This window comes from Pan paniscus, chromosome 8, assembly GCF_029289425.2.
Source record: "Pan paniscus chromosome 8, NHGRI_mPanPan1-v2.0_pri, whole genome shotgun sequence".
Classification (NCBI taxonomy): Eukaryota; Metazoa; Chordata; class Mammalia; order Primates; family Hominidae; genus Pan; species Pan paniscus.
Genome location: NC_073257.2, coordinates 43,087,416 through 43,159,298, shown reverse-complemented (window position 1 = coordinate 43,159,298; position 71,883 = coordinate 43,087,416). Strand labels below are relative to the sequence as shown.

Sequence of the window (71,883 nt, the reverse complement as noted above, 5' to 3'; positions counted from 1 at the left end):
GCAGTTTTCTTGTGGCTTCTCATTTTTTTCCATACCCTTTGTCTGTCCCTGATAACTTCCTCTTTTTTCCCATTAACACTGGACAGTAGTTTCATTTTTTTCTCTTTCTTCCTAGAGGTGTCCCTTCCCTCCTCCCCTCCGCTCCCTGCTCCCTGGGGCTTCCTGCACTCATCGGAGCAGAAGTCACCATTCCTCTTCCGCATAGGAACCTCAAGACCCAACTCTCCCTTCTATGTGACACATCAAGTTTTCTGTCCACTAGGGGACCACAGAATTTACCATTCAAACCAGATACTTCTGAGCGTGAAAGGGGGTGCTATTAATAATTACGCCAACATAGTAGGTGTAAACCACGACTGTCCCAAATGGGATCTGATGGCCATCCCACTGTTTGCAGACGTATGACCTACTAGACCACTGACATCTCATACACTTTTCTTTTGGGAGATGCTTTTATGACCTAATCCAGCAGAATTGCAGAGCTATTCCTGATTGCGTGTCACACCAGACGGCCTCTTGAGTCATATGTATTGCATGTCTCTGACTGTCCCCTAGATCAGCTAAAGCCCTCCTCCGAATGACAAGCCCTCTAAATGAGCAGTCAAACCTGCAATCATATTCATGGTCATAGTTACTGAAGTTGCAGTTTAGACAGCAGCTACCTTTCCCCCCAGCCCCCTGCCCAGCTGTCTCCAATGCCTCCCTTACCCAAATATAAACGTCTGCTGTGGTCAAGGAAATGGCAGCATCACTACTGTGCCCGGCGTTCATGGTAGTGTTTACCAAAGATCAAAGGAACTGATCAAAGGAACTGATCAAAGCCCCGATCAAAGCTCCAAATTTCCAGCTTAATCAAGTGTCTTCCTTTTGGGGCTCCTGCTGTGACCTATGGCAATACTCACCAGGATACTCCCAAAGCCAAGAGCAAGCACTCATGGGCCACAAACACCCAGATCCTCACTAGCCCCCTTCTGCTATAGGGAGCATGCCCCTCTTCCTCTGCCAGCTAGATTATTTTTGGCAAAAGCTCACACTGTGATTTCACCAGCCTGGGTATATTGATTTGATGATAAGAGACAGAGCCCCAGCACAAGTGAAATTAGCCCAGAAGGGGAATTCATTGACTCAAGGGTCCAAGAAAATTGTTTTGGGTTTTGTTGTTTTTTGGGGGTTTTTTTGAGACAGAGTCTAGCTCTGTCGCCCAGGCTGGAGTGCAGTGGCATGATCTTGGCTCACTGCAACCTCCACCTCCCAGATTCAAGCAATTCTCCTGCCTCAGCCTCCTGCGTAGCTGGGACTACAGGCGTGGGCCACCATGCCCAGCTTATTTTTTGTATTTTCAGTAGAGACAGGGCTTCACCAGGCTGTCCAGGCTGGTCTCGATCTCCTGACCTCGTGATCCTCCTGCCTCGGCCTCCCAAAATGCTGGGATTATAGGCATGAGCCACTGCACCCGGCCTGAGTTTTTGTTGTTGTTGTCATTTGTTTGTTTGTTTTGAGACAGAGTCTTAACTCATCTCCCAGGCTGGAGTGCATTGGCATGATCATGGCTCATTGCAGCCTCAACCTCCTGGGCTCAAGCGATCCTACCATTTCAGCTACTTGAGTAGCTGGGACCACAAGGATGTGTGACTCCATGCCCAGCTAATTTTTTTATTATTCATAGAGATGGGGTCTCACTGTGTTGCCCAGGCTTTTTTTTATTGAGCAAGAAAATTGTTGATGAGAGAGACAGGGATGCTGCTGAGCCTGAGAAAAGACCAGAACCAGAGATCTGAGGCCCATCCAGACTCTGTCTGCATCTTTTGCCCTGTTTCTGGTCATCAGCCTGAGTCTCACTCCTGAATGAACAGCATGGCAGGAAATGTGGTTCCTGAGCTCTGAAGTTTTGCACATTAGTGTCCTCTGTGTGTGTGTGAGAGTGTGTGTGTGTGTGAGTGTGTGTGTCTGCACGCACACGCACATGAGTGCAGCCTAGGGTATATTTCCATCATTTCCTAGGTGTGAATTGGGGGCATGACAACCAGGAGTCTTTAGGTCACACTTGGCTAGAAGGATACAGCAGCTCCTGATGTATATTCTGTCTGGATTATGGATGAGATGCAGTGTTTGGATATAGGAGAGAGGTCTCTAAACTGTCCAATTAGGAAGCTCTCCACAGGAAGCAGGTTTATGGGTGTCATATGCACACTGGTGGTGCTATTGGTTTTTCAGCTCAGATTATTCTGTCAGTTACTGTTGATGCCTGGGAAAGGAAGAACTTCTTGTTTTGCTTTATTAATGTGCTTGGTGAATGTCTCGTGCAACTTTGTGCATTTGGGACAGAGATACCTGACTTCATAGCACTGGGTCTCCAGCTGGGATCTGACTCCCCATACAGACCTAAGCTCATCAGTCAGACCCTGAATCAGAAGTGCAGGGGAAGTTTCTAGAAGAGTGGAGTTGCTGGATCGAGTTCCCCAAATCCTTTAACAGTGAGTTTCCTGGGCCCCCTGAACCACCTACGTAAGTTAGGGAAACCCATCCAGGACCCTCATCTTCCATCCCGTAGCCATCCTCATTCTCCTGCCTGGCGTGCAGCAGCAGTCAGTAAACACTCCAGCTCTCTTTTTGTTATTGTTATTATTGTTGTTATTTTAAGATAGTCCTTACAACTTGTCATTACATAAGTGCCCCAGCCTAGCATCAAACAAGCCAGAAGCTGCCCCTGACATTCATCTCCACCCAGTTTCTTCCTGCACAGCAAACAACTCATTTCCACTCCCTCGCCTGTTTCTCCAGCTCTTCCCTGGGCTGGGCTGTGTCCCTTGCTTTCTGGGTTAGTCATATGCGTGTCAACTTTCAGTTGAGTTTCGCCACATGAGGAGATTTCTTCATATCCATTCAACTCCCAAGTTTCCTTCACCTTTGACACCATTCTTTCTGACACCTCCAACATGTTTTTTCAGACAAATTCTGATTCTCTCTTCTACCAAGCTGCAAGCATCCTTCTCTAAGTTTCTCTTGGGGTGTTTTCTGGAGCCTTGTTGCTCATGTGCCCTTTGCTCCACACAACCCATCCTCCACGCACACCCCGCAGCCATCCCCACTCAATTTCCTTGGAACCCCCTTTCTACTCCTCTTTCATTCATTTCTTTTTTTTTTTTTTGAGATGGAGTGTCTCCCTGTCACCCAGGCTGGAGTGCAGTGGCTTGATCTTGGCTCACTGCAACCTCCGCCTCCCGGGTTCAAGTGATTCTGCTTTCTCAGCCTCCAGAGTAGCTGGGATTACAGACACGTGCTACCATACCCAGCTCATTTTTGTATTTTTAGTAGAGATAGGTTTCACCATGTTAGTCAGGCTGGTCTGGAACTCCTGACCTCAGGCGATCTGCCCACATCAGCCTCCAAAGTGCTGGGATTACAGGTGTGAGCCTTCTACCCCTTTTTCACTTGTTACATCTAAACCGAGCCCAGCCATCCTCGTCCGGGTGGGAGCTGTCTGCTCCTGGCTGTCCTTTGCTGCCCTCAGGGTTCTCCCCACCCACTCCCTCTTCATTCCTTCTCCTCTTTCAGCATCCACTAGTTCATCTTTGCTCCCTCCACACTTCTTCCTCTCTTGTGGTCTTTGCCTTTTTCACAGGTTGGTCCCTGCCTGTCCCCTGGGCAGGTGTATCCAGCCCTGTGATATTTCCCCTCTCACTCTGAACCTGCCTCCTCTGCTATAGCCCACGTATGGGTTGTTTATAGAAATGTCACTTTCCTCCACCCAAAGGTTACCCCAGCCTTCTATTTTTATTTTTCTACTGAAAGCACTGTTATCGGCACTATGCTTGAAATATCATTCTCAACCACAGTGCTGAATTCTGATAGTTTCCCTTTTTGGGGGTTCATTTGAAAATAACAAAAATGAGCCAGGCATGGTGACATGCGCCTGTAGTCCCAGCTCCTGGGGGCTTGGGTTGAGGGGATGGAGGCAGGAGGATTGCTTGAGACGGTTCTAAGCCGCAGTGGGCTGTGATCGCTCCTGGGAGACAGAGCGAGACCCTGTCTCTAAAAAGGAGAAGAAAAAAATGACAAAATGATTTATTGTAATTATAAAAATAATATATGGTTACAATAGAAATTTGGTGACTAAAATACTAACAGTTTGTTGTCTAATATTTCTTTTCTATTGTTTAGAAGGTATGATTTTTAAAAATTGTAATCATATCTCATACACAGTTGTCAATTCTTCCATTATCTTTTTTTTAACTATTATTTTTTATAGAGACGGGATCTCCCTGTATTGCTCAGGCTGGTCTCGAGCTCCCGGGCTCAAGTGATCCTCCCATCTCAGCTGCCCAAAGTTCTGGAATTACAAGCGTGGAGCACTGTGCCCTGCCAATTCTTCCATTTTCACTCAGTATAAAGACTCATTCATAAGGGAAGAATGGAATGAGGACCTGGGGATACAATGCTCACTGCCTTCATTGAGCTGATGATCTAGTGTCAGAAGTAATTGGGCAGTTACGATATTATACGGAAATTACAAAGTGCTATAGCCCCAGATCTAGTCTTGGGGTTGGGGGAGGTGGTCAGGGAAGGGTTCCCCTAGCCAAGCGAGGTCGGAGCTAAGATCGGAAGAATTAGCAGGAGTTTCCTAGGCAACAAGGAGGGACAGCTCTAGGCAGAGGGAACAGCACATGTGCATTGTAGATGGGCGGAGGGCAAGGGAAATTTTGAAGGTCGAATCTAAAGAGGTGATGTAAGCTAGTTTGTTGAGTTTGTACGTATCATAAGAGCAAGGGAAACTTCTTTTGAGGCATTGTGATTTGCCAATCAGACAACAGCTCTAGCTACAGTAACAGAGCATGAATCAACTCTTTTTTTTTTGTCTCCTAAAATCCTTAAGTTGGTGTACCCAGAATTTACTTAATCATTTCCCTGATATTGCTAATATTTCACAGTTATAAATAATGTACTAATCATAGTTCTCTGTGGCTCTCCTCTGTATAAACTAAAATCATTTTGGGATGCTAATCGGGTAGCATTTTTTGTTTGTTTTCTGGAGGCACGATCTCAACCTGTTGCCCGGGCTGGAGTGCAGTGGCATGATCATGGTTCAGTGCAGCCTCAACCTCCTGGGCTCAAGCAGTCCTCCCGCTCAGCCTCCCAAGTAGCTGGGACTACAAGCTTGTGCCATCACACCTAGCTAACTTTTTTTTTTTTTTTTTGTAGAGACGGGGTCCCACTGTGTTGCCCAGGCTGATCTGAAACCCGTGGGTTCAAGTAGTCCTCCCAGCTTGGCCTCCCGAAATACTGGGATTATAGGCATGAGCCACTGTGCCCAGCCTGAATGCCTCTTCTATGTAATGAACCATATCTTGTCTTTGCTCCAATTCTAGTTCCTGTTTCTTGCCTCCAATCTAGTACCAAACTGATCTATTTCGCTGGGCTTCTTAGGAATTGCATGGAAATACCAGGCCCCAGCTGGACATGACTGACATTTATCTGCTCACATCCACCACCAAACTTCCACTGGAGCACATGGAATGGCGTGAGAAACACCTAGACAGTGCATTTCACACCAAGAAGAGAAGCTCTGGGGACTGGATGGCATGTGTTTCTGCAAGGAGTCGGGAGCCTTGGTGGGAGACACTATGGTGAGAAACGGAGAGTGCACACACTTACTGAAAACGTACTGAGAACTCACACCAAGCATTTTCAAACCCTTCCTCTTTTTCTCAGCCCTTTTTTTAGTTATCCCAGCTCAGCTGTTAATTACCATCAGTGAGTGTAGAAGAGGAAGGAAGCAAATACCACCCTTCTTGAGCAGCTGGGCTATTTTAGGGCAGACGTGATGGATCCTCAATTAGAAATTTGTACTAAACGTTCAATTCACCCTCACACCAGTATCATAAATCACAAATTGCATTTCTCCAGTTTGGTTGTCAAGGAGCCAAAACGTGTGCTGGATGCTCTATAACTACTTAGCTAAGGTGGTGTCCCTCCTTTCTGTGTGTTGTTTTCTACTTATTGCAACCCCTCTTGTTATTTTGTCATTTTCCTGACCACTTAGCTTCCTCTGAAATTAAATTTTATTCATTAAGGAAACACCTTGTTTTCATGGTTCTTAATTTCTCGCTAACTAGGCTGTGTACAACCAAGATATTAAAACCCATGCCAAAGTTTATAAATCTTCCAGAAATCTTACACTAATGATCTGTCTCATCCTTGGTGCCTTCCTGGTATATTTTTACATTATCTTGAAGTCCTATTAATAATTCACACATTCCATTATGCGGAAGGGCTGTACTGCCAGATAATAGAGTCCTCCATTCACTCATTTATTCACTCATTTGTTCAGGAAATATTTATCAGCTCAGGGGCTGATGACAGGCTCACACCTGTCATCACTTTGGAAAGCTAAGGTGGGAGGATCATTTGAGCTCAGGAGTTCCAGACCAGCCTGGACAACATAGTAAGACCCAGTTTCCATATTTAAAAAAAGAAAGAGGCCTGGCACAGTGGCTCATGCCTGTAATCCCAGCACTTTGAAAGGCTGAGGCAGGCGGATCACTTGAGGTTAGGACTTCAAGACCAGCCTGGCCAAAGTAGTGAAACCTCATCTATACTAAAAATACAAAAATTAGCCAGGTGTGATGGCACGTACTTGTAATCCCAGCTACTCGGGAGGCTGAGGCAGGAGAATGGCTTGAACCCGGGCGGCTGAGGCTGCAGTGAGCTGAGAATATGCCACTGCTCTCCAGCCTGGGTGACAGTATGAGAATACATCTCAAAAAATAAAATAAAATAAAAAATAAAGAAATAAGCTGGGTGCAGTGGCTCATGCCTGTAATCCCAGCACTTTGGGAGGCCAAGGCGGGTGAATCACCTGAGATCAGGAGTTCGAGACCAGCCTGATTAACATGGAGAAACCCCATCTCTACTAAAACTACAAAAATTAGCCAGGTGTGGTGGCACATGCCTTAATCCCAGCTACTCGGGAGGCTGAGGCAGGAGAATCGCTTGAACCCGGGAGGCAGAGGTTGCGGGGAGCTAAGATCACGCCATTGTACTCCAGCCTGGGCAACAAGAGCGAAACTCCATCTCAAAAAATAAAATAAAATAAAGAAATATTTATTAAAGCACCCACTATGTGTGAGTTTTGTGATATACTCCCTAATCTGTCAAGATCTGGATAAACTGAAGTAGGAGCAAAGTCCAAGCCCTAAGCTCAAATCTTGATCAAGAAGTAAGAAGTTATTCAATTTTCTGAATACCTTAACAAAAAAAGCCTCTCTTTGCACAACTTACAAAGAAGATTCTATCACAGTGGCATACCTAACATAACCCCTGGAGCAGATCCTTCCTTAATACCCCCTTCCTCTACATGACAAAATTATTTTTAGTCATAGTCATGAAGCAAAATAAATAATAGTTATGGCCAGAAAAGAAGCAAAGGCTTTGAAATTTTTCTTTTATTGAACTTCAAATATATAAGCATGACAGTAAAAAACCAAAAATTGAAATAAATATTATAGTACAAACAAGAAAATGGTAAATGATTAATATTTTAAGTTACATTAATGGTTAATTTTTTTTTTTTTTTTTTGAGATGGCGTCTTGCTTTGTCACCCAGGCTGGAGTGCAGTGGTGCAATTTCAGCTCACTGCAACCTCTGACTCCTGGGTTCAAGTGATTCTCCTGCTTTAGTCTCCTGAGTAGCTGGGACTACAGGCATGCACCACCACGTCTGGCTAATTTTAGTAGAGACGGGGTTTCACTATATTGGCCAGGCTGGTTTTAAACTCCTGACCTCAGGTGATCCGCCCGCCTCGGCCTCCCAGAGTGCTAGGATTACAGACATGAGCCACCGTGCCAGGTCCATTACTGTATTTTTAAAACAAGAAAAACTATATGAAGATATGTATACATATACACACACACACATACACACACATATACATGTGTGTATAGTAAAATATATATATGTGTGTATATATACACACACAAAACATATATATGTTGTAGTAAAAAATAGTAAATTAGTTTCTGGAGCTGGGCTTAGTGGCTCATGTCCGTAATCCCAGCTCCTCTGGGAGGCCAAGGTGGGAGGATTGTCTGAACCCAGGAGTTTGAGACCAGCCTAGGCAACGTAGTGAGATCCTGTCTCTAAATTTTTTTTTCATTTTAAAAAATGATTAATATTTTTAATTACATGAATGTATTTTTAAAGACAAAAAACTATCTATATATATTTATCAGCTATAGCAAAGAATAATACATTAGTTTCTCTTTTCCAGCGGTAACTCCTGCAAAACTGTCAATGACTTGGTAAAAACTGGTCTTTGCATATTCATGTCCAACAGCTACTACACTCAGATTTGCCCATCTTTCCTCACTCATCGTTGATCATTGCAACAGTTCTTATTAATTTTAATTTTAAAAGGATTTTTCATATGAGACGACAGACATACAAATAGCTAAGAAAGGGACATAGTTTAGCAGAGATTCACATTAAGTCCCATTTTACAAAAAATTCCAGAATTGTAATACTGTTTATATTTTTATTTCTTTGAAACTGATTCCAATCCCAGCAGTTTTCAAAAGCATTCACATTCAAAATCTTCCATTATTTTCCAAATATCTTTGCTAGAAAGCTCATCATGGATTTCTTCCATGTTTAAAAAAAAACTTCCAAAATTATTCTACAAAAATCAAGTAAAACAAAGGCAGGGCTGGGCGCGGTGGCTCACGTCTGTAATCCCAGCACTTCAGGAGGCTGAGGCAGGGGGATCACTTGAGGTCAGGAGATCGAGACCACCCTGGCCAACATGGTGAAACCCTGCCTCTACTAAAACTACAAAAAATTAGCTGTGCGTGGTGGCAAGCACCTACTTGGTGCCTCCAGCTACTTGGGAGGCTGAGGCAGGAGAATTGCTTGAACCTGGGAGGTGGAGGCTGCAGTGAGATTGAACCACTGCACTCCAGCCTGAGTAACAAGAGCAAAACTCCATCTCAAAAAAAAAAAAAAAAAAAGAGAGAATGAGAGTAAACGTTGTTATTATTTGATCTACTCCTTTAGGACAAGTGTCCAGCTCTTGGAAAAAAAATAGGGCATTCAAACAATGCCCTCTGAGTTTCTTCTGGCAATGTAAGCCCACATCTATTATCATTTCTCTATATTATTATTCTTCAAAATTTAATTTCCTTTTCTTTTTTCACATTTTATTTTTTCTTTATTTGTTTGTTTTGGGTTTTTTTTTTAATCGTTTATTTGTTTTTGAGACAGGGTCTTGCTTTGTCACCCAGGATGGAGTGCAATGGTGCAATCCGGCCTGCACTCCACCCTGGCGACAGAGCAAGACTCCGTCTCAAAAAACAAAACAAAACAAAACAAAACAAAACAAAACAAACAAAAAAACAGTAAACTCTGAAAAGTTTCCGAGAATAACTTGCAGAAAGCACAAGAAAAGATTGATCAGTTCCTTTGATCTTTGGTAAACACTACCATGAACGCCGGGCATAGTAGTGGTGCTGTCATTTCCTTGACCACAGCAGAGGTTTATATTTGGTCCATCCATATCCAATTGTCCCAATAAATGTTTGACGCATTCAGCACCCATCTTCTCAGAAATAGGGAAGATGTCAGGCTGGGCTCACGCCTGTAATTCCAGCACTTTGGGAGGCTGAGGCGGGTGGATCACCTGAGGTCAGGATTTCAAGACCAGCCTGGTCAACATGGTGAAACCCCATCTCTACTAAAAATACAAAAATTAGCCGGGAGGTGTGGTGCATGCCTATAATCCCAGCTACTCAGGAGGCTGAGGCAGAAGAATTGCTTCAACCTGAGAGGCAGAGGTTGCAGTGAACTGAGATCACACCATTGCACTCCAGCCTGGGTGACAGAGTGAGACTCGGTCTAAAAAAAAAAAAAGGAAGATGCCCAAAAATGATTATTTTAATATGGTTATCTTTAATATGAACACATTTGGTCACTTCAAATATTTAATAACTGTATGAAATATTAGGAGTTCCACCAAAAAGACTACGATTTTGCTTTTTTTTAACATTTACCACTATTTTAATGCAATTTCCCAAAAAATGAATGAATGAATTCTAAATTTTTTTGGAAATACATACTGAATAAAACCATCTTCTAAAGCAGCAGTCACCAACCTTTTTGACACCAGGGACTGGTTTTGTGGAAGACAATTTTTCCATGAATGGGGGTAGGTGGTGGGGATTGTTTCGGGATGATTCAAGCTCATTACATTTATCGGGCACTTTTATTTCTATTATTATTACATTGTAATATGTAACAAAATAATTATACAACTCACTGTAATGTAGAATCGATGGGATCCCTGAGCTTGTTTTCCTGCAACTAGACGGCCCCATGTGGGGGTGTTGGGAGATGGTGACAGATCATCAGGCATTAGATTTTCATAAGGAGCAGGAAACCTAGATCCTTTGCATGTGCAGTTTACAATAGGGTTCATGCTCCTATGAGAATCTAATGCTGCCAGTGATCTGACAGGAGGCAGAGCTCAGGTGGTAAAGTGAGCAATGGGAGTGGCTGTAAATACAGATGAAGCTTCACTGGCTTGCCCACTGCTCACCTCATGCTGTATGGCCCTGTTCCTAACAGGCCATGGACTGGTACTGGTTCATGGTCCGGGGGTTGGGGACCTCTGTTCCAAAGGAATATGTTTAATTTTATTAATCTAGTTTGGAAATGACCCTTCAAACTAGATTGCAACTTAAGTCTTTCTACCAGCATCAAAATATTTCTTTTGTTTGCTGATGGTATATCTGCTTTATAACCACAGATAGAAAAGTTTTGTTTGGCTAGAAACATAATTAAGTCCAAATGATGATACAAACTTTCTCACTATTTTTTGTTTTTAATGTATTTTGACTTAATAGATTTTATCAATAGTGTTTAGGAGTTTACATTCCATTGCCAAAGTTTCCCATTTTTCTAAGCAGGGGAGATGTGATTCAGCAATCTCATGGTTCACAAACTTTAAGATTTAATTTCTATCAAATTTGAATACCAGTTATCAAGTTGCATGTTCTGTTTTTTGTTTTTTAATCAGGCCATACTTACATGGCTAGCATGTTCCGTTTTTAAAATCTTACTAGCAAGCAGTCTCCAACAAAAACAGTACAAAAAATTAACCTTTTAAAATGAGGCATCTACTGGGTATGGTGGCTCATGCCTGTAATTTCAGCACTTTGGGAGGATGAGGAGGGCAGATCACTTGAGGCCAGGAGATCGAGACCAGCCTGGCCAACGTGGTGAAACCCCATCTCTATTGAAAATTAGCCAGGTGTGGTGGTGCACGCCTGTAGTTCCAGCTACTTGGGAGGCTGAGGCAGGAGGATCACCTGAGCCAGGGAAGCAGAGGTGGCAGTGAGCCAAGATCACACCACTGCACTCAGGTGACAGACTGAGACTCTGTCTCAAAAAATAATAGTAATAAAATAAAATAAATAAGCCATCTATGTTCTTTGCAGGTGTTTTTTTTGGGGGGGTATTTAGAAGACATTTATGAAGCCATGAAGTTATCAAATAAAACACTATTGTGGTTCTGTTTGTTTGTTTTGTTTTGAGACAGTGTAGCAGGACAAGCCGCAGACAAAACCCCTCAGACACCGAGTTAAAGAAGAAAGGTGTTTATTCAGCTGGGAGCAGGTGTTTTTTTTGAGGGGGGGGGTATTCACAAGACATTTATGAAGCCATGAAGTTATTAAATAAAACACTACTGTGGTTTTGTTTGTTTGTTTTGTTTTGAGACAGTGTAGCAGGACAACCCGCAGACAAAACCCCTCAGACACCGAGTTAAAGAAGGAAGGGGTTTATTCAGCCAGGAGCATCAGCAAGACTCCTGTCTCAAGAGCCGAGCTCCCCGAGTGAGCAATTCCTGTCCCTTTTAAGGGCTCACAACTCTAAGGGGGTCTGTGTGAGAGGGTCGTGATCGATTGAGCAAGCAGGGGGTACGTGACTGGGGGCTGCATGCACCAGTAATCAGATCGGAACAGAACAGGACAGGGATTTTTACAATGCTTTTCCATACAATGTCTGGAATCTGTAGATAACATAACCGGTTAAGTCAGGGGTTGAACTTTAATTACCAGACCCAGGGCATGGCGCTGGGCTGTCTGCCTGTAGATTTCATTTCTGCCTTTTAGTTTTTACTTCTTCTTTCTTTGGAGGCAGAAATTGGGCATAAGACAATATGAGGGGTCTCCTCCCTTATTTTCCCCCTTTGAGACTCTCACTTATTTTGTCAGTGGGAGTTCTCACCTTCAATTTCACTATGTCTTCCTGCATGACAGATGGATAGTGATTCATGTAGTACACTTGTGAACTCTACTAGGTGGCTGTTTTTGTAGTACTGTTACACAGTTTTTGCCTAAGGCAGTTGAGTCTTCCCACAGGAAGGGTAAAGTCCTTCCCTACTCTTGCTATACAGTATTGTCTAATGATTGAGGCTTTTTGGACCCAGAAGTTATCAGGGTGATTTTTTTGAGCCAGGAATTCATCAGGAACTGTCTGTAGGTACTAATTCTCAGCCTTCCTATGGCCATTGATCTCCTGTTACAGTTCCTCTACATACATAACATGAAGTGACATTGAGAGACTAGGCTATATGCTCGGCTAATTGCAAAAACAAATTTCTTGTTTTTCCTGGAGTTTCTGGTATTGGCACATTCAGTTCATCATAGAAGATTTGAAATACTGGCTCAGGAGAGCGTTTATAAACTTCTCCTCAAACCACGATATTTACTTGAAGATCCAGTCCAGCCCCATCAATTTGTAGGGCTACACGTTCCTCTTTTTTCCAGTGAGGATTAAGGGGGTTGGTTATTACTAGTTCTAAGGGGTTACACTCACCACTGGTACAGGAAGGGCCACTTTTCCCTTTCTGAAGGTGGACAGGATTTTTTTATTTTTTATCCAAGTAGCCTAAATGACACAAGATCAGTATCCCCACATTTATTTTTATACAGTCCTAATTTATGATAAATGTACCTATTTTCTGCCATATAGCCTCTTTTTTAATTAAGAGAACCACATCCTATTTCTAACTTATTACTTTTAATGACAGCACAGGCATCAAATTTCAAGGTGACTTGTTTGGACACCTCTTTTTTTTGGTTTTGTTTTGTTTTGGCTAACATTTTACTCGTATCGTTTATGAGCCCCCACCAGTCTTTAGTTCTTAATCTTATTTTAAAAACTGTGGTCATGGGAGGCTCAGGTGGGTCATAACACACATCAGGGTCATAACACACAAATGTGTGGTCATAACACACACATTTCCTGGGCTACATACCTTGTATATAATAACATTATACAAACAAGTTTTTTTTTTAGAGTTCCAGTACACTTATAATAACCGTAAAATAACAGGACCATAGCAACGTTTTGTCCTACCTCAGTGACTTGATGTATGCACCGGGAACAGCCCTCAGTCTGAGGAAGGTCAGTTGAAGTCCTTACTGTACAAGTACAAATTTTAAGGAAAATGAGTCCTGCAATGAGTTTCCTCATGCTTCGGCCGTGAGTGGACCAGTCAGCTTCCGGGTGTGACTGGAGCAGGGCTTGTCGTCTTCTTCAGAGTCACTTTTCAGGGGTTGGCAAAGCTGCTCCCGTCCACGTACAGCTCATATCTACTGATGTTCAAGGATGGTCTCGGAGGTTGGGCCTGCTAGAATAAACTGAGTCCAACACCTCTACACAGTTATGTTCAACTGGGCAATGTGATACCAGGAGCAAGGTGGTGGGGTTTAGGGTGTTGCAAACTTCAATGGTTATGCGGGGATTTTCACATAGCAAACTTTTGTACTTGGTTAATCTAGCATTTGTTAACCAATGATGTCCTTTGGTAGTCATTAAAGTTACCACAGCATGGGGGGGCCTTTACATTCAGGTTTTGCCTAAGGGTTAGTTTATCTGTTTCTTATGCTAACAGGGCTATTGCTGCCAGTGCCTTTAGACATGGGGTGGCGGGGGGCAGCCTTTGGAAACCCCGTCTAGTTGTTTTGAGAGATGGGCAACTGGCCTTGGCCAGGGCCCCACAGTCTGGGTTAAAACTCCAACTGCCATTTTTTCTGTTTCTGACACATAGGGTGTAAAGGATTTTGTCAGGTCAGGTAGCCCCAGGGCAGGGGCTTTTTTTAACTCATGAAAAGCTTGTTGCTGTTGGTTGTAATAGATGTAGTTTATCTAATTTACATTTTTATTAACTGTCACCTACTAAAATATTGACTTAAATCCTGTAGCTATTTGATTTTAAGCTTCAAACTGATCTGGTATTCCTTGCGGGGCTCCAATTGCATCTAAATAGATGTGAGAGTTGAAAGACCCATAAGGGGCTTCTCTCGCTTTACGGTGTCTTATTTTTTTCTCCCTCTGGTTGATGAAATGCCAGGGTGAAAGGGATAGCCAAATGGACTAAAGCACAAGTGCCACTCCAGTTATTTGGCAGAGTGCCCAGTGAAGGTCCACCACAATACCACCACACATCCACTCGGGGATGAACAAGAGCTGACTGATTGATAAGCTCTTGAAATTTCTTAAGCTCATCGCATTTCTTCAGGTCTCCAAGGAATGCTAAGTTTCCTCCCTCTCATGAGAGACACGAAGTGAACTTAGTGTTGGGAGACGGAAGCTGGACGGCCCTCGGGGGCTGACCCACAGGGTGCCAGACTTCGGGATATAGCAGAGAGAGCTTGGCATGACTTATTACTCCAGGCTGTAGAATCCTGGAAAAGAGCTACCATGCAGCCTACGCCTGGTGGACTGGAGGACCACCTTAGTGGAAGGGGGACAATAAGGGCCTCTGGCCTGCCATATGCACAAGCATAACAATTGCTTTTGTTTAACGTGCAGGTGGAATATTTGATCCATTTTAACCAGGCGTTTGCATCTTGGTATCCTGTCTTGATTGCTAAAGTTTGTTTTACGTCTTTAACTTCTATGATCCTCTAGTAAAATGAATGTATGATTTTAGGAAATTACAGAAACCGGTTGGGGCAGTCCATCCTTGCTCTTTAGTGGTCCACAGAATGTTGGACCAACTACGGCATAAAAGCTCTACAATGGGGGCAAGACTCCTGGTTGGCACTGGGATCTTTATCGAAATCTCCCCGGATTAAATGGTCCTAGTTTACTAATGCCCAGTGTGAGGAGAGTCAGGAGGGACAGAAGTACTTTTCTGAGGTAGAAAGCTGTCTTTGACTTGGCAAGTCTCCACAGGGTATAACAAGGCAAGCATTAAATGCAATAGTTTGAGGCAAAATTGACTTGGTTATGTTAATAACTAGATGGTCAGCAATAGAACAAGGAAAGAAGAAAGAGTAATAGAATAGATGAAAAAAGTTAAATTTTTCTTAGCTTTAGTTTGGTAGGGTTTTCACATGGGACTATGGCCCACGACTCTGGAGGGGGTGGTGCTTTCTTGACTCGGGTGTGATGAGTCCATCCTTTTTTGCTGTGTGAACAGCAGTCTTGGTGGTTAGCAGCACAAGGTAGGGTCCTTCCCAGGCTGGCTCGAGTTTTTCTTCTTTCCACCCTTTGATGAGAACGTGATCTTCAGGCTGGTGCTGGTTTACCGGAAATTCTAGGGGTGGTACATGTACTAAAATACTTTTAGTTTTTGAGGGAAAGGAAAGTGGAAGATAAACCAAGTATATAATTTTTAAGAAATTGATCTTTTGTTTTAAATGTGGGGACCTTGGCAGTGGACTTTATAGTCTTTAGTGCCTTTTTACTGAGAAATTTCCTTTAGCACCTATTTTTATTAGTTTTTAAACCAAAGAAAGCCAAATACCATTTTACATTTAGCAATGCTTTTTGTATGATTTTTATACCAGATAAGCTAAATTTTACCTTTATATTAGTGTGTTATTAATGTTAAACCTAATTTTAATAAAACCTTGTAGACATATTTATCCAATTTTTAATGTTTGACCATAAGGTAAGATTTTATATACTCTGTTTAACCTTTTATAACTTTTGCTGAAGAGCAGGTTGGTGCTTTAAGAATAACTTGCTATGCTTTTATTTTAATGTCCAGTTTACAGAAAAACTGGATGATACCTTGTTAACTTTAGCCAATGTTTACACACAGAATTTTCTTTCCAATTAACATTTTAAAACTTGATTAAACCTTTAAAATAAAATATACATATTTTTAACCTTTTAATGTAGGTAAAAATTTATATTCTTATGCCTTCTTATAATACTTCTACTAAAGGTATATTTTACTTTCCTTACACACCTTCCACATAAACTGGTTTTCTTAATAGTTTTACATTCAGGGGGCATAGTTACTTTTAAATTATACAACACTTCTTGCATAAATTCTTTTTTATTTTTATAACATTTTTCTCTCTCACGACTTTCGCAGACAATTCTTCGACATGCCTCAACTTTCTGACTTACTACAAATACTTCTTTCTTTAAACAACCAGTTAATTTATTTCAGGACAAGAATGTACCATATAGTACTATTTTTACATAAATTCCACCCCCCTATTTTTCCTTTTTTTTTTTTTTTGAAGATGATAACCATTCTTTTCCAAAGCAAACTTCTTTTATGTCTGTGCACTAGACTCCAAGGCCACAAGAATAGAAGTTAGCATAATACATGTTACACTGTTAACTTTTAGCAAACTTTACTTTTGTTGAAAACCTTTTAAGTTTGGGATTTTAATTATCCTTTGCTATTAATAAGACCTTGTTTTGTCCAAATTAACTTAGAATTGGTATAGATGGCTTTTTTTCCCCTTCAGTTACCCAGGAGGAACTATCCATCGTCCTGCCCTGAAGGGAGTTCCTCCTAGGTTTGGTTGGACCTTTGTATGGTAATTAAGATTTAGATCCCCTGTTAGGAAACCTGCTGGGTTAAGGGAATTTTCAGTGGTTAATGTTAAATCATCCTTTTTTGAAATTTTTCAACATAATTCCTAGGAGGGTGGGCTTATTTGTGCCTGACCCATGCTTCTTCGAGACAAAACACCACACTCACACCACACGCACACCACAAAACAAAGAACAGGTGAAAAGGGCACACACACTCTTTTGCAGTTTACACCAAACCAAAATTAAAAAAATCAGAGTATCCAGAAATCCAAGCCAGTTCAAAACCAAAACCAAAGTATCAAGCAATCCAAGTCAAGTCAAAAACAAAAACCAAAGTTCCGGTACAGGCACGCCGTGGGTGATCAGGCCACACTTCCACTCAAATGGAGTGGACAAGTTCCCAAGACCGGGCCTGTCAAGCAATTCAAACCAAGTCAAAACCAAAACCAAAACCAGACGAAAGTGCCAATAAAGGTGTGTGATCAGGCCACGCTTCCACTCAAACGGAGTAGGCAAGTTCCAAAGACTAGTCTTACCAAGTTTCAGATGTCCGGACTCCAAGTACCAGTTCCTTCCCGGTGTTCAGCCATTGAGTTGATCCTCCACGGGGTCCTGCCACACACTGCTCTGGCGAGGCGTCCCACCAGGCAAATGCCTACCCGGGAGCGCTCTCAGGATCTGCGTCGCTCGTGTCGGAGTCTCCCGCAGGGATGTTCCACAGGGCAGGCTTAAGCCGCCTAAGGAGCTGCCTCAACCATCTGCCAATCACCTCACTTCCCAGTCAGGGAACCAAGAAATGTAGCAGGACAAGCTGCAGAACAAACTCCTCAGACACAGAGTTAAAGAAGGAAGTGGTTTATTTGTCTGGGAGCATCAGCAAGACTCCTGTCTCAAGAGCCGAGCTCCTCGAGTGAGCAATTCCTGTCCCTTTTAAGGGCTCATAACTCTAAGGGGGGGTCTGCGTGAGAGGGTCATGATTGATTGAGCAAGTAGGGGGTACGTGACTGGGGGCTGCATGCACCGGTAATCAGATCGGAACAGAACAGTACAGGGATTTTTACAATGCTTTTCAATACAATATCTGGAATCTATAGATAACATAACTGGTTAGGTTGTAACTACCAGGCCCAGGGCGCGGCAGCAGGCTGTTTGCCTGTGGATTTCATTTCTGCCTTTTAGTTTTTACTTCTTCTTTCTTTGGAGGCAGAAATTGGGCATAAGACAATATGAGGGGTGGTCTCCTCCCTTAACAGAATCTCACTCTGTTGCCCAGGCCGGAATACAATAGCAAGATCTCGGCTCACTGCAACCTCCACCTGCTGGGTTCAACGATTCACCTGCCTCAGCCTCCCAAGTAGCTGGGATTACAGGCATGCACCACCACGCCCAGCTAATTTCTGCGTTTTAGTAGAGATGGGGTTTCACCATATTGGCCAGGCTGTTCTTGAACTTCTAACCTCAAGTGATCCACCCGCCTAGGCCTCCCAAAGTGCTAGGATTACAGGCGTGAGCCATGGTGCCCAGCCTATTGTGTTCTTTTCTCTTTTATTTTGAACGGTAGAGAAAGCTCTTCCTTCCTTCCTTCCTTCCTCCCTCCCTCCTTCCCTCCTTTCTTTCTCTCTCTCTTTCTTTTCCTTCCTTCCTTCCTTCCTTTCTTTCATTCTCTCTCTCTCTCTTTCTCTCTCTCCCTCTTTGTCTCTTTCTCTCTTTCCTTCTGAGACAGAGTCTTGCTCTTTTGCCCAGGCTGAAGTGCAGTGGCCCCATCTCGGCTCACTACAACCTCCACCTGCTGGGTTCAAGCAATTCTCCTGCCTCAGCCTCCCAAGTAGCTGGGATTACAGGCACGTGCCACCACACCCAGCTAATTTCTGTATTTTTAGTAAAGACAGGGTTTTACCATGTTGGCCAGGCTGGTCTTGAACTCCTGACCTCATGTGATCTGCCTGCCTTGTCCCCTCAAAGTGCTGGGATAGGCATGAGCCACTGTGCTGGCTGAAAAAGCTTTCTTTATTGTGAGAGACTCATTTTCCCTCTTCACCAGGTTGTTGCTCATGTCATACACTATTAATATTGGTGCACACACACACACACACACAAAGAAAACCAGTTATTTTCTTGACTAATTTATCAGTTTTAAACCAACAATTGATTAAAATTAGAAAAATAAATCTTAATTTTAAAGATGTTAAGTCAGATTTAAAATACTTCATGTATGAAAGTTTGTACTTACCAGACCAAAAAAAAAAAAAAAAAAAAATCACCTCACAGTTTGTTCTTTGTTTCACAGTTTTAAATTTTAAACACAAAAATTCCACATTGAATGACAGAATTGAAGTGATGCAAGTTCTGTATCATCTTTAAAACTACTGGGCTAATCTGTTTCAAACATAGGGATGTATAAGCCCACAGAGGAGTACAGATACCTACATCCCTGAGTAAACTTCAACAGTTACCTGACATCCAGAACTCACTCTTGAAACAAACACATGTGGCTGAGTTGGGATAACTTTATAACTAGCTTCCCAAATTAGTTACTGTTACCATACAATGTTTATTAATGGGTAAGTGACCAGGTGCAGTGGCTCATGCCTGAAACCCAGTGCTTTGAGAGGCTGAGGCAGGAGGATCCCTTGAGCCTGGTTCAAGGCTACAGTGAGCTATGATTGCATCACTAAACTCTAGCCTAGGTGACAGAGCAAGACCCTGTCTCTAATAAATAAATTAATTAATTAAGGATAAGTAACTGAAATGTACTAACTTGAACCCTAAATACATTATTAAAAGCCAACAGTGGCCGGGCGGGGAACCTCACGCCTGTAATCCCAGCACTTTGGGAGGCTGAGGTGGGCGGATCACTTGAGGTCAGGAGTTCAAGACCAGCCTGGCCAACATAGTGAAACCCCATCTCTACTAAAAATACAAACATCAGCTGGACGTGGTTGTGAGCGCCTGTAATCCCAGCTACTCGGGAGGCTGAGGCAGGAGAATCACTTGAACCCAGGAGGCAGAGGTTGCAGTGAGCCGAGATGGTGCCACTGCACTCCAGCCTGGGCGACAGAGCAAGACTCTATCTCAAAAAATAAATAAATAAAATAAAATAAAATAAAATAAAGTTAATTATTTTGCCTATGCTGATATAATTTAATTCTGCTTTCATCTCAAAACCTTAATAGCAACCTTTTTCCTGCCACACCAAAGGGAAATTGACCTGCTTTATTTCCAGGCTCTTCAAAGTACAACCCCACCCACTTACCAGTAATTCTTCTAATTCTTCAACTTCCAGTGGATAGGACAACTCCCAAACCCCTGACAATGTTCCCTGAACTTGCCTTGCTTGGTCCTGCCCCTGGGTGTTTGCTCACCTTTCTTCTCTTGCCTGGGACACTCTTCCCTTGCCCAGCCACCCTACTCATCCTACTCACCCTGCAAACAGCTATGTCAACTCTCATTTAATTAAAAAAAAAAAAGTGGCGGGAGTGAGAAAGACCTAGACTAGATGCTCCATACGCCCCCTAGGTCCACTCTCCTCACCTCCCCACCCAGCTCTGAGCCCTAGGAGACTGACCTGTAGAAACTACCCCAGTAGTCTCTTACTCTCTGGCTTCCAGTTGGAATTCTCACCCTCAAACTTTGTGGGGTTTTTGTTGTTTTTTTAAATTTTCTATTTTTTTTTTTTGAGACAAGGGCTCTCTGTCGTCCAGGCTGGAGTACAGTGGTGTGATCATGGCTCACTGCAGCCTCTACCTCTCAGGCTCAAGAGATCCTCCTGCCTCAGCCTCCTGAGTAGCTGGGACCACAGGCACAAGCCACCGTGCCCGGCTAATTTTTAATTTTTTTTTTAGAGATGGGGTCTCACTCTATTGCCCAGGCTGGTCTTGAACTCCTGGGCTCAAGCGATCCTCCCATTTTAGTCTCCCAAAGTGCGGGGATATCAAGTGTGAGCCACTGTACCAGCCCTAACTCCTACTTTGTGAGATTGCCCTGGGATTGGTGGTGTCCCTTGACCAAAGGTCGTTGTTCCCTTTAAGGTGACCTCTTCTACATGAATGTCCTTCTGATTCCAGTAATTATGCTCTTCCCTAAATCCCTCCAGCCTGGACTTGGTAACAGCTCTGCTACTACCAGCCCAGAGCTATCAAATAATCCCTCATGCTTCCCTTACACTGCTATCTCTAGAAAGAGTGCCTTTATGAATAGATTTTTCTAACATTACCTTAATTTTAATGTCTTATCACTTTTCTTTTGGAACGCTGTATCAGACACAGTTTATACACCTCCTCAGGTTCCCCTGGCCCCAGCTGTCTCCCATGCCCTTGGTTGCTCACTCATGGAGACCCCCACCACCGGCCATCACTACTGTCAGTGCCACATCATCAGCTGGACTGACAGCCCCCAGGCCTTCACCCAGGGGGATGCCAAGCTCCAACACAGACCCCATTGCTCCCACTCCAATGGGAGTTGCAGCAGCTCTGATGCCCAGGCATGATCAGAACTGGAAGGCTCTGGTCTTTCCTTTCACTGATGGATTTGGAGGAAGTGCTGAACTGTAGCATGTGGAAACTGGCTTCCCCAGCAGCTGCACAAAAGTGTCTGGAGACACAATCCAGAAAGGCAGGATAGTGAATACTCATGGGAGAACCCTGATCAGTGGGAGACAGGAGAGAGGAGAGAGAGAGAAAATAGATTCCTCTCCCTTTTCCCCTTCAATGGGCTCTACTGGGATCCTGTGTTCTCTATGGCTCCTCTGAAGACAACCCATGTGACTAAGCAACTAGCTGTGTGTTTTCCTGAAGCCATGGCCAGTTCTGGAACATGTCTTCTTTTATTTGCTTCCCCTCGTCTCCTGAGGCGATTCCCTTTTCCCACTTCCCACTTCCCTCTTTCCTTACTCTCACTGACCTGGAATTGGGCCTCTCATGAAATGTTAGCACTTAAGCTTTGCCTGATGCTCAGTTTTCTAGGAAGCCTGGTCCAAGAAAGACTCTAACTAGCAAAAAATAAATAAATGAATAAGTTAACTAATTAATTTAATTTAATTTAATTAAAGAATTTTGATGCCAGCCATAGTGGCTCACACCTGTAATCCCAACACTTTGGGAGGCTGAGGCAGGAGAATAACTTGGGCCCAGGAGTTTAAGACCAGCCTGGGCAACATTGCAAGACCCCATCTTTACCAATTTTTTTTTTAATTAGCAAGTTGTGGTGGTGCGCATCTGTAGTCCTAGCTACTTGAGAGACTGAGGTGGGAGGATCCCTTGATTACAGGAGATCGAGGCAGCAGTGAGTTATTATTATGCTGCTCCACTCCAGCCTGGACAACAGAGAGAGACCTTGTCTCAGAAAAATAAATAAATAATTTTTTAAAAAGGAGTTTGAGCTTGGCACGGTGGCACACACCTGTAATTCCAGCATTTTGGGAGGCTGTGGGTGGATCACCTGAGGTTGGGAGTTCGAGACCAGCCTGGCCAACATGGTGAAACCCCGTCTCTACTAAAAATACAAAAATTAGCCAGGCATGGTGGCACATGCCTGTAATCCCAGCTACTTGATAGGCTGAGGCAGGAGAATTGCTTGAACCCAGGAGGTGGAGGTTGCAGTGAGCCAAGATCACGCCATTGCACTCCAGCCTAGACAAAAATAGTGAAACTCCGTCTCAAAAAAAAAAAAAAAAAAAGGAGTTTGAGGCTGGGCATGGTGGCTCACGCCTGTAATCCCAGCACTTTGAAAGGCTGAGGTGGGCGGATCACGAGGTCAGGAGTTCGAGACCAGTCTGACCAACAAGGTGAAACCCCATTTCCACTAAAAATACAAAAATTAGCTGCGCGTAGTGGCCCGCGCCTGTAGTCCTAGCTACTCAGTAGGTTGAGGAGGAGAATCGCTTGAACCTGGGAAGCAGAGGTTGCAGTAAGCCAAGATTGTGCCATTGCACTCCAGGCTGGGCGACAGAGTGAGACTTCGTCTCAAAAAAAAAAAGGAGTTTGGGCCGGGCGCGGTGGCTCACGCCTGTAATCCCAGCACTTTGGGAGGCCGAGGCGGGCAGATCACGAGGTCAGGAGATTGAGACCATCCTGGCTAACACGGTGAAACCCCGTCTTTACTAAAAATACAAAAAATTAGCCGGGCATGGTGGTGGGCGCCTGTAGTCCCAGCTATTCGGGAGGCTGAGGCAGGAGAATGGCATGAAACCGGGAGGCGGAGCTTGCAGTGAGCCGAGATCACACCACTGCACTCCAGCCTGGGCAACAGAGCAAGACTCTGACAAAAAAAAAAAAAAAAAAAAAGGAATTTGAGGGCCATAGAGTTAGTTCACTGTATCTACCCATAACCGCATCCCACAATTCTCTTTTTTTTTTTTTTTTTTTTTTGAGACAAAGTCTCACTCTGTCGCCCAGGCTGGAGTGCAATGGCACGATCTCAGCTCACTGAAGCCTCTGCCTCCCAGGTTCAAGTGATTCTCCTGCCTCAGCCTCCTGAGTAGCTGGAATTACAGGCATGTGTCACCATGCCCAGCTAAGTATTGTATTTTTAGTAGAAATGGGGTTTCACCATGTTGGTCAGGCTGGTCTCGAACTCCTGACCTCAAGTGATCCACCCACCATGGCCTCCCAAAGTGCTGGGATTACAGGAGTGAGCCACCACGTCCGGCTGCATCCCACAATTCTTGAGCCCATTACAGGTATGGCAACATTCTATGTCATTGTTCACCTTAATGAGCAGCTTGTGACTTTATTTTCTTGCGCCAAACCTCATTGATTCCTCTCCTTTAGTATCACCTTGATTTTGCATTCATGCATACAGTTTCTTCTTCTTTTTTTTTTTTTGAGACGATGTCTCGCTCTGTTGCCCAGGCTGGAGTGCAATGGCATGGTCTCGGCTCACTGCAACCTCTGCCTTCTGGGTTCAAGCGATTCTCCTGGCTCAGCTTCCCGAGTAGCTGGGATTACAGGCACCTGCCACCACGCCTGTCTAATTTTTGTACTTTTAGTACAGACAGGGTTTCACCATGTTGGCCAGGCTGGTCTCGAACTGCTGACCTCGTGATCTGCCCGCCTCGGCCTCCCAAAATGCTGGGATTACAGGCGTGAGCCACTGCATCTGGCCTAGAGTCTCTTCTTCCCTCCATCCTTGACCCCAGAGCCTATTCTCATCCACCCATATCAGATCTCATGACATTGACTTAAGACAGGATCCAGCCTCTTCTTAACAATAGAAAGGAAATTTGATCCATCCAGCCCAATAATTCCTACCACTTCCCCACACTCAAAAGCTAGCCTAAGTATAAACTTTTGCTTTGGGACTTCCCAGGCTGTAGGCATCAGAAGAGGAATGGTAAGCAGCAATGGCAGTATGGTCTGGTGGCAAAACCCCGAGGTTAGAAGTCAAGGACTTTGGTTCCCACCCTTGCTCTGCAGACAATTACATTTGGACTTTCAGGAAATCAACAAGTTTGTTGCCATCCAATTTCCTGTCCTATAAGATGAATCAATGATTGGAAGCAACTTGAAAAGTCATCTTGTTCTACGTCTCATTTTCCAGAAAAGGGAAGAGAAGAAGCACGAGGGAAGCCTAACGAAAACTTCCAACCTCATGGCAGAAATGATTGGGAAAAGGCTTTGTCTACAAAGTAAGACTTGTGTCAGGGGATTGCTCTTATTAAAATAGTTCCAGGCCAGTCATAGTGGCTCATGTTTATAACGCTTTGGGAGGCCGAGGCAGGAGGATCACTTGAGGCCAGGAGTTTGACACCAGACCACCTTGGGCCACATAGCGAGGCTCTTTTTTTTTTTGAGACAGAGTCTCATTTTGTCGCCTAGGCTAGAGTTCAGTGGTGCAATCTCGGCTCACTGCAACCTCCACCTCCCAGGTTCAAGCGATTCTTCTGCCTCAGCCTCCTGGGTAACTGGGACTACAGGTACATGCCACCATGCCAGGCTAATTTTTGTATTTTTAGTAGAGACGAGGCTTCACCATATTGGCTAGGCTGGTCTCAAACTCCTGGCCTCATGATTAGCCTGCCTCGGCCTCCCAAAGTGCTGGGATTACAAGCGTGAGCCACCATACCCTGCTGACCCTGTCTTTACAAAAAAATTAACAGTTAGCTGAATATGGTTGTGCATGCCTGTAGTCCCAGCTACTCAGGAAGCTGAGGCAGGAGGATCACTTGAGCCCAGGAGTTTGAGGCTGCAGTGAGCTGTGATTGCAACACTGCACGCCAACCTGCGCAACAGAGTGAGACCCTATCTCAAACAATAAACTGGGCCAGGCGTGGTGGCTCAAGCCTGTAATTACAGCACTTTGGGAGGCCAAGGCGGGCGGATTACTTGAGGTCAGGAGTTCAAGACCAGCCTGGCCAACACCGTGAAACCCCGTCTCTAACAAAATTACAAAAATTAGCTGGGCATGGTGGTGCACGCCTGTAATCCCAGCTACTTGGGAGGGTGAGGCAGGAGAATTGCTTGAATCCAGGAGGTGGAGGTTGCAGTGAGCCGAGATCGTGCCATTGCACTCCAGCTTGGGCGACAGAGCAGGACTCTGTCTCAAAGAAAAAAAGAAAAAAATAATAATGAATGAATTCATCTAATTAAATTACATACTTCCTCATAATTTTTGGGAAATAGTCTGCCAAAAAAACAAGATGGGCTGGGCACGCTGGCTCACGCCTGTAATCCCATCACTTTGAGAGGCCCAGGCAGGCAGATCACAAAGTCAGGAGTTCAAGACCAGCCTGGCCAATACTGTGAAACCTTGTCTCTACTGAAAAATACAAAATTAACTGGGCATGGTGGCATGCACCTGTAATCCCAGCTACTTGGGAGGCTGAGGCAGGAGAATCACTTAACCTGGGGGGCGGAGGTTGCACTCCAGCCTGGGCAAAAAGAGCAAAACTTCATCTCAAAAAACAAAACAAAACAAACAAAAATATAGAGAGCTATGTATAAAGTATGCTACCATGTGCATATTTGTTGTTGCTTATAAAGAAGAGTGTTATATAATCATTATATCATCACATATGTTTGTTATGCATAGACTATCTTTGCTAGCAGCAATTGCTTCTGGAGAACAGAACTGGGGCATATAGAATGTGGGGGAGTGTATAGAGGAAGAGGGACAAGCTGAAGAGGCGAATGAGGAAGGCACGAGCCAAATCTTTCTGTTCCCTCTTGCTTACTGGCCAGACCAAAAAAAAAGAACTTTCAGTTTCAGTGAGAAAATCTGAATTAATTCCTTTGTTCTTTCTCTTTCTTCCCTAAGTAACTTAATTAAGATAGAAACAATTGGTGCCTTATTGCTCGCTGGCCCTGGCAAGGGATCACAAATTAGTCCACATAGGGAAGTTGTGAGAGATTCTGGGAGCCTCCTAGGCTTGGAATCAGCTCCCAGCCCTCTGTCCTATTGGGAGCAAAACTTGAGCAAGATGCAGATTTCCAATTAGAAGAAAGACCTAGGCAGCAAGAGGTGAGTTGTGTGTGTATGTGAGGTTGACACCATTTCCTTCTCCCACAAGCCCATTGACAGAAGACTGTCCTAGTGCCAGCTGTTGCCATCCTGTAGCCTCTCTCCATTATCTTTTTTTTTTTTTTTGAGACAGGATCTTGCTGTGTTGCCCGGGCTGGAGTGCAGTGGCATGAGTATGTCTCACTGCACCCTTGAACTTCTGTGCTAAAAGCTTCTGCCTCAGCCTCCCAAGTAGCTTGGACTACAGGCACATGCCACCATGCCTGGCTAATTTTTTATTTTATTTTCTGTAGAGACAGGGTCTCTTTCTGCTGCCCAGGCTGGTCTTGAACTCCTGGCCTCAAGCGATCCTCCTGCCTGAGCCTACCAAAGTGCTGGGGTTATAGGCAAGAGCCACCATTCTCAGCCCTCTTTCCATTAGCATCAGTCCCATGGGCTCACCGTCACTGGTGCGTTTGCAAAAAGCAAGAATGAACCAAAAGTTAACTCCACTGCAAGCTCCAAGCCTTCTTTCAGTAGTGCCTATTACCCCTCTTTTTGCTGAAAATATTCTTCTTCCTTCTCATCTCCCTTGATGCCTTGGAAGAATGTTAATTAGGCTGAAAAGAGTCAAGCCTATTCAAATTTATAAATGGACCAGTATGAAGATATGCTCCAATGAAATGCTGCCTGAAATTCTACATACATATGGGAAAGATAAAGCGGAATTTCATTAAGCTTCATAGAAAGAACATTTAGCATTAATGAATTAAAACAATAATAATAGCCAACATTTGTAGGGAAATTCCATATCTCCTCTAATCTTTAATGTTATTTGTATAATGATACAATTGCTAGGCCAACTCAGGGTACCTTGGTGTAGAGCCATAATGAGAGACCGCTATGCTCTTAGCTGATTATGCATTGATTTGTATTTCCAGTTGACCTCCTTGTACAGTCACCAGGATGAACAAGATGTCATTCACTCAGCGATTATGCTCCAGGCAGCCAGATAGCCAGTTATTATCACCTTTGGTTCTGTAATAGGTGGTGAAGCAGATGTCTCGAAATTGGTTAAGTACTCAGAATTTATCCCAGCCTTGAAAATAAACGCAGCGCATGCTGTGTTCTTATGTGTGCTGGCTATGACTGGTCATCTCTCACTGTGATTTTGAAGTGTGACAAAACAGATTTCCCACAAAGGGGTTAAACATAGGCAATGTGGGAAGGAATCTATACTCCAAGTTCCAGTTGTTGAAAATGCAGCTGTTGCTCCCGGGGCTGAGGACCATTGTCCAACAGAACAGGAACGTGATTCTCTCTCCTGTCCACGCTTGTATCTGCACACCCTGCCTAGAGAGAGCTGAGCACAAATCCGGATGAGGGTGTTTCACAGATGAGTACAAAAATGCTTGATGATAAGGTCTTATACCTAGAAAACCCTGAAGACTCCACCAAAAAAATTCCTACATTTGATAAATGAATTCAGGAAAGTTTCAGGATACAAAATAAACATACAAAAATCAGTACCATTTATTCATATCAGTAACAATCAAGCTGAGAACCAAATTAAGAAAACAATCTCATTTACAATAGCTACCAAAAAAAAAATACCTATGCATATATTTAACCAAAGAGGTGAAAGATCTCTGTAAGGAAAACTACAAAACACTCCTGAAAGAAATCAGAGATGACCCAAACAAATGAAAAAATATCCCATGCTAATGGATTGGAAGAATTAATATTGTTAAAATGACCATACTGCCCAAAACAATCTGCAATCTACAATCTACAGATTCAGTGCAATTCAAAATGCCAATGTCATTTTTCACAGAATTAAAAAAAAACCCTAATATTCATATGAAACCACCAAGTAGCCAAAACAATCCTAAGGAAAAAGAACAAAGCTGAAGGCATCATATTACCTGACCTCAAATAATATTACAAGGCTGTAGTAACCAAAACAGCATGGTACTGGTATAAAAACAATTGCATAGATTAATGGAACACAGAAAAGAGAACCCAGAAATAAAGCTATACATCTATAGCCAACTGATCTTAGACAAAATTGACAAAAGCAGAAAAAAACAAAAACATATAACATATAACAAAAACATTAAAAAAAATGTTTGGTAAATGACTGCTTTGCATTTCTCCTCTCTCTGGCCCAAAGCAAACCTTTTTTTTTTTCTTGAGATGGAGTTTTGCTCTTGTTGCCCAGGCTTCAGTGACTGCAGTGGCGCCATCTCGGCTCACTGCAACCTCCACCTCCCGGGTTGACGCGATTCTCATGCCTCAGCCTCCCAAGTAGCTGGGATTACAAGCGTGCACCACCATGCCTGGCTAGTTTTTTGTACTTTTAGTAGAGACGGGGTTTCACAATGTTGTCCAGGCTGGTCTCGAACCCCTGATCTCAGGTGATTCACCTGCCTTGGCCTCCCAAAGTGCTGGGATTACAGGTGTGAGCCACTGTGCCCGGCACAAAGCAAGCTTTTGAAACCTGGTGCTGATGCCTAAACCATGTTCTTTTAGTCATCATCTTCTTATGCACTGGCGATTCAATGGACATTTAGAAAGCCAGCTCACAGGCAAAAGGTAAAATTGCAAGTAAATACTTGATGAAAAAAGCCGTTTTGGAGGCAGATGGGAATATGCATTAAATCAAAGAACCTTCTAACAATTCCAAAATGGAACGTGCTTCCTTTCAGCAGAGAGTGGATAAGTAAGAGAGACTAGAATCTTCTCTCACTTATGTCTCCTTCAGGGCCCAGCACAGTTGCTTGCCCAGAGTTGGTCCTCATAAAACTTCAACTCTCCATTAATAGGCCCGCTCTCCTGCTGGGCACATTCCCTCCTGGGTGCCCATGGGGCAGGCCATCAAGCAATCTTTACTGCTAGTCACATTGCAGACCTATGAAAAATATCCCCCAGGCCCGCCAGAAAACACTGGCTTTCATATTGAGTTACACCACAGAAACTTGCTGTCAATAAAAGACCAAATTCCTTGTGTCTGCCAGACAGTGAGCATGCATCAGCAAGGAACCCAGGGGACTGACAGAATCCCTTCCAGGTCCCACTGTGGTGCTCGGTGACATGGCAGTCATCAGTAGAAACTTAGCTCAAGGGGCACTGGCTGATCCCCAGATGAGAAGCATCTCTCCAAGGCTAGGCAAATTCCCATCCGGTCCAGTAAATTCCTGGTACGATCTCCATCATCTGCTTTTGAATATTTCACAGACCTCAAGGAAAACACAAAGGAGGTGGTGACAATCAGAAGATGAGGCACTAGCATTGGTTGTGGGACCTCCAGCAAGCACGTTCATCTACCCATCTAACTTGCCAGGTGCTTAAATAAGATCATCTCTAAGGCTTGAGCTGGAAAAGCTCTGTATACCTTCTGCAGTGCATTCCAGTGCTTCCATCCAATTCCCGAAGCAGGAATTATCAAAGTGGCTGGAAGTTGCTTTCTTTGTTTTTGTTTGTTTGTTTTAGAGACAGGGTCTCACTCTGTTGCCCAGGCTGGAGTGCAATGACATGATCATAGCTCATTGCCGACTTGCAATCCTGGGCTCAAGCAATCCACCTGCCTCAGTCTTTCAAGTAGCTGGGACTGCGGGCATGAGTCATCACACCCAGCTAATTTTTGTTTTTAGAGATGAGGTCTTGCAATGTTGCCCAGGCTGAGCTTTCAGGACATGATTATTCTATTCTAACTATACTCAAGCCTGACAGCCCCACTGCTCATCTTCTCATAAGGGGGTGAGTAGTGCATTCCTTTGGAATTCACTTGGGGCTTCCTTGCTCCTCTTGAGCTGATTCTCTGCTGACTCATCCTAGGCTGCAAATTTTGGCCTCCCAGGTGAACAGTTCTGCAAGTCCTCAGTGCACACAGAGCTCTCAGCCCCGAACTTCCCCTCATAGTTCTCTCTCACGACCGCTTCCTCAGCCACCAACACTATTGATCAGCTCTTAGCAATCATCCCCATTTCTCTCCATTAGAGTTCCAATTTATTTCAAAAGAATGGTTTTCCCAGCCTGGCCAATATGGTGAAACCCCATCTCTACTAAAAATACAAAAATTAGCCAGGCATGGTGGCGGATGCCTGTAGTCCCAGCTACTTGGGAGGCTGAGGCAGGAGAATCGCTTGAACTCCAGAGGCGGAAGTTGCAGTGAGCCGAGATGGCACCACTGCACTTCAGCCTGGGCGACAGAGTGAGGCTCTATCTTAAAAAAAAAAAAAAAGAAAGAAAGAAAGAAAAAAGAGAGAATGGTTTTCTCCAAATGGAATTTGTTAACTAGAACTCAATTCATATTGACTATGTGAGTATCTCATGAAAATTATCAAAAGCTGTATACCTCTAACCAAGAGCAGGTCCAAGTTTTGCTGGGCCTGATCTAGGGTGATATGAAATTAGGCACAGGCAGCTAAGCTATGAATATGCAAAGGCATACAGAGTGAAATAATGGGGGAGGGTGGGGCTGAGCACAGTGGCTCACACCTGTAATCCCAGCACTTTGGGAGGCCAAGGTGGGCAGATCATTTGAGGTCAGGAGTTCCAGACCAGCCTGGCCAACATGGCGAAACCCCGTCTCTACTAAAAGTACAAAAATTAGCTGGGCATGGTGGTGCATGCCTGTAATCCCAGCTACTGGGATTATCGAGGCTGAGGCATGATAATTGCTTGAACCTGGGAGACGGAGGTTGCAGTGAGCCAAGATCATGCCACCGCACTCTAGCCTGGGTGACAGAGTGAGACTCCTTCTCAAAAAAAATAAAATAAAAGGGGGGAGGTGTGTGGGATGAAAAACTACACATTGAGTGTAACATACACTACTCAGGTGATGGATCCATTAAAGTCTTATAATTCACCACTACATAACTCATTCATGTAACCAAAAACCCCTTCTACTCCAAAAGTCATTGAAATAAAAAATACATTTTAAAAAATTAGGCACAGGGCTATGGAGGGGCCCATGCAAGTGAGGAGCCCTGAGGCTGAAGCTTCATTAGCTTCATGGTCAGTCTGCCTCTGCCCTTACCAGAGGGGCAGAAAAGGAAATTGTTTCCTCTGCAGTGTTGATCTCTCACTTACAAGCAGCAATGTACGAGGGAGAACATGTGTACTGGAGCCAGAAAGGACTGGGTTTAAATACCAGCTGTTTCTTCACTTGCTTTGTGGTCTTGAGGATAACGTTACTTACCCTCACTATGCCTCAATTTCCTTCTCTGAGAAAAAAGAGGTAGCAATGCATATTTCATGTGTGTTTACATGGATTACAAGGGATGGCATGTTTTACATAACACATATAAAAGTGTTTAATACTATTTGCTATGTAGATGACAGACTTCCATTCAGCAGTTTTCACTAGAGTTGATGTGAGTTAAAGCCACCTTCTACAATGGCTAGTTATTAGCTTGCCACATAACAATGGGCAAAGAGTATGCAAGCGTGTATTCAAGGATAGTATAAATGTATAAAAACAGGGTGCAAAATAGAACCACATAACCCTAAACCAGTGGCTCACAATTATTATTTTATTTTTAGGGGGTACAAGGTCTCCCTCTGTTATCCAGGCTGGAGTGTAGTGGCATGATCTTGGCTCACTGCAACCTTCACCTCCCAGGCTTAAGTGATCCTCACACCTCAGCCTCCTGAGTAGCTGGGACTACAGGCGTGCACCATCACACCTGGCAAATTTTTGTATTTTTTGTAGAGATGGGATTTCATCATGTTGGCCAGGCTGGTCTTGAACTCCTGGGCTCAACCAGTTTTCCCACTTCAGCGTCCCAAAGTGCTGGGATTACAGGCACAACCACAATTGTTTTTTCTTCCTCAGTGTACCACGGGGATGCAAACCATTCCAGCTGACAATGGCTTCATACAAGAGCAATAGAAAAGGAGTATATTAATACAATTTGCAAAGCTCCTGGTATTTTTTGCCTTCTTATGATACACATTTCCTTCCAATCTATATCTCAACTCCTATAGCCCATCCTCAGTCCCAGCTGAGAATCACAGGCTTCACAACAACTAAGGCAAAATACTGAATTTATTCAGTTGATTTGACCAACCACATTGGACAAAACTATTGGGTTTTATTTGCATAATGTAAAAACATACTTTACATAAGACTACTCACATACTTTACAATGTTACAAATATATATATGTACGAAAGATTCATGAAGGCATTTGATATAAAACATACACAGTATGCTATTTTAATATACAAATGCTTAAAAGAAAATTTAGTCATAAGAATTACAAAATCATCAATAATTTACAAAAGTTTTCATTTTTCTTAAAGGTCACATTCTCATCCTTTGGGATGTACAAAAATTATGTGGTTTACACAGTTTTATCCACATTCAAAACATCACGTTTTGAATGTCTTCAGCATAGCATGTACAGTATAAAATGTTTCCATAGGAACACAAAAGAAACTGTCACTAGTGGCCTGCTGTCAGATGGCTTCTAATTCATCAGTTAGCCATTTTTAGGACACTAGTCCAGCTTATTGCTACAATCTTCAAGTTGTTCTAGTCACCCAAATTATAATGAATTCAATGTATACCAGAATTTACCAATAAAGGCTCAAAGAGTTATATAATATACACCAATATACACAAAACAGCTATTCTGAGTAAAATGAATATTCCATACTTAAATAAGAACCAAGAATAGTAATTTTAGGCTACTCTATTATCCTTGTGATTGGTATTTTTAAAATTTTGAGCAAAGTGCACAGTGAATGAAACAGTCAGCAGACACGATCCTTCTGTGAACTCTCAAATTCCTGCCTTAGAATCACGTCACCTGAGAAATGAGAACCTTGAGACCTGGCGTATATCAAATAGCTTCACATGTCAAACACACAGGGCCGCTTGGAGGCACATTCATGGGTCACAGGAGGTCACACTGCTCCTTCGAAAATGGCACCATTCACTGTACAGGGCCCCTGTGTAGAGGCAGCAGAACCAGCCTCCAGGAGATCAATGCTGTCTTAATTTAGAGCAAACATGGCATCCTTCAGCCATATTCAAGCGTTGGTGGTCCCCGAACAAGATTGAAGTAGCCAGCCAGAGCGCCGAGGTCTATGTAGAGAGAGCGTTGCCTCTTGAGCATCTCAGATTCCTCGGTGCTTCCTGTGCACGAAGAATCTGAAAAGGAAAACATTACAAAGTAAGTAACAAGAAAATGTGTCAAATGATAAATACCTGTTCCTTCTGCAGTGAAATAAATCTTTGGGGCCTAATAAAACAGTGTCTTAAGCGTGAAAGATGGGTCTTTGAACACTATGGCTAAGTTCACATAATATGACATAGAACAAAAAGTTCAAACAGGAGTCAATGGAGACAAGAAATTAGTTAGAAATCGTGGCATATTTTTCCAACAGCCAGATTGTTCTCTTTAAATACACAAAAGTCAGACAAGCAGCAAAGAAATATAAACAAGCACACCAGGCTTGACATCTGGGTTTGGACCTAAATGGATTAAGAATGCCACAGACTTTTAATAAAAATGGAAATCCCTCTTTATGCATATTCAATGCTCCTGGAAAGCATACTGACTTTCCTAAGTGGGAAAAATTTACAACTGGCAAGATTTTAAGCCGAGGAAGATGGAAATGCAGGCTGACTTCAAACTGAGTATTTTATCTGTGCAGGGCAGTGCTGTGATGTTCCCCCACCAAAGACTGGGGTGGCTTAATATAAATGAGTTAGGCTGGGCATGGTTGCTCACGCCTGTAATCCCCACACTTTCGGAGGCCAAGGCAGGTGGATTGCCTGAGGTCAGGAGTTCAAGACCAGCCTGGCCAACACGGTGAAACCCCATCTCTACTAAAAATACAAAAATTAGCCAGACGTGGTGGTGGGCACCTGTAATCCCAGCTACTCAGGAGGCTGAGGCATGAGAATCACTTGAACCCGGGAGGCAGATGTTGCAGTGACCCAAGATCATGCCACTGCACTCCAGCCTCGGCAACAGAGCAAGACTCCATCTCAAAAAAAAAGAAAAAAAAAAGTGAGTTAAGAAGAACCAACTGCAAAGCTGTCATGCTCAATCTGTTTTCAAAGACAAAAGTTGTAAAAAAGCAAGTTGCAAAAAAGCAAGTCAGAAGCATTTTCCAGTGACTGTGCTACCTACACTTGCACTGAAAATCTGTTATAATTTGGTGCTAAATTAGCCACTTTAAAAAAAAAAAAAACATGCTTCTGCTAATCTTGCTGAAATTTCTCAAGCAAGGTATGGTACTCAAGAAGTCATTTCCTTTTTTTCCAAGTGCTTTCATGAACTACATCAGAGGTTTGATGTGGACAGAAAGAGAAGGGAAGTAAGTGTGCGGCACACAGCAGGGTGTCCCTACCAGCAATGTTCTCAGGAAGTTCCAGCTCCTTCCTACTCAGCAGCCTCTTGCGCTCAAAGAGGGCAGAGTCCAGACTCTGACAGCGTGGCTGATCCTCTCTGGGCGGGTTCAGGGCCTCGTGTTTTAGTAGGTCTGCGGCTCTTGGGCGGTGATTGGGGTTTCTCTCCAGGGCAGCTTCTATCAGCTCTCTCATACCTGGGCTGCAGTCATCTGCAATGTCTTCCAGTGGAGGCGCTTGCTTGTGGATCTATCAACAAACCAGCTCTCTTAGCATCAAAGGTATGGAGATACACCCTCAACAGCAAAAGCATGCTAGTAACAGGACCTAGAAAGTAATCCGTTTTCCACCACATGCCCTGCAACGAATGCAGTTCATGCCCTTAAGCAAGCAAGCTTCCCTTTAATTTCTTTTTTCTTTTCCTTTTGAGACAGGGTCTCTGCTCTGTCATCCAGGCTGGAGTACAGTGGCACCAACACAACTCACTGTAGCCTCGAACTCCTGGGCTCAAGTGATCCTCTCACTTCAGCCTCCCATGCAACTGGGACCACAGGCCATACACCACCACACCTAGCTAATTTTTTAAATTTTTTGTAGAGATGGGGTCTTGCTTTGTTGCCCAGGCTGGTCTTGAATTTCTGGGCTCAAGAGATCCTTTTGTTTTGGCTTTCTAAAGTGCTGAGATTACAGGCGTGAGCCACCGTGCTTGGCCCACTTTAATTTCTAAAGGATACCAGGTTAAACCCATCTTCTGATTTAATGTTACAAAAGATAAGTGATAGGTTTGAATGTCAGTGACAGCTTCAAATCAGTGTCCCAAAAGTCATTATGCAGTAACAGGGAAGTGTCTGCTCCTGAATTTATCAACAGTAAAATGGGAATTGCATGTTCCACTACAAGCCACGCTGGTATGAACATTAATAATAAAAAATGTTTTAAGTGTTCAAAGAACATATACAACTTCCTTTGCTGAAATATTTATGCTATTCTGATGCTACTAAGTAGTATTGCATTATTATACATACAATGGAATAGCATAAATTATGCCCAATGCACATTTTAGTAAGCTCCCACTAAAATAGCTATGTTTTCTTTGCAAGAATGGAGCTTGCTTCTACATGGGAAGAACTTGTAGCTACCTGTCATTTCACCATTGCCTCATTCAGATGGGGGTGGTATAGAAGGCAGAGCAGTCCCTCCCAGCCTGCGGGATGCATAACTCAACGCCCCCCCCCGCCCCCAGCCCTGGTTGAACCCCACTTACTATGTACAGGTAGGAGGGATAGGCTGAGCGAGGGTAGCGCTTCACCCAGGGTGGGGTGCCCGTCTGCATGTGGATGAGTGTGGCCCCCAGGCTGTAGATGTCTGCTTTGGTTGAATGGCCCCTGCATAGGATGACCTCTGGGCTCATGTAAATCTGAAAAAGAAGTGGGAAACATTCAGCTTCATTCCCCTCCTTTGTGTGGGTTTCCATTTCCCTAATCCAGTTCTGGAAATTGGCTCATTCGCCTTAAACTAGGAGAATAATGCAGGCATTCCCCAGGAACCATGCAGCAATTGCTGGAGGTGTCCCTGCAGTCTGATGAAGAACACCTGGCCGGGCGCGGTGGCTCACACCTATAATCCCAGCCGAGGTGGGCGGATCAGTTGAGGTCAGGAGTTCAAAACCAGCCTGGTCTCTACTAAAAATACAAAAATTAGCTGGGCATGGTGATGGGCACCTGTAATCCCATCTACTTGGGAGGCTGAGGCAAGGAGAATCGCTTGAGCTCGGAAGGCGGAGGCTGCTGTGAGCCGAGATTGCACCACTGCACTCCAGCCTGGGAGACAGAGCGAGACTCAGTCTCAAAAAACAAAACAAAACAAAACAAAACAAAAACACCACCTTTTTCTGGTTGATCTGGTGGCAAAGAGCCTAGAACCAGGAATCTATCAGGGACTCCCACTCATCAAAGTTCTGTAGTACACTGATCAGGTGTAGCTAAGTTTTCAACTAAAACAACAATTCCTTTTATATTTAAATGAACTACAAACTGACTTCTTTATCTGTTTGTCATTACACTGCTAACCTTCTAAATATCTGCAATGATAAAAGGCGATAGAAGTCTATAGGGTATTAACACAAATTTCTTGAAAGGGAAAAACTTAAAAAATAAAGTGTAATATTGTAGAAGTGATTCTAAAGAGTCATTTTTACAAACTATCTGTTATTTTTACCTACCATGTAGCCCAGTGACTAAATATTAAATGCAGCCATATTAACATTGTATAAGTTATATTTGGTCTCATGAGTCCATGCTGAATAAACAGGGCTGGTTTTATAAATAGTTTCTCTAACAAGCATTTATTTCTAAACTTAAGAAAGAAACAAAGAGAGGTGGGGCATGGTGGCTCATGTCTATAAGCACTTTGGCTTTTTTTTTTTTTTTCGAGGTGGGTTCTCCCTCTGTCACCCAGGCTGGAATGCAATGGTGTGATCTCGGTTCACTGCAACCTCTGCCTCCCGGGTTCAAGCTATTCTCCTGCTTTGGCCTCCCAACTAGCTAGGATTACAGGCATGTGCTACCACGCCTGGCTAATTTTTGTATTTTTAGTAGAGATGGGGTTTCACCATGTTGGCCAGGCTGGTCTCGAACTCCTGACCTCGTGATCCACCTGCCTCGGCCTCCCAAAGTGCGGGGATTACAGGCGTGAGCCACTGAATCTCAGCACTTTGGAAGGCTGAGGCAGGAAGATTGCTTGAGCCCAGGAGTTTGAGACTAGTCTGGACAAGATGGAGACCCCCCCATCTTTACAAATTAATTAGTTACCTAATTTAATTAAACATTTTTTTAAAAAGGAACAGAGCAAACACTGGTGACCAGTGATTTGTATTCATGGCTGGTGCAGACATATAGTAGTTAATATCCTGATTATCAGTATTTCGCTTGAAACAGCTTGTACACTGTCTGCCATGTGAATAAGAGAATGGAGGTCAGTGTTTCTGGAACACATTTCAGGGTAGGTAAGTAGAGAACTAGCTTACAAAAACCAGAGAAACTGCCCAGTCTCCCCACCCTAACCCTGCTCAACTCCTTCCTGCAAGCCACTTCCGGGCCGGCTTCCTTTTGCTCTCAGCAAACAGGTGAAACTGAGCTCCTGTTCTCAAGCTTTCCCTGCAGCAGAGCCAGAGGACTTTCCAGAAGGACTTTGCTACTAAATATATCACAAACTTAAAAAATTAATGCACAACATTGTACCTATAGTCAACAATAGTGTATTGTATACTTAAAAATGTGTTGAGAGGGTAGAGTTCATGCTAAGTGTTCTTACCACAATCAAATAAAAAAGAAAAAGAAATGCAATGGGTATTATTAACTGTCCATAGAGGATGCCTATCTTCTCTCCTGTACCCCCTCCTCCCTGCCAATAAAGCAAGGATTGGGCGGAGTGCCCACTGCTGGTGTAGCCCACAGGGGCTGTGCAGAGGTGGCTCTGCAGGTTCTATGTGACTGCACGCCTAGGCAGCCTGGGGGGATGAAACATCTGTAAGCCTGGTGGCCTGGGTGCTGCCCCTCAGGTAGAAACCCCAGAGCTTCCTGGCTCGGAGCTCTTGTTCCTCAAGCTCTACCAACTACCAGTTAGATCAGGGAGCAGCAGGGCATGATGTTCGAGCACTCTGGCTGATTAGAAGGCATGAAACAGCCCTGGTGGGACCAACACAGGGCTCTCTGAGAGTTCCGCACCCTTGGGGCGGGGCACTGGAGGAAGAGAAAACCTTAATGTCAGCGATTGAACCCTTCACCTCTCAATATGTTTATTAGAAAGGGAAAGAGACCGTGTGTGTGCATATATGTGCATGTGATGACTATATGTTAACTTACAAAGGTAAAACCAAGCAGACTTAGAAGGATTTTTCAAAAAGGACCAAGTTCTAAAAGTAATTCTGATTTGTTATTCGCATTCACTATGTATTCTCTCTCTGTACCTTGCAACTCAAAAACAGTCTATTCTGTATATGCTGGATTAACCCTGGATGTGTATTACATGGTTACAATAGAATGCTCTGAATACCAATGCTTAGAGAGAGAAATCAAACAGGGGTAACCAGGGTTTGCATTTGGGAGCTATACTGCAGAAATCAGAAATTGTCTATGACTGCGCAGTAGCCACATGATCAAATTCTAACATCAGCCAATCTGCACAGTTGACTAATTAGATCTCCTGGCTCTTTAAGTAGGAAGGGTAAAAGCAAGCTTGTTGAAAGGTTTCACTGGTCACTTCACAACTTTGTTCATTATCAAACTTCAACTCGTGTGTACTAGGCAGATATTAAATGCAGGCTGATTAGAAGAGAGTTTATATTTATAAACACCAAGGCTCAGTTTTGCACTTCACAAAAAGCAATTTGCATTTGCCAGAAATAACCGGATCCAAATACTACTCAGGAGTAAAATATGTTATTATCTCTTATCCATGCATTCTGCTAGACAGCCCCAGAAAGAACACTTCTTACTCCAATGTTGCAAAATGTTCAACTTCACCACATTGCCAGGAAGAGAAAAGTATTTTCCATCTTTAATACCATAAATAGTTTGTTTTTCAAACTGGTTCCAGGAAAAAGGGTGGTGGAATATTACATATCTGAACTCCTGACTAATGCCAAATATGCTGAAACATTTTCCAAAGAAAACATGTCGTAAGCATTAAGTCTTATTAGACCTCACATTTTGGTAAAGTATTCTTAAGATCTGGGGACTAAGCATTCTTAAAAAAAAAAAAAAATTACAGCTTCCCTTCTGAATATTGTTCTGCTCAAAGACAACCGTCAAGAATCCTCGCTCGAGTATTTTCAATAATAACTTCAGTAATATTCACAAAAGCAAGGATTTCTTCTGCTGCCCGGGAGAGTGCTGGCTTTGAGAGAGTTGAGAAAGGACTTACAGAATCTTGGTTGTTTTTTTTTTTAGGACAAGGTCTTGTTCTATTTTCCAGGCTATGGGTGCAGTGGCATAATCACAGCTCACTGCAGCCTCATCCTGGGCTCAAGCAATCCTCCCACCTCAGTCTCTTGAGTAGCTGGGACTACAGACATGCATCGCCATGCCATTTTTACAAAAAGTAAAGTTTTTGTTTGTTTGTTTGTTTGTTTGTTTACTTTTTGTAGTGATGGGGTCTCACTATGTTGCCCAGGCTGGAAGAATCTTGGTTTGAAAGGAAGATAATTTTTTTGTGGCTGCAATCCAGTTCAGTGCAACATGTATACTAGCTAGACTAGACTAAGGGTTGTCATCTGATTGAACACCAAGACTGACCTGGTAACCCTGACACAGAGGTGCAGCCAAAGACCCTCTCTCTATTTCCTATGGGCACTTCCAGCAAAGAGAAGGGCATGGGGCTGAGTGGTTCAGGCAGTGAAGCTTCCCTCCGGTAGTGGTGAGGGGCCAAGGAGGCAGCTTTTACACCCATTTACCTTCCTGCTTGCATCCACCCTTGTGCCCATCACAATCAACTGTGAACTAAACTGTTGTGCCTGCTCGCTTGCTTGCTTTCCTTCTTTTTCTTTCCTTCCTTCCTTCTTCTTTCTTTCTTCTTCCTTCCTTCCTTCTCTCTCTCCCTCCCTCCCTTCCTTCTTTTTTTCTTTTTTTTTTTTCAAAAGAGATAAGGTCTCACTATATTGCCCAGGCTGGTCTCGAACCCCCAGGCTCAAGCAAACCACCCCCACCTCCTTGGCCTTTCAAAGGGTTGGGATTACAGGTGTGAGAACACCACACCCATCCCTAAACGGTTGCTCTTTTAATAATTCAGGTAATTTAAAGTAAGTCCTCCCACCAAAGAGTGAGGATCGCTGGAGTACCACTACAGCTTGCTCCTCATTGCCTTGTGTCATGCTTCCTCGTTGGTGCTCACAAGAACCTGCCACATAGCAGATGCTCAATGGACACTTGCTAATTGAATCAACCAGTCAGCCTAATGATGTGAATGTTAAATATATTATTTGGAAGCCCGCGAATGCATTTTTCAGAATCTCATTTAGAGTTAGGAAAGAAAGGCTTTTCTGGGTCGTTTTTTGCTTCATAGATGAGTTAAACATGAGTGCTGTTTTACATCTTTAAATAAGATACATTTATGCTCACTACTTGAGGTTTATTATAGGATTCCTAGGCTCAAAGAGAGGCCTTTAGAGTCCTCATAAATATTAATGACCATAGTTAAGACTGTCATTGAGCCAAAACTCAGTGATATTAGTTATATCACTAATATATTTTAATAATGTACGTAGTATTATAATTTTTAAAAGTTATGTAGCAGTTAGACCTTAGGGTTAGACTTAGAAAGAACTGGGTTCAAGTCCAGGGTCTGTCACTGAGTGACTCTGGACACTTTATTTTAATCTCTGCAAACTTATTTCCTTTATTGTAAAATAAGAATAACAATAGTATCTGCTTACAATAATAGTATTTACAACAACTGGGTTGTTGTAATGATTAAATAACATACTGCTTTTTAAGTGCTAAACTTATTATAAAGTTAACTATAATTCTATAATTATTATTAAAGCTGAACTGTGGGCCAGACACGGGGGCTCACACCTGTAGTCCCAGCACTTTGGGAGGCTGAGGTGGGAGGATCACTTGAGGCCAACAGTTCATGACCAGCCTGGCCAACATAGTGAAACCTGCATCTCTACTGAAAAAAATAAAAATTAGCTGGATGTGGTGGGACATGCCTGTAATCTCAACTACTCAGGAGACTAAGAAGCGCTTGAACCCAGGAGGTGGAGATTACAGTGAGCTGAGATCATGCGCCACTGTCCTACAGCCTGGGCGACAGAGCAAGACTCTGTCTCAAAAACAAAAACAAAAACACACAAAATAAAGCTGAACTGTGGATATGATCTATTTTGGGGGGCTTTTTTTTTTTTTTGAAGCAACATTTCGTTCTGTCATCCAGGCTGGAATGCCCATGGCTCACTGTAGCCTTGAACTCCTGGGCTCAAGCAATCCTCCTACCTCAGCCTCCCAACTAGCTGAGACTACAGGCGTGTACCACCACATCGAGCTAATTTTTTTTTTTTTTTTTTGAGATGGAGTTTCACTCTTGTTGCCCAGGCTGGAGTGCAATGGCACGATCTCAGCTCACCTCAACCTCTGCCTCCTGAGTTCAGATGATTCTCCTCCCTCAGCCTCCCGAGTAGCTGGGATTACAGGCGCCCGTCACCACGCCCGGTTAATTTTGTATTTTTAGTAGAGACGGGGTTTCTCCATGTTGGTCAGGCTTATCTCAAACTCCCGACCTCAGGTGATCCGCCCATCTCAGCCTCCCAAAGTGCTGGGATGACAGGTTTGAGCCACCGTGCCCAGCCTAAACTAGTTTTTTTAATAGAGATGGGGTCTTGCTATGATGCCTAAGCTTGTCTCAAAGTCCTGGGCTCAATTGAGCCTCCCACCCCAGCCTCCCAAAGCACTGGGATTACAGGCATTAGCCACCACACCTGGCCAATATGATCTATTTTGACATTACATTGTTTACAAATGTTCTATATTGTATATATCAACATGTATATTATATTACAAATACTATTATGTATTATAAATAACATAGCAAAAAATACAATAAAAAATCAAGTGCTAAACTTAGTACTTGACACAGAGCAAGTGCTCATTAAATGTGTTCCAAGGAAAATAATGATTTAATGCAATGGGTTTCTTCCCCTTCTTTGTCCTTCGTTCCCACAATAATTCTAGAACATTTTTTCCTTTTTATTCTTAATAAAATAGTAACCCTTTTCATGTGAATATAATTACCTCTGTTCCTCGGAGGTCCTTAGGAAAATAGACATCTTCGGTCATTTGAACACTTAGGCCAAAATCCACCAAAACAGCTTTTGTGGACATGAAAACAATGTTGCTAGCTAAAATGAGAGGAAATATTTTTAAGATAAAATTTTTTATATACTCATAAGTCAAATGAAAACATTATCTAAAACAATAATGAATCTCCAATCAGAAAAGACTGAAATGCTTCCTCTAGTGAGATGGTTGTATTATATTCAAAAGAGGAGAATGAATCTCAGAGTTTAGGTGAAAATCACTTTGGATCCATCAAGAATTCAGCCAATGTGGGTATGAATGATTGTAGCCATTAATAATGTTTAAGAACTTGAATTTCAAACTCTAAGACATAAGCATACTGTTGTCAAGCCACTTTTCTAAAACAGAAAAGTAAAATACCCATCTTTTTTCCCAGTGAAATTTGTGCCACTCTAATTTAGTACTGGCTATTAAAGGTTTACCTATTTCCTCATCATATCAGACTCCTAGAAAACAGTTAGTAAAGGTGTGTTTAATGGATTATTGTTACATTGGTATAAAAAATGAAAAAGGTATTTGTTTCTCAAAAATACTTGTCTCTGTGTTTGTATGTTTTTAAGTAAATTGCTTTTTTTTTTTTTTTTTTTGAGACGGAGTTTTGCTCTTGTCACCCAGGCTGGAGAGCAATGGCGCCATCTCAGCTCACTGCAACCTCCGCCTCCCAGATTCAAATGATTCTCCTGCCTCAGCCTCCCAAGTAGCTGGGATTACCAGCACCCACCACCATGCCCAGCTATTTTTTTTTTTTTTTTTTGTATTTTTAGTAGAGACAGGGTTTCACCACATTGGCCAGGCTGGTCTCCAATTCCTGACCTCAGGTGACCCACTTGCCACAGCATCCCAAAGTGCTGAGATTACAGGCGTGAGCCACCGTGCCCAGCCTAAATTGCAATTTTAAAAGCCTTTTTAACAGAGCAGTACCTAATAGCTATGTAGCTATAACCTTTCAACAACTGTTGAAAGTAATCTTTCCTTATGACTTTGAAAGCTCTAGTAACCCCGCATGATTCTAAGATATGTCTCTGGAGAAGGAAGACGAACGGTGCTCTGAGGGAGCTTTCCACCCTCCATGGAGGGTCTTCAGATTACAGGAAGGAGCTTGTTTGTCTCCTGAATAACTAGTCTCTTTGAGCCAAAACGGTATACGTCCAAAGATACTTACGTTTAATATCATGATGGATCACTTTCTTTGAGTGTAGAAAATCAAGTCCCTTGAGAACATGCTTTGTCACCCAAATAATTTCAAATTCTCTCATTGGTCCACAGCTCTCCAGTTTCTCCAGAACAGACCCTCCCTCGCCTGCTTCCATAAAGAGATGGACAGTTTCACCCCACAGGACTGCGCCATACAGCTCTGCGATGTTCTCGTGCCGGAAGCAAGCCTGGATTTCCACATCAGATGGCTTAAATTGATCTACTGGGATCTAGAACACAAAAATACGAGCGAGATTCTAAATAACCTCAAAGTCATCTTAAAAATATAAAATACAGGTCAATGCAAAAAACAAAAGGCAAATAAATGCCCTCAAGAATACTCTGCCCTGTGTGAAAATGGACTGCCCAGTTACAATAATGTTCACTTCAGATCTGCCTTTAACTATGTTAGTCAGCTTTAAGTATAAAATTCAGAACAAGAAAATAAAAAACAAAATAATGAGTTACTCTTTTCATTTAGAAGTCAGAAATCTATCCAAAGTTTTAAAATTATGAATGAATCAAAAAAGAGATAATTTCCCACCTATTAGACAACAGTATCTATGGTACCTTGAGTTTAGGTTGTATTTTCAATATTTCAGTTGGTTGTGAGATAATATGAAGTGTTTGTTGCCACAGTTCATACTCTATTATAGCAATGTATTTAAAATAAGCACTGAGGCTGGGCGGTGGCTCATGCCTGTAATCCCAACACTTTGGGAGGCCAACACAGGCAGATCACTTGAGGCTAGGAGTTCGAGACCAGCCTGGCCAACATGTCGAAACCCCGTTACTACAAAAAATACAAAAATTTGCCAGGCATTGGTTGTGCATGCCTGTAATCCCAGCTCTTATTACAATAAGAGAAACCAAGACATAATATTTGGCAATTATTTATTTTATTTTTTGTTAAATCAAAAGTGAGTATATTTTATTTTGTTATACTTTTGAAAATTTAATTAAAGTAAAACAGACATACAAAAAAGTGTAAAAATGATGGGTCCAACTCAATGAATTATCAACTGAACGTACAAATGTAACCCCCATCTAAATCAAAATGAAAAACCATGTCAGGCCAGGCGTGGGGGTGAGTGCCTGTAATCCCAGGTACTTGGGAGGCTGAGGCAGAAGAATCGCTTGAACCCGGGAGACAGAGGTTGAGGTGAGCCAGGATTGCGCCACTACACTCCAGCCTGGGCGACAGAGCTAGACTCCGTCTCAAAAAGAAAAACAAACCAGAAAAAACACACAGATGTCTACTAGCATTCAAGAAGCCCCCCTCTTGGCCCCTTCCAGTTGCTACTCTCCAAGGGTACCCACCATCCTGACATCCAGTGGCACAGATTTTGTTTTGCCTGTTTTGGTCCTTTATATAAATAGAATCTCATACAGTAGATCTCATTTCGTGTCTGGCTATTTGGGCTCAACATAATGGTTATGAGATTAATCCACATTATTATAGTTGTAAATCATTTATTCTTTTTACTATCCAGAATTTCACTAAGTAAATATATCCCATTTCAGCATTTTGGAAGTTTCTAGTTTGGGACCCTTACAAATAGTGCAGATATGAACATGCTAGCACATAGCTTTTAGTTTTTGGTGGCCACGTGGACAGGTCTCTGTGGAGTGAGTGCACCTACAGGAGAGGAATTGTTGAGTCATAGGGGGTGTGAATGCTCAACTTATGTAGATACAGTTTTCCAAAGTAGTGGCACCTTGGCAGTTATTGTTTAATAAGAAGGGATAAGGGCAGGGCGCGGTGGCTCATGCCTGTAATCCCAGCACTTTGGAAGGCTAGGCAGGTGGATCACTTGTAGTCAGGAGTTCGAGACCAGCCTGGCCAACATGGTGAAACCCCGTCTCTACTGAAAATACAAAAAATTAGCTGGGCATGGTGGCAGGTGCCTGTAATCCCAGTTACTCGGGAGGCTGATGCAGGAGAATCGTTTGAACCCAGGAGGTAGAGGTTGCAGTGAGCCGAGACCCCGACACTGCACTCCAGCCTGGACAACAGAGCAAGACTCCGTTTCAAATAATAATAATAATAAATTTGGGATAGGGTCTTTTCAATCATTGATGTATTTAAATTCAGCCCTTTAAATCTGCCTTCCTGAAAAGGCTACCTCCTTCCCAGTTTCTGCTTCTGCCTGGCCCCCTCTGCAGTGGGCGGAATGAAAGGAGAAGCACAGAGAATTGCTCCTACTTTGCAGGATGGCTCTTCTCTACTTCTCTCCAAGAGTGATGATGTTATTTATCCAAATCAGTGCTTTAAAAACCAGCACTTATCCTTTTAATCATCTAGATTAAAATCAACTATGCACCTAAACAGAGATTTTAGGGCTGAATGGCCCCAAGTAGCCAATAAATTCAGAAAAACAAATGCTTTGAGGCAGTGCACCCTCAGATAAGACCCAATCAAAGGATAAAAACCTTTGGTTAATGCAAATGGACAAAAAAACAAAAGCCAGAATGCCAAACACACAGTGTGGGTTATCTAGGTAGAAAACACATACCAGTTTACACGCCATTCTTTTCTTCGTCTTTATATCTTGTGCCAAGTATACCTTGCCAAAGGCGCCCCGAGGAATAAAATCAGAACCAATATTCCTGTAAGTCAGCTTCCAAGGGATCAGGAGAACATCGGAATCTATTTGGTAACGTCCATTTTGGGGAGTGATGACCTACAACAAAATAAAAATGTGAGACGGTGAGAACTTCAGTCAAGCTGGCTTTTTCTAAGACCCACCTATTAGGAAGCTGGTTATTTTAGCAGCATTCTGATACACAGTTATGAAATTAATGTCACTGTGCTTAATCCTACCAACTGTACAGAGACTATATTTAGAGCTTGAGGAAGTCAGAGAGAGCATGTAACAGACGCAGGTGCCTGGTCAGACCTGGTCATATTTCCACCTACTCATGAGTAATTAATTGCCAAATAGAACTTTAAAAATTATTTATCTAAAAAAGCATGACTACGGCAACCAAAAGGCTGAAAATAAAGATTGCGTAAATATAAACCGTGCCTGCAGGTTGACTTGTTTCTATTACAATGTGCGAACCTGTTAGTCCACATAGCTATTACTCACACATGACGCATACAGAGAAAGAACATCAAAATTAACTGATGATCATGGAAGATTTTGGAAAACCACAGCGTATGTCAGAGCTATGAGTTGACAATGCTATGTAAATTAAGTGAGGGCAGAATTACTTCGCATCTACTTGCTCACTTAATATCTATAGCATGCATTGTATCTATTGCGTGCAAAATAGGTGCTAGGCACTGTGTTTGGTGCTGCCTAGGCAGCCACAAACAAGAGATGGCTGATCCTTGACCTCCCAGGGTTCATGAGCAAGCCAACTCTTAGGACTAGAAGTTTTGAAACTAGTTGATTCAAAAATTGAGAGACAGCTGGGAGCAGTGGATAATGCCTGTAATACTAGCATACTGGGAGACTGAGGCAGGAGAATATCTTGAGGCCAGGAGTTCAAGACCAGCCTAGGCAACATAGCGAGACTTCATTTCTACAGAAAAAAATAAAAACACAACATAAATTTCAAAATAATAAAACAAAAATTAAGAGGTCTATTCTGACAGCAATGTGGGTTTCAAGGGCACATGCATTTGTCAAAACTCGTAAAACTGGACATTTAACATCTGTGTATTTGACTATATATAAAACATATTTCAATTTTTAAAGAGGAAAGAATTAGAAGAGAAAACAATTATAATTAAAATTAAAACAAAATAATATGGTAGTTCATGGGAAATGCAATCTGGAACGCATGCCTGTAACATGTCCAAAGTGTTCTTTCAAGGGATAAATCGCCTCAGTACCAGATTCTCCTCAATGTAATCAGTAATATTATGGCTTCTGATTCTGAATTCAGGAGTTATGAAACTTCTTCTTTTTTTTTTTTGAGATGGAGTCTTGCTCTGTTGCCTAGGCTGGAGTGCAATGGCATGATCTTGGCTCAATGCAACCTCTGCCTCCTGGGTTCAAGGGATTCTCTCATCTCAGCCTCCTGAGTAGCTGGGATTATAGGTACGCACCACCACGCCTGGCTAAATTTTGTATTTTTAGTAGAGATGGGGTTTTACCATGTTGGCCAGGCTGGTCTCAAACTCCTGACCTCAAGTGAGCCACCTGCCCCAGCCTCCTATAGTTCTGGGATTACAGGCGTGAGCCATGGCGCCTGGCTCAGGAATTGTGAAACTATTAAAGGACCTTAACTTATTTCAAGTAACAGAAGAAGCTGAACAACTAGGTGCAGTGGCTCATGCCTATAATCCCAGCACTTTGGGAGGCTAAGGTAGGAAGACTGCTTGAGGCCAGGAGTTCAAGACCAGTCTGGGTGACACAGTGAGACCCCATTTCTATTTTGTTTAAAATTTAAAAGAGGCAGCAGCAGCCGCTGAAGGGAATGTGACAAATCCCCAGATCTACCACATGGGAAGAGAATGAACTCCTGATTCATCTGCAGATGCGTGGGACTTCTTACTCGGGACACAGCTACAGAAATAGTTCTAGTAACTGTAAGGGCCATTCAGTCAGCTCCACCACTGCTAATTTTAGCTACACATCCCACAAACAGATGTGTTCACTATTAGTCAGGGAATAAAGCAGAGACTAACTCTAATGCTTAGAAATATGAAGTCATTAAATTTAGAAACTATTTACTGAGTGCTTCTGCTGTGTGAGACCCTGTGCAGGGCCCTAGAGCTAACATGAATAAGTGCAGACGGCGGTCTTGCCTTGTTTGAAAGATGACCTGTATGTCGCCTCTGGTTGCTGGAGGCCTCTTTTGCAGCATGCTGAGAACATGATAGATTTAGTCCCTTTTCACATTTAGACAGAACCCTACTCACGACACTCAAGAGCACTTGCTGATTTTCCCTTTCTTGTCATTAAATATTTACAGGCCTGATTTCACCGCACCCTCCAGTGAACCATCTCTGTGTTTAACTCATCTTCATGAAAGTTTTACCAACCTAAATTTGTTATAACCCAGTTTAGGTTTTTTTGTTTGTTTTTGTTTTTATTTGGAGACGGAGTCTCGCCCTGTCACCCAGGCTTGAGTGCAGTGGCTGGAGTGGAGTGGCAGATCTTGGCTCACTGCAACCTCTGCCTCCCAGGCTCAAGCCATTCTTGCACCTCAGCCTCCCAAGCAGCTGGGATCACAGGCACGTGCCACCACACCCAGCTAATTTTTGTATTTTTAGTAGAAATGCGGTTTCACCATGTTGGCCAGGCTGGTCTGAAACTCCTGACCACAAGTGATCCACCCGCCTCAGCCTCCCAAAATGCTGGGATTACAGGTGTGAGCCACCTGTGCCTGGCCTATAACCCACCTCGAACCAGTGTCCTCTTATTCTGTCCAAGAGGACAAAAGATAATTTCAGCCATTTGTTGAGTTCTAAGTACAGCAATGTGCTCAGTACTTCAATACATTATCTCATCGAAGTCTACAACAATAGTCTGAGCTTAACTACTATTTTTATCTCCATTTCACAGATGAGGAAACTGACTTCAAGAGGTTAAGGAACATGCTAATTAGTGCCGGCATTAGGATTTGAACTCAGATCTGTCTGACTCCAAAGCATACTTCCTAGTCTGGGTAAGAGCCTTGTATATTCCAGAAGGCCATAATTAAAGCTGAGCTAAGATGAAAACCCAGTTATTAAATGCCGGGTTATAAAAATAACTCAGTTATTTATGTGTTTACATATTTTCTGAGCATACCTTAGCCTTCTCCTCTGTAGATCAAATAATGCAAGTTCCTTCACCCCCATTCACCCCTATTTTATAACTTCCCAGATTCTGGGGACCAGCTTTCAATGCCTATGAGTTCTCCTAGGCTCTTTTCATGAGGGGCCCTGAATTTCTAGTGTAATGTGCAAGTCCTGACCAGTTTGTAGTTCTGCAAATGCCTGGTTCTTCCCCTAGCCCCGGATCCCCTGTATTTAATTTAATTTAATTTTATTTTATTTTATTGTGATGGAGTTTCGTTCTTGTTGCCCAGGCTGGAGTGCAATGGGGCGATCTCAGCTCATCGCAACCTCTGCCTCCTGAGTTCAAGCGATTCTCCTGTCTCAGCCTCCCAAGGTGCTGGGATTACAGGCATGTGCCACCACGCCCAGCTAATTTTGTATTTTTAGTAGAGATGGGGTTTCTCCATGTTGGTCAGGCTGGTCTCGAACCCTGTATTTAAATTTTAGATGGGTATTTTTCTTCTTTCTAGGGGCCCGTATAAATTGTTTTTTAAGACAGGGTCTTGCTCTGTCACCTAGGCTGGAGTGCAGTGGCCCCATCACAGCTCACTGCAGCTTCAACCTCTCAGACTCAAGCGATCCTCCCATCTCGGCCTCCCAAGTAGCTGGGACTACATGTGTGTGCCACCTCACCTGGCTGACTTTTTTATTTTTTGTGGAGATGGGGGTCTCACTATGTTGCCCAGGCTGGTCCCAAACTCGGGCTCAAGTGATCCTCTGGCCTCAGCCTCCCAAAGTGCTGGGATTACAGGCATGAGCCACCACACCCAGCGCTATCAAACCATCTTAGGGAACTCTATGCTGCTTATCTCTGCCAGTTCTTCAACTTACCAAAATCACCTCTAAGGGCAGGCATTATAAGCACACTTTCTATTTCCTCATCCAGATCACGGTCATTTATACTAAACAACACTGGGCCAAGAAGCCGCATATTGAGAAAATTTTTTAAGTATTATAGTAAGAATAAATTCCACAAGTGACCGATGTGATATGCTACTATGAAACAGACATGGCATTGATCTATATTCATGCAGGCATATTATCTAGCACAAAGGCCAAGCTAGCTCTGTCCTACTCTGCTGATCACAACAAATGGATCCTCACATTCAAAATATGGCTCTAAGATAGACACTGATACAAGCTTGAGTTCACAGGGTCCTGCCCAGATGATGAGAGAGTTAATAGTACAATTCATGAGAAGTCATGCACACAATTGGAAATGCATGTGAAAGAAGAGAGAAGATCTGGCGAACATGCAATTTAAAAAATTTTGGAAGGACTGTCATAAGGAAGGGGTGTAACAATTGTATACAACAGTAACTCCCACAATGCCTCAAGTTCATTTAACACTCACTATGTGTAACCAGGTCACATGTATTCATTAATTGCTCCAAATATCAACTCTATGGAGTGTCATGATGTTATCCATTTTACGGATGAGTAAACTGAGGCAAAGACAGGTGAAATGACCAGCCCAGGGTCACACAGCTAATCCATTTCAGAGCTGAACTACATAACCCAGGTACTTTCATTCAGGATCCATCGTCTTCACCACTGCTCATCATATGCACTTTTTTAAATGGCCAATAAGTAGGGCTTGCACTAAACGGTCAGAGATGAATTTTGGTTCTATATAAGGAAGAGAACTTTCTTACAGTCAGGACTGGACAAATAGGAAACTTTGTGTCCCAGTGTGTAATGAGCTCCTTGTCACAGTAGATTTTCAAGAACATACCAAAATGTTCTACCAATTATTGGAGATGATGAACAGGGTGATTTGAGTACTAGACGGAGGGCTGGACTCAAGTATCTTAAAGGCTTTTTCAACTCTGAGAAGCCATGACTCCGTGACTAAGCCCTAAGGAACATCTTCAGCTCTCACACTTATAGATATAAAGTTGTAAAAAAGGGGTGAAGGTTTTGGGGTCCTTCAGTCCCCATAAAACCACCAAAGAGTTGAGTGTTTGGAACCCATTTTAGATTATTTGTTCCCGGGCCAGGTTATGAATCAGCGTAGATGATAAATAACATGCAGCACTCTTACCCAAAGCAATTCCCAGGTTAGTCTCCCAAAGCTTCTTCCCCAGGTCTTGCTGGATGTTGGTAGGATCTTTAACAAATATTATTTTTAGTCAAATCACACACACAATCACTGAACATGCCTGTTCTTCAGGATGCTTTTGTAATTCCTGGTTCTGCACCCTGTCTAAATAACTCAATGGTGTTGTGGTTGTTGGCTGCCTGAATACATCAGGTCTCCATGTCTCTGGACCTCTGCACATGCTGTTTTCTCCACCTGGACCCTGTCCACTTCATCTAGCTGACTCCAACTCAACACTTCAGGCCACGGCTTAGGCATCAATCCTTCTTGGAAGGCTGTGCTGACATTCTCCTTCCTTCTACCACACTCATGGCTATGTAAAGTATCCTGCCTGTGCACTGCCAGAGCAAACAGCATGCACATGTGCTGGGAAGCAGCACACTCTACTATAACCGCCTATTCAACTGCATCCTGCATGCACCAGGCAGCAAGCTCCCAGAGGCACAGACTGTTCCATACTATCTCTAGCACCCGACGCACTGCAGATGTCCAAGCTGTGTCTAGCAAATGAATAGGTAAATACTTGAATGAAAGTTTCCCCATCCCTATGTAGATACATCATATAGATGGATTTTACCTAGGAACCAATCAGCTGCTATTTTCCTAAAGCCGAGAGTTAGAGAGCAGCAAATGAAGCCCAGTGAGTAAAGTTCTGATAGGGTAGTGGGTGGAAGATGATGGGAACAGAAAGATCTTGAACATTGGGTGGTTCCAATGTTCCACGTGAGGATGAAAGGGAGCCGAAAGCAAGCCTTGCCTCCCTCACTACTGTCTTGAAGTGACTACGATCAGAGATGACAGTCTCAATTCCTAGGCTATCATTTATGAAGCATGGAGCTCTGATGGGTTACCTAGCAGGCACAGCAATGTAGTCCATCTTTAATGTGAGTGGCAGGAAAGTCAACCGCAGCCCCCCAGAGCCATCAACCACTGGGTCGATTTGCCTAGCGAGGCCATGTCTAAGATCCAATGGATTTTAAGGTCCTCCTCTTATTCTATTCTGTTTTTTAGTCTTCTTGTTTTATATGTTATATTCTTGATCATTTTAAAATAAAAATCTTTTTAAAGTTTTTCAAGATCCCTGCCTTTACTTATGTATTTGTTTATTCTTAAAATTTTTCCTGGCCAGGCGCAGTGGCTCACGCCTATAATCCCCACACTTTGAAAGGCCAAGGCAGGTGGATCACCTGAGGTCAGGAGTTCGAAACCAGCCTGGCCAACATGGTGAAAACCCATCTCTACTAAAAATACAAAAATTAGCCGGGTATGGTGGCAGAGGCCTGTAATCCCAGCAACTCGGGAGGCAGAGGCAGAGGCAGAGGAATTGCTTGAACCCATGAGGCGGAGATTGCAGTGAGCCAAGATTGCGCCACTGCACTCCAGCCTGGGTGATAGAGCGAGACTCTGTCTCAACAAAAAAAAAAAAAAAAAAAGAATTCTCCTTAATTATGTACTTGTTCTTTTAAAGAGCATAGGACCCACAGCAGGTAATGACAACATTTTACTCAAACCCTTTGCTGATACAATTTTATCCTCATCTTAATGTCTTAGTCTCTCTTCTTTTTAGGATTAACTTTTCTGGTCCCATTCCTAAAAGACTTCAGAATGTTGTTTCTTTGTATTTCTTCTAAATTTCCTGAATTCCTTTCTGTACATTCCCAGATAGGCCACAGAATAAGCAAACATACCTAAGTCTTTGCATATTTACAAGCAAGAATACTTTGGGTTTTTTTCTGCATATTTTCATTTAAAATACTCATTTTTATAGAAGGAGCAGGACTTAAAAAAAATTTAATTCCCATTTTAACAAATAAATATGTTAAAAATGAGAGAAATACACAAACAATTATATTTCTAGGTATAGATATATATATAACTTTGAACCCGAGTTCTCCAACTATCCTTTATTTGGGAAAATCAGATATGGCTTCTAGTTCAAATGATTATTTCTCATTTATAAAAGGAAGAAATATTCTGAAGGTAAAGTACTTAGTCGACTATTAAATAGAGCTTGATAGAGCCAGACCAAAGCAGTCACACAACAATGCAAAATATTATCTTGCTCCATTGTGAGCTATGGTTGAGTATGACTGGCTTCTGACAAAACAATTCACTACATACCTGACCTAAATTACTCTGTTGTTTTTAATTAAATGAATGTGGTATGCAAAAAAACAAAATAATTAAGTACTTTTTCTGGACTCCGCACTCATTCAGCACCGACTTTCCCCCAACATTAGCCATTTTGCCATTTAGATACACCAAAAGAAAGGGCGTCACTTTCATCAATAAGCATGTTTTGCAAGCTACCACCTACTCCTTTGCAAATTATTCTTTTTAAAAATATTAGGTTACCTTTAGCCAGCACCTACATTCACCTCTGACATACTAAAAGCCTGACAGAATCCCAGGCACACCTAAACACATCACCTGATCTACTATTATGGCAACAAAATGTTGCCACAATATTTTGCATGATTTGCATACTTGCGATGATTAAGCAAATATATCACTTACCATTCATACTTTGCCAATGAAAGAGAGTGAATCTGTGGATAGCTATTTACTGCCTACATACTACATTTTTGCAAGAAATGAATTAATAACATTTCAAGATGTGACAAGAAAGGAACAAATAATTCAGCCTTCAAGATTAATTAGTGACAAAGTGTTTATTCCCCTCTCAGACGAAGGAGTCTCATTAAGCCTTTCTTTTCTGCATAACTGATGAATAAACTTTTTAGTGAATTGTTAAATTAAAATACATTCTTCTTTGTTGTTGTTGTTGTTGAGACAGAGTCTCACTCAGTCACACAGGCTGGAGTGCAGTGGTGTGATCTCGGCTCATCACAACCTCCACCTCCCAGGTTCAAGGGATTCTCATGCCTCAGCCTCCCAGGTAGCTGGAATTACAGGCGCCCGCCACCACGCCAGGCTAATTTTGTATTTTTAGTAGAGACGGGGTTTCACCATGTTGGCCAGACTGGTCTCTAATTGCTGACCTCAAGTGATCCACCCACCTCGGCCTCTCCAAGTGCGGGGATTACAGGCGTGAGCCCCTGCACCCGGCCAAAATACATTCTTCTTAATTACCTATTTGTAGAAATACTACTAAAATATGATCAAGAATCTTTAAATAGAAATTTTAATGAAGACTTTTTTTTTTTTCATCTTTAACATGGAAGTACTTCTTACTGATGATTACATTTTTTAAAATCATGCCTGCCAGCCCGTCTAAACCAAATTCAAACACCACTCTGCATTAAATGAAGCTGCAGTAGGAAAGCTGAGCACATAGCACCCAACTGATCGGAAAGAAACGTACCATGTTTAATAAAATTCCAGATTCCTGTGGTCGTTGTCCATAAAAATGCTTTGCAGTGTTGGATATATGGTTTGCAAAAGCAAGCAAATCCTCCACAGTTCCATATCTGACTGATGACAACCATGGTACCTCTTGGCCACTAAGCAGCAGAGACTTAGAACGCTCATCGTTTTGATTGCTGTCTTGACACATGGTCATTAGACTGGGTTCATAAACTGCTGGCTCTTCACTTGCATAAAGATTTTCCATAATGTCTATTACATCAGACACATTTAAATGTTTAATTAATAAATCAATCTCTTCTTTATTGTCACTTCCAGTGCTCATGTACTCCATTACTGTTGCTCTTTCTGGAGAGTCTAGGAAAGAAAACACAAATACTTAGTTTACGATATTTGTATTTGCATTCAAGACCAATGGGAAACTGACATACAAGGATTGGCAACAGGATTTTATATGCTTTTGTTCAGAAAACGAGGGTTCTGTGTCAACTGTGTGTATGAATTCAAGTTGACAGTGCAGAGTTGAAAGGGACCTAAGATAACCTTTAGTCCAGCTCACTTTGCAGAGGGAAACCTGAGATCCAGAGAGCTTACTCTTACTCACAGAGTCAGTGGTATCAGCTACAGGCACTGAAAACAAACTTTCACTAAACATACACACGAATCAAGAGCAGCTCAGAAATCTTTGAAGACCTTGGGCTACCAGCTCTTTAGGGCTTCCAACCTTACACAACCCAGCTATTCCCCCAAAGTGGCACCCTCCCTGCAAGAATCGCTATGGCTTTTTTCTGCCTCTGGTGACTTTAAAGAAAAATAACCTCTTCACTAAATGCAGGAGCTAACTTGGCAAATAAAACTCAGGCCCTGAAAGCCAGAAGCTGGAAAAATGGATTTCAATCTACACAAATTTGATGGCAATAGGTCAAGTTTCAGGAATGATTCTTATGCAAATGAGTTAAACAGCTAATTGGAAGGATGACAGGAAACCTTGTTCTCCCAGTGATGAGTATGAGAAAGATGATGATACATTTAACCTATGATTCAGCTGTCCTCCCTTAGGACCAGAATTCTTTAATAGTGCAAAGCAAACATCTTGAGGGTCCCAGAAGATTAATATCTAAATAAATGGCCTTCTAGAAGCTGTGAGTAGTAGAAAGAAGCCAGGAAAGTCAAATTTATCATAAGCAAGGCCAAGTGACTATATTAACCAAAATTACATTTCAGCTCTTATATACAAATCAGCTGCCACACTTGGAGATCTGTAGATGAGAAAAAGAAAGTAAAGCAAGGGTAAAAACTGACGTTGTTACTCAGGATTTTAGAACAACTCTGTTCTGAAGGAGAAAAGACAAAAGGCCCTAAGAGATCTAAGAGAATTTCAAGGCACATTGGTTTACTTAAATCACCGATTGCACTCCCAAAAGCATAGCCTCTTTCTGAAAGGTATTTCAAGTTCTAGAAGCACAAGCCTTTAACACACAGGACACTCAGGGCTAAAGCCACACACGTCCGATCAATCTGGAGCTTCATTTCAAAGCTCCAGGAAATGCTCCACTGCAGAGCCACCTGCACGCATGACCCAGCCATCTGCCTCTCAGTGAATTTCATTTGACAAAAGAACCATGCAATTTAGTGTCATCATTCACTTACTTGATGGTCATTTTCTGACGTATGAATTGTGTCTGAGGAAAGCAGTTTAGCATCCTGCAATCCAACATTCCTCTGGTCTCAGACTGCTTGGAGTCAAATCTCATTGCCTCCCCCCATACTCCCATTTACTGCTTGCATGACGTTGAGCAAGTAACGTAACCTCTCTCAACCTCAATTTTCCCCATCTGTAAAATGGAAGTAATAACAGCACCTACCTCATGAGGTAGTCGTGAGGATTAACAGAGTTCAAGCTCATAAAGTGCTCAGTGCAGTGTCAGGGGCATGGTAAATAAGCTGTGTCATTTTTAGCTGCTTTGTATGCATGAGTGAGAAAAGTACTGAGTCAGACTCCTGGCTTTGCAGATACTGCGTTAGCTTCCTTTCTTATCTGCAAACGAGATGTGGCTACCTATTCCCCTGGCTTCTTCGCGGTAAGAAGATTGCATCTAAAACAAGACATAAAGAGAGAGAGAAAAAAAGGCAGAAACCTATGAAATGCTTTCATGGCTGTTATCACCACCGTGAAATCTAGAGTGAGGGGGCAGCTTCCCCTCCTGAGATCTTGTACATCTTCGAGGGAGATTGTGATTCAGGTTCTTGGAGTCTACTGAGTTAGGAGAGGAACTTCTTAGATTAATGGAGGAACATTTGACTTCGGTTTTACTGAGCCGTTTAGTTGCAGTTTCTGCTTGTCGAATTTACTGGAAACACAGAAGTTAAAAAAAAAAAACAGCCTAATTTAGGTCCTCAGGGGTTGAAAGGATCCAAGTCTCCTGGACTTATTTATCAAACAGATGATTTGACAGAAAAAAAAAAAGTTCTCAGTACTAACATGACTCAAGAAAGAAAGAGGAAAAAAGTCCACACAGTTCAAATTCACTCTGCTGATCTGGGAAGACAAATTTTAGAGGTTTTTTTTTTTTTTTTAAAAAGTAGTAGTGGTATTCTTTTTATTCTTTATTCTTTTATTTTTTTAATTGGGGGGTTTTCCTGTGAGGACTGGAGATTCTAAAAGACAAATCCTAAAAGAGCTGTAACACAAGATGTTAGTTTTTAAACCCTGCAGAAAAGTCTCAGGCATTTATATGTAAAACCCAAGAGCTTGAACACACACAACCACACCCCTAAACTGTGAGTTGCCTGGAAAGGCGAGAGGGAGGGAAGCAGGACCCGGGAGGTGGAGGAGTGTCTGACGCTGAGACTTTTCTCAGTGCCTGCATTAATTCCTTAGCAACACAGGGCCCCTGTCACGCAAATCTATGTTCCCCAGAAACCCTGCTGACCAGTTCGCCTGCTAACTGCGCCTGCAAAAAGCCTCAGCACTTTCCAGCCTTAATTAAGCACACAATATGCTAATGGTTTCTGAGTTATTCATGATCTGTGCCCATCTAGAGAAAGTTCAGATTGTGAAGGTATTCTAGTTTGGCAATAAAGACGTTTAGTATAAGATGATTTTTCCCTTGACACAGTTTACAATAAAAGTCCTCATAAAATTCCTACTTCCTAACCAAACAGAAAATTATGCCAGCTTTTGGAATTGGAGAGATGTGCAAATACAGTCAAAATTAGTTACACTGAATTATTTCAGAAATCAGCAATAAAATCACGAGGAAATTCTCTTCCTAAACATTAACATAATACTCTTGGCTGCCTCCATATACATAAACAAAATGTGAGTGTTTCCTGGCAAGTGTGAATGAAAATGGCCAGCTTTAACAGCATATGCTTCTGCCTAACAAAGAATGACTATTACTTGTGTTATTTCTCATTTAAAATATTTTTTTAGGCCGGGCACAGTGGCTCATGCCTGTAATCTCAGCACTTTGGGAGGCCAAGGAGGGTGCATCACCTGAGGTCAGGAGTTCAAGACCAGCCTGGCCAACATGGTGAAACCCTGTCTCTACAAAAATTAGCCGGGCGTGGCGGCGGGCGCCTGTATTCCCAGCTACTCGGGAGGCTGAGGCAAGAGAATCGCTTGAACCCGGGAGGTGGAGGTTGCAGTGAGCCGAGATCGCGCCATTGCGCTCCAGCCTGGGCGACAAGAGTGAAACTCCCTCTCAAAAAAAAATTTAAAAATTATATATACATATATACATATGTGTGCCAAAATAGTACATTCTCCCTCAGGGCACATTTCTGACTATGTTTTTGCTCTCAAAAAGCCCCGGATTATGCGTTTCAGGCGTATGGAAGGAAGGACCGACACTCTGCTTCAAAACCTCTACATGCCTCAACGTTCCCATTTGCTTTACACGACAAAGTCCTCATGGGCCGTAAGCCAGACGTCCTGCACACAAACCTCAATCCGTCGCAAAGTGCTGGGGGCGTCAGCTGGAAGTGGATTACACTCTCCTTGGCACAAACGACTCAGGCCACAGGTATGTAAAGCAACTGCAAGAGCCTTTCTGTCCCTGTTTTTTATCAAGAGCAGCCTTTAATCTTGTCTTCCCAAAAGTGAAATAGACAAGCATCGCAACGTTTCTCTCTTACAGGCAGCCGGTGGCCTTCCCCTGTTAACTATGGAGACAATCCCTAGGCGTCCTTCTCCGCCCAGAGCTAGAAAAATTTCAGAGTCCTGATCATGCACTATCGCTCGAAAACAACTTCCGTGAAAATAACTTTTTTTTTCTCCTACTATTCTTTCTTAGACCAAAAGCCCAGCCTTCGTGTTCTGCTATGACCTCTTTAGTCATGGGATAGAGTCCGGGTTAAAAACTTGAATTTTGTTCCAGCCATTCACAAGTCTCTGGGCTCCGCCAACCCACGCTCCCACTCCTTTCCTCCTGGTTCTCTAAGTCAAGGGAGCCTAAAAGGCTTATAAATTATCAAAGCACCCAGCATTTGGGAGGATCGGGTCCTCCAGCCTCCGAGCTGCACTCACCGGGTCTCGGGCAGGGAGAGTGCGGCCGTCCAGGCGGCGTCGGCAGCGGGAGGCGCAGTGACAGCGGGTCCCCGCTTCCCCGCGCACTGCCCAGACCAGCACTGCCCTGGCGCTGCGGATACGGGAAGGAGGAGGAAGGGGGAGGAGTCGCGAGTCTGCACCCCGTGAGACCCTTGCGCAAGGTGCTTTCCAGCTGTGCCTGGTGCAGCCAGCGACCCGCGAGCGCAGCTGTGGGCACGCCCCCACCTCTTCCCACGCCAGAGTTTTCCCCTCTGCTGGGGGCACCCTCCATTTCTGCATGGGAATCCCCGGGGCACCCAGGCGGGACGCGACCCGAAAGACACGCCGGAGACCCCCAACCCTGGGTTACCTGCGGCCTTGGCGCTCCCACGCCGGCCGAGCGCTCCAGCCGCGTTCCCCCGAAGGTTCGGTGCGATGCTGGCTGCAGGCCTGTGGGAGCCGGGCACGCCGGGCCACTGGGATCCGGCGGCGGCAGCGGCAGAAGCAGGAGCCAGGGCGCCGGACCCCAGAGAGTGGCGCGCAGTCCAGAGCGGAGCGGACGAGTGAGACCCGCGTCGCCCGCACGCCCAGACCGCCCTGCTCTGCCCCTGACTCACGGCGTCTGAACCTGCCCAGGGGCGGCGCAGCGGACGCCAGCCACCGCCTCCCCGACTTTTCCATTTCCCCTTTCTCTCCGTAAACAGAAAGAGACTGCCCGGTTGCAGGGTAAGCCAGAGCCCCCGCGCTGGGAAATTCCGCGTCTCCCCCCCACCCGCCACCCCGCCGCCCCGCCGCCCCGCCGCCCCGCCGCCCCGCCGCCCCTCATTTGCCCTCTGGGCGCCCGGGCGGAGCTGGAGGCGGGACTAGGGAGGAGCGGAGCGGCGCGCAGGGAGGAGCGCGGGACGTGAGCTGCGGCCCGAATCGAGAGCCTGGGACGGGGACGAGTTTTCCCCCGGGCCTGGTGACCCAAGGCGTCTTAGTGGCGGAGTTGCAAGAGGCGGTTGTGCCCTTCCCGGTCCCCAGGGAAGATCGTATATCTTAGTGTACTCGCGCTCTCCGCGCTTCTCTGGAGTCCCAGGGTCCGGCGGGAGGGCACGCTCCCGGGGGGCGGCGGGGAGGGCGGTCACCAGACCTTTTTCCGCGCGCCCCACGCTCTGGGGTGGGGACAGAGGCGCCGTGTGCCCTCCCAGCAGTGCTGCGGGAAGCCAGGGAAGCTTCGGGGCTTCTTGGAACCGCGACTGTGGGTCCGATTGCTAGTAGCACGGCCCCGCCTCGCCCAGATTTCGCTTCAAGTTCACACACAAAGAGGGCAGTGACCCGTGGTGCGCACGCACACATTCCAGCTTAGAGATTTCCAAGAGGCTGCGGCAGGGTGGGCCCGGAACCTGGGTGTTGGGCGCTCGGCTGGGAGCCTGTGCACTCCGCCAGCAGAACCTGGTTTTCTTCTTTGCAGTCTTTATTAAAATTGGTTATTTTGCGGCACCGCCTCATTAGGAAGCGTACTTGTACTATCTCCCCGCTCCCGCCTACCGCTAACCCTCAGTCCTAGCTGCTCATCTGGGGTTTTCCTTCTTGAGTGTCAAGCTTTTACTCCAGGTGTAACCGGAAGAGAGTTCTAGAGAAAAGCGCCACTCTCCCGAAATCCACTCTACGGGACATTCCCAATGCCCCGCCACCCCCTCCCCCTACATTTCCCACGTATCAAGCACCCACTAGGAGCCAGGCATTCGGCTAGAGCGCGGAGAGCTAGGAACCATGTAAGGTCGACATCCTCTCTCTCTCTCTCTCTCTGCCCTACGGCCCAGGAGGTGGGGTGTCCCAGGCACAACCCAGATTCAAACGCGGTCACACTCCAAGTCCACGCCCTGTTCTTCCCAGTGCCCAGGTTCGTGCTCCCTCTGCAGTTTCTAGATTGCCTCCGCGCGGTGGCGCACGCCTGTAATCCCAGCGCTTTGGAGGCCGAGGCGGGAGGATCACTTGAGGTCAGGAGTTGGAGACCAGCCTGGGCAACATAGCTACCCCGTCTCTACAAAAAATCTAAAAATTAGCCAGGCATGGTGGCTCACGCGTGTCATCTTAGCTCCTCGGAAGCTGAGGTAGGGGGATCCCTTGAGCCCAGCAGTTCGAGTCTGCCGTGAGCTATGATTGCGCCATGGCACTCCAGCCTGGGCGACAGAGCGAGGCCTTGTCTCAAATTTAAAAAATAAAATAAAACAAAAAAATTTTTGAGACTGAGTTTCGTTCTTGTTGCCCAGGCTGGGGTGCAATGGAGCGATCTGGGCTCACCACAACCTCCGCCTCCCTGGTTCAAGCGATTCTCCTGCCTCAGCCTCCCGAGTAGCTGGGATTACAGGCATGCGCCACCACGCCCGGCTAATTTTGTATTTTTAGTAGAGATGGGGTTTCTCCATGTTGGTCAGGCTGGTCTCAAACTCCCGACATCAGGTGATTCGTCCGCCTCAGCCTCCCAAAGGGCTGGGATTACAGGCGTGAGCCACCGCGGCCAACCAAAAATAAAATTAAAAAAAAAATTTGCCTTGTACCTTCTCTAGAGCCCTCCACATTTCTGCTATGGAAAATGAATTACAATACAACCCGAGGATGTATTGAGAGAATTGCTGGAGGAGATAGGTTAGTTGAGGTGACAAGCCAGGGGCTTTTTGCAGGACCTTAACTCGCAGACAACAAGCCGAGGTAGCAAATCCAACGTCGAGGGCCGATTGACTGAATGGGCACTGTCATCCGTCAAGTTATTTTAAATACGAGAGCGATTTAATTTATATTCATTCACCTCATGAAGCAGGGCGTTTGCCATTCCCTCCAAATATCCAGGCAGTCCCTTGCACCTAGAGGAGAACCCCTTCCTTAACCCTCCGCCTTTCTGATCTTGGAGGGAGGGAAGGCAGCTTCCACCAACCCGGCAGCACTGACCCGGCAGAAGCAGCCTGGGCCGGGGTTGGGGAGGAGAAGCCCCGCTCGCTTGCGCGCCGGATGGGTGGAATTTGGCACTGGCTCAAGTGGGTTATCCCAGTCTCAGCTGAAGCCGAAGTTATCAGTACACTTTTGGCCTTTTCGCTGGAAACCAGGTTAGCACAGGTTGTTACCTCTGATTGTAACGTGAGAAACAGAGACGTCTCTTTCTCTACTGCCGTGTTTAGACAACAAAGGATGATCTTTACACGAGTTTTAAAAATAGAACCATGGAACCACTCCCCTCCCCACCCGCCTTGAGTGAGCTCATTAAAACCACACCTAATCTTCTGGGAACTGCATTATTAGCCTTACTTCCTACACAGAAGTCTCCCAAATATAGCTGCATTTTAGGGAGCTGGTGAAATGGCTGGTCTAGCAGGGTTCTCTCTTGCTTCTGGCTTAATCCAGAGCAGGTTCATCTGTTGGGGTAAATTAGAAGGTTTTACTTGAAAACATATGTAAAGTTTTTAACAAGGAGGCCAAAAGGGAGAGAGCAACTGAAAAGAAAGAAAAAGTCTGTGGACTCCCTGTATGTATGTATGTATGTATGTATCTATGTATGTATCTATGTATGTATGTATGATGTATTTGAGACAGGTTCTGGATCTGTCGCCCTGGCTGGAGTGCAGTGGGGCGATCTCAGCTCACTGCAACCTCCACCTCCCTGGCTCAAGTGATCCTCCCACCTCAGCCTCCCAGATAGCTGGAACTACAGGCGCATGCCACCACACCCGGCTAATTTTTGTATTTTGGGTAGCGTTAGAGACGGGGTTTTGCCATGTTGCCCAGGCTGGTCTCAAATTTCTGAGCTCAAGCGATCTGCCTGCCTCAGCCTCCCAAAGTACTGGGATTACAGGCGTGAGCCACCTTGCCTGGACTCCTTGCATTTTTCTGGTCTGGCTTTTTGTTTTTTATGCAGGCTTACAAAAACAATCCTGCTCTTCTAGGGGCGAGCTAAGTGAGTTTTAAACCTACCAATGGGAAGTCCCTTGAGCCACAGTGCACACAACCATAGGGGGTTATTCTGGAAGTGATCCTAAAGCACATTACGAAACAGCTCTCTAGAAGCTGTTTGAAGCAAGCAAAATGCATTTGCAAATAAGGCTGTAACCGATTGCAGTTTACCTGAAGAAGCTTGCTCCATCTCATAGGTTGGTACATTAATGGGTTTGCAATTTGTAGTTTGGAAATCCAAATTATTTTACTCACAGAAAGAAAATTATTAACAATGGGTAGGTAACCCTGTTGGCCCATTAACCGATGTAACCACAATTGTGCTCTAGACTAATTAATATGATATGGGGCATTGTTTCTCAGTTTTTTATATTCATAAAATATGGAATTTTGTGAATAAAATAACTGCAATAAATTGGGAGCATAGCTATAGGTCACTTGGCGAAAATATGTTGTTTTTTGTAAAAAAAAAAACCAATAAAATACAAAGTATTGAAGGTAGATAATTTGAATAAAGCTTTAAATGAGATATTTTTAAAGTTAAGAGGAACTTGAGCCTGATTTCATGATCATAACTTTTTCTTTATGGTTTCATGTTGAAACAGCTATACAGATTAAGAGTTTCAACAACAACTTCTTTATACTTTTGATAATAACTTTCAGATGAGAAGCTGTACAGACACATAGGTAATACATTTACAACTATTATTATTGTCTTAAATTGTAAACAATTTGAAATTGGATTCTAAAAATTCAGTATCTCTTTTTTTTTTATTGATATGTGTAAGTTTCTTATGATAATGTGAGTGGATTTCAGATATAATTGAAGTTTTTCTGGCCGGGCGTGGTGGCTCATGCCTGTAATCCCAACACTTTGGGAGGCGAGGCAGGTGGGAACACCTGAGGTCGGGAGTTTGAGACCAGCCTGACCAACATGGTGAAACCCCGTCACTACTAAAAATACAAAAATTAGCCGGGTGTGGTGGCTCATGCCTGTACTCCCAGCTATTTGAGAGGCTGAGGCAGGAGACTCACTTGAACCTGGGAGGCAGAGGTTGCAGTGAGCTGAGATCGCGTCATTGTACTTCAGCCTGGGCGACAAGGGGAAACTCCATTTCAAAAATAAAAAATAAAATAAAAATAATTAAAGTTTTTCTGTTTTTTTTTCCCCTTTCCTTCCTTCCTTCCTTCCTTCCTTCCTTCCTTCCTTCCTTCCTTCCTTCCTTCCTTCCTTCCTTCTTTCTTTCTTTTCCAGACACAGTCTCACTCTGTCGCCCAGGCTGGAGTGCAGTGGCACAATCTCAGCTCACTGCAAGATCTGCCTCCCGGGTTCAAGCGATTCTCCTGCCTCAGCCTCCAGAGGAGCTGAGATTACGGGTGCATGTCACCATGCCAGGCTAATTTTTGTATTTTTAGTAGAGATGGGGTTTTGCCGTGTTGGCCAGGCTGGTCTCAAACTCCTGACCTCAAGTGATCCACCCACGTCAGCCTCCCAAAGTGCTGAGATTACAGGTGTGAGCCACCACACCTGGCAAATTTTTTTATATTAAGAGTTTCAAGCAGGACATGGTGGCTCACACCTGTAATCCCAGCACTTTTGGAGGCCAGGGGAGGATTTCTTGAGCCCAGGAGTTCAAGACCAGGTTGGGCAACATGGCAAAATCCTCTCTCTACAAAAAAAAAAAAAAAAAAAAATTTAAAAATTAACTGGCCATGGTGGCACGCACCTGTAGTCCAAGCTACTCGGAAGGCTGAGATGAGGCAGAAATTTAAAAATAAATATGCATTCATTCACTGTAAGAAAAGTAACAGGCACGGCAAAGGTTAAAAAGAAAAGAACAAGTTTCAAGTTTTCCTCTGCCCAGCAAGCTCACTTCAAGAACAGTTATAAGATAATGCTGTCCAGAAAGCCAAGGACAAAGGAATGGGCTCCAGACAACAGCCCCCTCCAGAGAAAGGTTGAAGGAAAAAAAAAGAAGAAGAAAAAGACAAATTCTTTTACTGTTACTCCTTTCCCTGGTTTCTTAAGCATGATTATGTTTTACAAATCTCTGTATTTAGCCAGTTCTTATTTTTCTTTTGATGCAGCTATAAGGTCACTAGCTATGCAAGGCCACAAGTTATGCTAAGTCAACAGTTATGCTATAGATTATGTGACCTGTCACTGTATGATTAATTGCTTTTGTTTGGCTTTTGTAGGTTTGCTTATAAAAACCGCACTCAGTCTTTGTTCAATGCTCAGCTTTTTGGATGCGAATCCACTGAGCCGGTGCATACCTAAAATAAACAATCCTCCTGTTCTCCATATCAGTCTCTCTGGTCCTCAGTTTCTTGAGCCCAGGATGTTGAGGCTGCAGTGAGCTATGATCATGTCACTGTGCTGCAGCCTAAGTGACAGAGTGAGACTCTGTCTCAAAAAAAAAAAAAAAAAAAGAGGGGCGGGATTTTCAAAATGACAAAGTAACATGCAGAAAATGCATGCATCCTTAGAGCAGTTACCTTGGATACCACTGAAAAGGCACATCGGCCCAAAGAATGAAGTATCCAACGGAGGTAGAGATTTAGGGTTGCCTTTTCCACTGTGGGAACGAACAGCTCCACCCCATGCCCCACCTCTGCCACTGACTGCTCCTTGGACTATGGCCATCTGCTCCAATACCTAAAACATAAACTCCTTCCTCTAACACAGGCTAGGCCCTCTATTCATGACCATGCAGTCATGAGAACCTGTTCAGCCTCACTTAGCATCTTGAGGTGGAGCAGAGCCATCCATCAGACCTGTGGGGACCACAGGGTGCTTCATTAGATTCTGCTGTCCCCCAGCAGCCCTCTAAGACAACCCAGGTGAGATTGGAAAGACACCAGGCCCTAGAGCCACAGGCCCACCTGCCTGCCTTAAGCAATAGAGATGAGTATCTATAATGCATTCATGGTACAGCAATAGGCAAGGCTATGCCCTCAGCTCTTACAACCCTCTTCCCTTCCCATCCACCTTAGGACTATGGGGGAGGAATGCAGACAAGGTTGAAAGGGACAGTCTTCTCCATCCTCCCCCTTCCGTTTTCCTTCTCCTCCCCTTTGGGAGGTAGCTCACCAGCTTTTGCCTTTCCTGTGTAAAGTGAAAATAGCAACTGAGCAAGGGAAATGGGGCCCCAGGCAGAGATGAGGTCCTCCCGTGGGGGAAGGGGAGAGAAGTCCCCGGTAACCCTGGGAAGGGAAGGGGAGTTCCTAAATTCACTCAGCTGTGGCTGTTGTTTATCTTGAAGGCTGGGTGTAAATTGGGCCTGTATATGAACCAAGACCATCTGTTCTCATGTGCAGAAAACTAAAATGTAGGTCTCTCAAAGGGCCTAAATAGCATTATTCTGTATGCTAAATGTTAAGAATTTTATTACTTACTTAGTGTTGTGGCTTCCCCAAATTTGAGGTTCTCGAACTGCACTTTAAAAACAGAACTATTGGTCTGTGCTCCTGTGTTCCACCTCCCAAATGGAAACTCCTTGTGCAGGGTTTCTTGATCATGGCCTTCCGAAATGACCACATGGCATAGGACTGCTAGCACCCAGAACTGTGCAAGGCTGTGTCCTCATGCGCATGCAGTAGCTTTCATTTGCCACACTTTTTTTTTTTTTTTGAGATGGAGCCTTGCTCTGTCATTCAGGCTGGAGTGCAGTGGTGTGATCTCAGCTCACTGCAACCTCTGCCCCTGCAAGTTTCAAGCGATTATCCTGCCTCAGCCTCCCAAGTAGCTGAGATTACAGGCATGTGCCACCACGCCTGGCTAATTTTTTGTATTTTTAGTAGAGACAGGGTTTCACCAAGTTGGCCAGGTTGGTCTCGAACTCCTGACCTCAAATGATCCACCTGCCTCGGCCTCCCAAAGTGTTAGGATTACAGGCATGAGCCACAACACCGGGCCTCACTTGCTAAACTTTTAAAGGGGGAGAAAGGCTCAGCAATCATGCTCTCTCCAACTCCCTATCTCCTTAAACTGCCTAGGGCTAAATGCTATGGTGTAGCCCCAATTGAGTTGGTGGAGATTTCCCATATGCAACCTTAAGTGCCTCCTCTCACTCCTTTACATATTAACCTCACAGTCCTCTCTCCCCTCAGTACAATGCAAGGCCTGAAAATACTGCACAGTGAAGGCTCTGCCTGTGAAGGAAGGGAACTGCTGTCAACATATTGTTTGGGCAGGGGAAGGAATTGGTTAAATATATATATATATATAATCTGATCCCCATCCTGTACATGCAAGTGTAAATGCATAAAAACAGAAAAAATGGCTGGGCATGGTGGCTCACCCTGTAATCCCACAGTTTGGGAGGCTGAGCTGGGAGAATCACCTGAGCCCAGGAGACCAGCCTGGGCGATATAGTGAGACTCCATCTCTAAAAAAAATTCGTTTTTTAATTAGCCTATGTGGTGGGGGTACCTGTACTCCCATCTAATCAAGAGGTTGAGGTGAGAGGATCGACTGAGCTGAGGAGGTCGAGACTGCAGTGAGCTGTGATCAGGCCACTGCACTCCAGCTTGGGTGACAGAGCAGGACTCTGTCTTAAAAAAAAAAAAAAAAAAAAGAACATGCGTGACCAGGTGCAGTGGCTCATACCTGTAATCCCAGCACTTTGGGAGACCGGGGCAGGCAGATCACTTGAGGTCAGGAGTTTGAGACCAGCCTGGCCAACATGATGAAACCCTGTCTTTACTAAAAATATAAAAATTAGCCGGGTGTGGGGGCGTGCACCTGTAATCCCAGCTGCTTGGGAGGCTGAGGCAGGAGAATTGCTTGAACCTGGGAGGCAGAGGTTGCAGTGAGCCAAGATTACACCACTGCATTTCAGTCTGGGCAACAGAATAAGACTCTATCAAAAAAAACATGAACAAAATAAAACTAGAATATTATACCCTTCAAAAATAATTTATTAGTCTTTTTGAAATGGTGTTTTCCCCATGCAATGGTTTGGGAAACGGATTTAAAAGGATGTGGTGTGCTTATCTTCATGTGAGACTTTGTTTTAAGCTGAGCTAAACACATTTTGTTCCTTGACTTTTCCTTTCTTAGTCCCTTTTTGTGCTGCTATAACAAAATACCTGAGACTAGGTAATTTATAAAGAGGAGAATGTATAAAGAACAGGTCTAGAGGCAGGGAAGTACAAGATCAGGGCACTGGCAGGTTGGGCATATTTGGTCTGGTGAGGGCTGCTCTCCCCTTCCACTATGGTGCCTTGTTGCATGATGGATTGTCAAAGGGCTATGGAGCCGCTGCTCCCTGAAGCCTCTTTTATAAGGGCTTTAATCCTATTTCCAAAGGAAGAGCCCTCATGGCTTAATCACCTCTTAAAGGTCCCACCTCTTAATCCTGTTGTCAGAAGCTTTTGAACCACAGCGACTCCATCTTCAATACAGCTGGGTAAAATAATGCTGAGACCTACTGGGCTGCATTCACAGGTTAGGCATTCTAAGTTCCAGGATGAGATAGGAGGTCGGCACAAGACCTTGCTGATAAAATAGGTTGCAATAATGAAGCTGACCAAAATCCACCAAAACCAAAATGGTGACAAAAGTGACCTCTAGTCGTCCTCACCGCTCATTATATGCAAATTACAATGCATTCACATGTTAAGAGCACCATGTGACCAGCACCGTGACAGTTTACAGATGCCATGGCAATGGCAGGAAGTTATCCTATATGGTCTGAAAAGCGGAGAAACCCTCAGTTATGGAATTGCCCACCCCTTTCCCCGAAAACTCATGAATAATCCACCCCTTGTTTACCATATAATCAAGAAATAACTATAGGTATCCTTCGTTGAGCCCCTGCCCTGCCTATGGAGTAGCCATTCTTTATTCCTTTACTTTTTTTTTTTTTTGAGACAGAGTCTCATCCTCCAGGCTGGGGTGCAGTGACGTGATCTCAATTCACTGCAACCTCTGCCTCCCAGGTTCAAGCAATTCTCATGCCTCAGCCTCCAGAGTAGCTGGGATTACAGGCATGCATCACCATGCCAGGCTAATTTTTGTATTTTTAGTGGAGACAGGTTTCATCATGTTGGCCAGGCTGGTCTTGAACTCCTGACCTCAGGTGATCCATCCACCTCGACCTCTCAAAGTGCTGGGATTACAGACGTGAGCCACCGTGGCCGGCCCCTTTACTTTCTTAATAAACTTGCTTTCGCTTTACTCTATGAACTTGTCCCGAATTCTTTCTTGCATGAGATCCAACAACCCTCTTTTGGGGTCTGGACTGGGACCTCTTTCCAGCAACACTATCACATTGGCAACACCTGAATCTTGGAGGGGACATATCCAAACCATAGCAGTTATGCTGCAGTACTAAAAGCAATTGCCAGCAAATTCAGTTTCTTTAGTGTGGTGAGGGGAGATTGCTTGCCTTTTTAAATTAAATCTATGGAGTAATGCCCATCAGAACTTTTTTCCTTTTTAAAACAATATTTTAAATTTTTATTATTTTTTTAAAGACAGGGGTCTCATTATATTGGCTAGGCTGGTCTGGAACTCCCAGCCTCTGGCAATCCTCCTGCTTGGCCTCCCAAAATGCTGAGATTTCAGGCATGAGCCACCCGCACTCAGCCCAGAAGGATTTTTTCCTTAATACTTAGATGCTTTGATTGATCAATTTTGTAATAATGAAGCATCATCATACACTCTGACTGTATTAGAAATAATATTTAGTCTGGACGTGGTGGCTCATGCCTGTAATCCCAGCACTTTGGGAGGCCCAGGTGGGCTGATCCCCTGAGGTCAGGAGTTTGAGACCAGCCTGGCTAACATGGTGAAACCCTGTCTCTACTAAAAACACAAAAATTAGCCGGGTGTGGTGGCAGGGGCCTGTAATCCCAGCTACTCAAGAGGCTGAGGCAAGAGAATTGCTTGAACCCAGGAGGCAGAGGTTATAGTGAGCTGAGATTGCATCAATGCACTTCAGCCTGGGCAACAAGAACAAGACTCCATCTAAAAAATAAATAAATAAATAAAAATTTTTTGAAAACCATTAATAACAACTGCATTTTGAGCACATACTGTGTTCCAGGGACTCTGCTAAGCCTTGTAGATGGATTATCTCCTTTGACTGTCACGACAGTCCTGAGGTGGGTCCTATTCTCTCCATTTACGCGTGGGATTTACATGAGTTAAAGAGGTTAAGTGTCCAGGGAAACCCGATTCTAATCCATGTTTGGCTGACTCTAAACTCAAATAAACAACTTCCTGCATCTACAGGCAGGGGCTCTGCCTCCTGCAGCAAAGGCAACTCTGTGTGCAGCTGGTGTTTGTTGGTGCCCATTGGAGGAAAACAGGGTTGCCATGCGCCGGTTGCGAAATGCCTCAGCCTGCTCTCCCAGCCCAGCTTCTTTCCTATGCGGGCTGAAGACGTGAATGAGTTTCAGGCAGTTTGCAGGTCTAATGTTTTAATCTTTGATCTCTAACTCAGGGGAGGGGCTGTCAAGGAATTTCAGCTATTTCCTGGGAGTAGGGATGTGAGGGAGGGCTGAGCTCAGGACACCTTCGAAATAGGACACTAGTTTTGCTCACCCTTAAAGTAGTCCTGCGTTAATTTCTCCAGGTTTGCAGGAACACCAAGAGACGTGCTGCCTCCTCTCACCCAGAGATGCTGAGGAAGTTCTGGATGGGGCAATAGGAGGTGGGAGGAGGTATTGCTGGGGCTTCAGGCCTGTTTCTACAGTGTTCCCAAGAATGTTTGAGGGAGAGGGAGGCATCTTTCCTATCTGCCCAGCCAGATCTAGCACAAATCCCAGTCTTCCAGGCCAACACTTTCCCTACAACAACAGTTCCCTGCCCAGAGACTCCTAAAGGCAGTGGCCTGTTGCAATCCCTTGTTAAGGCCTTAACCAGAGCCAGCATTAAACTTTTCAGGGAACTGTGAGGATGAGTTGTTAAACATAGCTGTTATTAAAAATAAAATTCCTGGCTGGGTGCACTTTGGGAGGCCAAGGTGGGTGGATCACTTGAGCTCAGGAGTTTGAGACCAGCCTGGGCAACATGGTGAAAACCCGTCTTTACAAAAAATAGAAAAATTAGCCAGGCGTGGTGGCTCATGCCTATGGTCACAGCTACTTGGAAGACTAAGGTAAGAGGATTGCTTGAGCCCAGGAGGCAGAGGTTGCAGTAAGCTGAGATCTCACCACTGCACTCCAGCGTGGGCAACACAGTGAGAACCTGTCTCAGCAATAAATAAAATAAAATTTAAAAATTCCAAAAAAGTAAAGTATATATTAAAGACAAAGATAATAAATACAAAAAACTCACCACTTCCTGATAATTGTGTTACATTTGTCCCTTCTTGAGGCTCTCCAGGTTAGTTAGGTCTGTCATATCTGTGTGGTGGAAACACTGCATAATGATGTACTTCTCTTTCCAACATTGCATTCTGTGGCCTCGCATTGGTAACTTGAAATACGTCGTGGTGGGAGAATTTACATCACAGAAATCAGCAAATACTACACATCAGGGCAGGGCTTTCAGAAAGCTGATTCTTAAATAT

At 43.8% G+C, this 71,883-nt stretch overlaps 1 protein-coding gene across 3 annotated transcripts; it reads right to left on the bottom strand.

Annotated features, from left to right (window-relative positions):
• Window positions 1–32,312: 32,312 nt before the first annotated feature.
• Window positions 32,313–60,207, bottom strand: MAP3K8 (mitogen-activated protein kinase kinase kinase 8). 3 transcript variants are annotated; one of them, XM_003821447.5, is made up of 9 exons: window positions 59,802–59,939; window positions 56,766–56,996; window positions 54,899–55,257; window positions 46,210–46,377; window positions 43,662–43,923; window positions 42,434–42,540; window positions 35,911–36,063; window positions 34,649–34,895; window positions 32,313–33,440 (listed from the first exon to the last, which is right to left on the bottom strand). In XM_003821447.5, exons 3-9 carry the CDS (start codon window positions 55,232–55,234, stop codon window positions 33,310–33,312), a joined length of 1,404 nt encoding a protein of 467 aa, XP_003821495.1. In that variant the 5' UTR covers window positions 55,235–55,257; window positions 56,766–56,996; window positions 59,802–59,939; the 3' UTR covers window positions 32,313–33,309. The 3 variants fall into 3 exon arrangements, with proteins under 3 accessions (XP_003821495.1, XP_003821494.1, XP_008973163.2); XM_003821446.7 differs by lacking the exon at window positions 56,766–56,996 and having other exon boundaries at window positions 59,802–60,207; XM_008974915.5 differs by lacking the exons at window positions 56,766–56,996; window positions 59,802–59,939 and adding an exon at window positions 59,432–59,791.
• Window positions 60,208–71,883: the final 11,676 nt, after the last annotated feature.

What these genes read in the sequence shown, in the direction of transcription:
- MAP3K8 (XM_008974915.5), bottom strand. Translation starts at nt 59,723, where the DNA reads ATGGAGGGTGCCCCCAGCAGAGGGGAAAACTCTGGCGTGGGAAGAGGT. An exon ending in GATCCATCATGATATTAAAC is followed by an intron (nt 42,541 to 43,661) that starts GTAAGTATCTTT and finishes CTCTCATTTTAG; the next exon opens with CTAGCAACATTGTTTTCATG. An exon ending in ACTTCCTGAGAACATTGCTG is followed by an intron (nt 33,441 to 34,648) that starts GTAGGGACACCC and finishes TTTCCTTTTCAG; the next exon opens with ATTCTTCGTGCACAGGAAGC.